General features: G+C 34.4%; 1 protein-coding gene, 1 long non-coding RNA gene and 2 pseudogenes across 2 annotated transcripts; 2 read left to right on the top strand and 2 right to left on the bottom strand.

Annotated features, from left to right (window-relative positions):
- Positions 1-15,415: 15,415 nt before the first annotated feature.
- LOC140675785 (uncharacterized) lies at positions 15,416-16,500 on the bottom strand (annotated as a pseudogene).
- Positions 16,501-27,299: 10,799 nt separating this feature from the next.
- On the top strand, positions 27,300-28,862 carry LOC140675784 (uncharacterized). The gene is made up of 5 exons (XM_072910391.1): positions 27,300-27,306; positions 27,455-27,579; positions 27,687-27,863; positions 28,345-28,555; positions 28,690-28,862. Exons 1-5 carry the CDS (start codon positions 27,300-27,302, stop codon positions 28,860-28,862), a joined length of 693 nt encoding a protein of 230 aa, XP_072766492.1.
- A 7,277-nt stretch (positions 28,863-36,139) lies between these two features.
- On the top strand, positions 36,140-38,105 carry LOC140675783 (uncharacterized; annotated as a pseudogene).
- Positions 38,106-53,911: 15,806 nt separating this feature from the next.
- Positions 53,912-59,605, bottom strand: LOC140675728 (uncharacterized). The gene is made up of 3 exons (XR_012048442.1): positions 56,425-59,605; positions 55,761-56,228; positions 53,912-54,448 (listed from the first exon to the last, which is right to left on the bottom strand). It is a non-coding gene; the product is annotated as an uncharacterized lncRNA (long non-coding RNA).
- Between the last annotated feature and the right edge of the window lie 12,484 nt (positions 59,606-72,089).

Genomic DNA, 72,089 nt, shown 5'->3' with positions numbered 1-72,089 from the left:
ACGTAGCGGTGCAGACAATTGCACGCTCGTTACTACCCCTACCCAGCCGATATTGTGCTAAGATTCTGCACATACGGTACTCCTACCCTAAGACCAAGCTTATACATTCTCTTGACAGCATCGTGCTAATATTCTGCACATGCCACCTCCCTACCTCAAAACCAATGGTCGAATCCAGCGAACACGCGAAACTAATTTGATCTTTTTGTAGATGCCAAAAATAAGAAGAGGCGGACACAATTCCACGCGCGACATTTATATTACGAATTCAAATACGCCCCTGTCAGTGAAGCGGATAGTGAATTCCTCGGGACGGATCGCCTATATTTTGACTTAGAATACGAGGCATACTTTAACCCGACGCTACGAGCGAAGCAGGTCAAACCTCTGAGGACGGACATCCGCATAAAGTCTATGGGATATTTCCCGTGACCGCGCAAACTAATACCGTTGGACACGCAGCTACTGTTTCCTCCTCTGTCGCCCGCGAATTACGTACCGGGAGATCCGAGGAAGACCCGCTACCTCCAGATACGCGACGAAATTTTATACCTGAACTACGGGTGTTCCACCCCCGAGCATTAGGCCCCGCGGAACAACCGATAATAATATATTAACATTACGCGGAACGAAATATAATAATATCTTGTAGTAGCGTCACTTAAAATACGAAACTTGGAAAACCCAGAGTTTCCTCGTGCCGACACTTTTTTACGACCGACCCTTTTTTTTGCTTCCTGCGCTTCGCTTGGGCCAGCTCGCCTTCGGCTAAACTCTTCCGAAATAGTATTTTCGCTCCGCGCTGCCGAGGTCGGTTTACGACCGACCTTTTTTTTATTATTTCCTGTTTCGCGTTGACCACTCTCTCTATTGTCGAGATTTTCCCGAAAATAATACTTGCTTCCAAATTAATACTCGTTTCAAATAATGTATAACGCGCGTTTTAATTTATTCATTAAATTGTAAACAATCAATATCTAAACTGAATAAATACAAGAAACCTATCTTTCATTATTTAATTATTTGTACTCCTTCCTTGTTCCGACCGCAACTAACAACAACGCTTTATACGGACGATAACAATAATAATATTTAACCATAACTTATTGACAGCACACCTACATGTGTTACGGACGACTGCGTCCCGCACAAGAGGGCCACCCCTCCCCTCCCGCCGTCAAAACGCGTCACCGATTAGAAAACGTCCGTTGCACCTACATCTCGGGATTCGCTCACAAATTAGAACTTACCCCGTATTGCGCATCTTGCCTTGTAAATTCCGACAATATCGATAGAGACTCTTACGCGTTCTTCAACGTACATCTCGCAATCGACAACACGCGCTATTCCGGCGTGTATTGCACGGCCTGCCTCCGTAATCTAGCAGAGTTTTTCCCGTTCGACTGCGACCGGTGCGTTAACGCTTACGCCGACTTTCTCAGAGGTTTAAGAAATAGAAACATCTCTTACTATTCGTTAGCGGATCCTATTAAAGTCTTCGTTAGCGGAACCATTCCCGAGGGGTTCATATCGCGCGACTTCCCTTAGTCGGTAATCGCCATTTCCTTTTTTTTGTTTGTTTGACACTGCCGCATCATCATATACACGGTAACACCACCACCATATCCCTATTACATCGCCTTTGGTAAGGGAAAACATACATCGTCTGGATAGGCCTAGTCGCGGAGAATCCCCAGAAGCTTAGCTTCTGAAATACGCGACCGGTCAGGCGAAAGGTTCGAGCACTCTTAGGAGCCGCGACCCCGCTTGACGTAACATACGAAATAATGCACCGGAGCAAACACAGAAATCATACTGGCTAGTCTACCGCGCTCAATGCACTGAGGCGTTTGGCATGCATAGGTGCAAGCACAGCAGCGGACGGCCTAGCATACAAGCAATCATACAGAAAAACTTACGTCGTGTGACTCCAGCTTTAATGACCATTTTATTCATTTAGGTATTTCAGATCAACGTTCACTTTGGTTCACATTTGATAATTTCGCTTTACACATTCATCGAATCGCGATGTTTTACATAGACCATTTAAATCTTAGATTTGTCATTAACAATATAGATACGACATCTAAATACGGATTATATCGCGTATAATAACTATACAACGTCACTCACGACCTACACGGTTTACAACTCGCGTGTACATTGGTTCGTGTGTGTTTTATACGTGTTTTTAGTTATAATGATTCGGTTTATTCGCTTTTCGACTATTAGTAATTTTCGCGTTGTCGTTACCGTGATTCGAGCATTCGCGTTTTCCGTGATGGTACGAGGCTTCTCGATATTTGCTCGACAATAGCTTCTGCTCGAGTCAGCCATACGAAATACTCCTCGATCGTGAACTATCTCCTTTTATACCGTTTAGCCTTAGTTTATTCCCACCGCAGTGTCACTAACCAATCAGCGCTGATCCCTCGCACTATCCAATCAACGCACTCGCTTCGAGGAAGCCGCTCCGGACCAATTACAGCGCTCGGTTCGAGAGCGGCACTCACTCTCTAAGGTCCGCGCTTTGGAGTTGGGCTGATTTCTCTTAATTTTTTACTTTTTTATTCTAACTTAAACATTATTACATATATGATAAATCTTAAGCTATTTACAATACGTTCCAATATTTTATTTGTAATTATGTATTGTTCTAATTATTTACATTAATTAAACAAACTACTATTTATGTATTCTGTTTTGTAAAATAAAACTTTTTTGTTATGTAATCTTGAATATTTTATTATTGTTATTTTTCTTTTAAACTGAGAAATGTATTTCAATGGTTTCTATTAGTCCGAAATATTTCCATATCATAGATATCTGTATCATGTTTTACTTTTGTAACTCTTTTTATCATTGAAATACGTTTTTCATATTATATTTTGAAGTATAAGATATAATAACTTTGACCAATATTCATTTATCAATTAATTTGATTATTTTGATCAAACTAAAAACTTAATGATTGTTCAACTTAAATTTTGTTTATTAAAAATCATTTGTTATTTATTCCTTTCTGTAAATTAACCATCTTTTATTTCTTTTTATTAATTTCATAAGTGTGAATTTTAATATTGGTCAAGTTTAATCTTTTATCCTATTATTATATTCGTTGCTTTATTTTGTTTGTAGATCAATTGAGTTTACTGTGTTTAGAATGTTTTTCAAACCTTAATTTAATATTGATTAAACTGAGTTTATATTATAATTTTATCTTTCTTATATTCTTTTAATTGTAACTCAATTGATCCTATTTTATTTTTGCAACTTTTGTCTTAACGAATTACTATAAATAATGTGAAATAATTTAAAATCATTTATGTTTTTTATTTTACTAAATTAGTCTTTATTATACATTATGTTGTTTGCGTATTAAACTAAAATTTTCCGCTTTTACGCCTACGCTGATAAAATAACCTTTTTTATTTTTAACCGAATAAAACTTAATTCGCCGTTCTTTTCTTTGCACATTAAACTTAAAACTATTCCCAAGCTTTGTTTGCGCTTAAATTCTAACGCATTGATTGTTTCGCATAAAAATAATGTTCTCATATTTCTCTTTATTGATTTTCGCTTATAATTAAGTTTTATTTGTGTTTTTATTTTTTTAACTCGCTTGCTCGCTATTTATTTATTTATTTAATTATTTTTTTTCTTTTTACACTATTTACATTCTTCTTTGGTTTTCCAGTCTTCTTATTTCTGGCTCCTCTCCGGTGTTGATTGTTCTGGCAATTTCCGTGAATCCGGGCTGCTACGACCTGTCGGTTGCAAGGATAGGTAAGAGAGAGAAGGATAGTGAATATATCTTTCTCTCTCGCAGAATTTTGCCCAGATTGCCTTATGGCGAGACTTTTATTAGAGGGTCTCCAGTTCAAACGAATGGCGTCATGTCCGGTCGGAAGACAACCCTGCCGATGCGGTTTCAAGAGATCAACTTCCTCATGCATTCTTGCGTAATCAAACGTGGCGCACAGGACCTTATGGTTAAGTAAAAACGAAACCGATTGCCCCAATGAAAATATACGAACAATCGAAATTCCTGAGCTGAAAAAGAATACGTGCCTAACGACAACGGTTCATAGCTTCGAAATCTTTAAAAGGTATTCGTCGTATTCGAAATTATGTAGAATCATCGCTTATTGTCTCTGGTTTCGACCGCTCAATGAATATCGTGGACTGTTATGTACAAAAGAGATAAACGAAGCCGAAATACGTATAATAAAAATTCTTCAAACCTCGCAATTTTCCAACGAAATCAAAACACTTGAAAATAAGCAATCGATGTCCAAAGTCAAATTCGTCAATTTAAATCCTTTCATAGACAAAGACGGTATAATTCGAGTCGGAGGGCGTCTTCAATTATCGAAATTAACATTTTCGCAAAAACATCCAATGCTACTTCCAAATCGGAATCATCTCACAGATAAGATTATACGCGAAATTCACGAAAATCATCACCATTCGGGAATTAAAACGACCCTATGTATACTCAGACAAAGGTTCTGGATCCTCAATCAGAAATCAAGTACGGAAAATAATACGCACATGTACGCGCTGTTTACGATTCAATTCTCGTGAAATCGAATATAAAATGGGTAATCTCCCGCCCGTTCGCATTTGTGAATCGACGCCTTTCGCCAACACTGGCATCGATTTTTGCGGTCCATTTTTTATTAAAGAGAAAAAATATAGAAATTGAACGAGGATTAAAGTTTACGTATGCATCTTTCTCTGTATGTCAATAAAGGCAGTACATGTCGAGATTGTGAGCGATCTCTCGTCCGAGGCATTTTCTCGCGGCATTAAGACGTTTCACCGCGAGACGCGGGTTACCAGAACATATATTATCGGACAACGGGACTAATTTCATAGGTGCCAATAACCAATTAAAGGAACTATATGCTTTATTTAATTCTGACCATAAAAGTCTCATAAACAGATATACAAACGAAAATCGCATTTCTTGGCATTTTATACCGCCAGCTGCTCCCCGCTTCAGTAGATTGTGGGAATCCACAGTCAAACTTTTTAAGCATCATTATAAACGCGTAATTGGTGACTCTCTCTTCATGTTCGAGGAATTAAATACGTTTACAATCGAAATAGAAGGTATCCTCAATTCCCGACCTATAACCTCACTGTCATCCGATCCGAACGACATACTAGTACTAACACCCGCTCATTATTTAATTAGCAAACCACTAACGGCTCTTCCGGAGGGCAATATGCAATCTGTTCTAGCCAATCGGTTGTCAACGTGACAACATATAACAAAGGTATGATAAGATTTTTGGTCACGCTGGCACCTGGAATATTTGAACGAGCTTCAGAACCGGGTTAAATGGATCAAAAACGGACCCAAGCTCGACGTCGGAGCAATTGTCTTCATAAAGGATAAAAATCTACCCTGTACACAATGGGCACTTGGAAAAATTACGAAGCTATATCCAGGTGACGACGGAATCGCACGAGCAGCCGATATTAAAACCATCAAAAGCGAAACAAAAAGGACCACGAAATGTTTATGTCCTCTACCAGTTGACGAATGACTCGATCAATCAAATCATGCTAACACATATGCGAAAATGTAAAAATGCGACGTCTAACAATATAATTATCAGAATTGTCATGCGAGAAATTATACGAAATAACTTATAATTTATATCAATATGCGAGCGTGCGCGCAAATACAATAATACAACAATACAAGCGACATACGACTAATTGATCAGTATCCTCTCAACGAGGGGAGTATGTTGTGTACAAATGAGCGCTCATACACGAAATCGTTAAAATTATAAAACATGCGGCACACATACATACACGCGCACACATAGCGATATACCGAAGCCGAGCTACAACGGAAATATTGCGGACAGATTAAAGACGCGGCGACGCGCAAGTGCATAGCCTGCTACGCTAAGCGACATCCATTATATTTATGCGATAAATTTAAGCAATTACCGGTATCTAAGCGCATCGAAACGGTCAGAAACGCAAAAATCTGTTACAACTGTCTGAGATCTCATCGCAAGCGTCCGTGCAAATTCTTAAGCTGTACGATCTGCCAAAAATGTCACAATACTCTTCTGCGGTCCGTTCTACGTTAAGGAAAAGAAATTTCGAAATCGAAGGCGAGTAAAGTCGTACTTGTGTGTATTTATATGTATGACAATAAAGACGGTCCACTTCGAAGTGATTAGCGATCTGACATCTGACGGCTTTCTCGCGGAATGACGGCGATTCATCGCGAGACGAGGAATGCCGGAACGCGTATATTCCGATAACGGGACCAATTTTGTCGGCGCAAGCAACCAATTAAAAGAACTGTACGCATGCTTCAATTCAGAGAAACATAAAGATATTATACATAAAGCGACTGAACACCGCATTGCGTGGCACTTCATACTCCAGCAGCATCGCATTTCGGAGGGCTGTGGGAGTCCACGGTTAAATTATTTAAACACCATTTCAAACGAGTCGTAAAAGACTCACTATTTACGTTCGAAGAGCTGAACACTTTCGCTATTGAGGTTGAAGCCATCCTAAACTCTCGGCCTATTACTGCAATATCCTCAGATCCGAACGACCTATTAGTACTGACACAGGCTCACTACCTAATCGGCAGACCACTAACAGCTCTCCCAGAGGGCAATCTTTTCTCTGTTCCAGTTAATCGTTTGTCTGCTTGGCATCATATTGTGCGGCAAGATTTCTGGACTAAATGGAGTCTTGAATATCTGAACGAGCTCCAGATACGCAGCAAATGGGTGAAAGACGGACCAAGACTCGACAAGAAAGCAGTCGTACTCGTGAAAGACAAAAATCTACCATGCACTCAATATGGATGCTCGGCAGAATCATCGAAACGCATTCGGGTGAAGGCGGTATGGTACGAACTGTCACCATCAAGACTGCGAACGGAGACATAAAAAGAGCAGTCAAGTCTCTGTGTCCATTGCCGATCAAACGATAACAATGCGAAACGTTATATGTACTAAACTCATGAAGATAAGATCAATGCGCGATTCTTACTCATACGAACATTATTTAAAAAATAGCGAAACGTAACAATGATAACACAATAAATAACAAATTATTTTATCAAGGAGCGCACGAACCCGGTCGTGGCTCGAAACCAAGGTTTCTAGGCGTTGTTAGGTATCGACTCAAGGGGTCACTCTCCAGGCGTTGTCGAATAATTGGGAAGACAACAGTTCCGCAGAAATAACAATCGATCTTTCATGCGTAGTCGGTCCACTAAAGGCGATTGATCGAGTTCTTTCTCAACAGGGGGAGGATAGACCGACAGAAAGATCAAGTCGTGCACGACATGCGAACATACATACATACATACGCGCGCACGTACACATACGTGCGAACGGACAATGCGAGTCCAAATCCAGCGGTATATACAAAGGGCCACATGCAATACCGATGCGTAAACAACGGCCCCGAAACCGCGTTATCAACTGGTGACGCTTAAGATCTGAGTCGAGCCAATACGCTATCTTCCGCGAGCGACGGAATGGGGATAGCGGCCCAAACCGATCGACCAAAGAAGTTGTTGTTAGTCAGTCTTAGTACGAACGGCATAACTATAAGAATTAAAAGTTATAAACTACAGAATCCATTTTCTTGTATACAATTCGTAAAATATAACAGAGTTTACCACAAGTGTACACGGTGTTCTTTAATCACATCATACGAAGACGCGGTGTGTCGAACCCACAAGCCGGCACATCAGATACAATAAACAATTATATAGAAGTTATTTATTATAAATACAAAATTTTCTTTACTTTAATCACAAACACAAAGAATTAAATACAATTATTTTCATAACACACACACACACACATACGGGGTGGGGGTGCAAGGGGGGCCCTCCCCCTCCCGCACCCACCCCGTCCACCTCGCTTCGCGTAGAAAGTTGCAAACCCAAGTGAATTTTGCTTTGTCTTGCAACGTACATTGCACGTACGCCAAAAACGTCATAATACTCTTCTGCATCTTGACGGAGACGCGTCGGCAGACCAAACCAACATAAAAAACGCGGAAGGCGGTCAGTCCGCCTGACAATCCGAGACAACCGACGGCCGAATAAATTTTATTACAATGTTACGTAATGCGGCGCCACAATTGTTGACAAGCGCGATAGTTCACATACGCGATCACAAGAACAACGTGATACAATGCCGGGCTTTACTCGACACGTGCGCGACCGCCAATTTTATATCCGATCGGATCGCGAGACGTTTACACCAGCCTATACTAACACATTCTACGTCGATCGGTACCAGTAGCTAAGACCACCGTCTCAAACGGCATGCTGCGGATAACAATACAATCGATATATGATGATTTCAGCAAATCGTTAACTTGCTTAACAATACCCACCATCACAGAGTCGATTCCGTCGGAGGCTTTCCCGCGAGACTCGATTAACATACCGGCGAATATTAGATTAGCGGATCCTAAATTTCATTTGCCGCGACCTATTGATTTACTAATCGGATCTGGAGCGACATTATCCATGTTTTCGATAGGACAAATTAATTTATCGCGCCAAAGATACGACTTATATCTGCAAAAAACACGATTAGGTTGGGTAGTCGCCGGAAGGACGATATCGCAAATATCGTCGAACATCAATACGTGCGGTCTTATAAGATTAGAAACGCAATTGGAAAGATTCTGGGCAATCGTGGAAATCGCGACGGATAGTGCGACAGTCGAAGATGCATGCGAGACGCATTTTCAAAAAACCATCTCCCACGACGAACACGGACGATATATTGTTCTATTACTGCTATTCAATAAAAACAATGAACGTTTAGGCGAATTGCGAACGACGGCGCTCAAGCGCTTACTCTCATTAAAGCGAAGATTTCAAACAAATTCAGAAAATTTTCTTTACTTTAATCACGAACAAAAAGAATTAAATACAATTATTTTTATAACACACACACACAAGGTGGGGTGCAAGAAGGGGCCTCCGGCCTTCCCGCTCACGCATCCATCCCGTCCACGTCGCTTCGCGTAGAAAGTTGCAAACCCAAGTGAACTTTGCTTTGTCTTGCAACGTACATTACACGGCTAAAACCTTCTGAAGGTCAGTCAGAAGGGTGACCTTGACAACATATGTCAAGGTCATCGAGGCTGCCTCCCCTAAACGTAAGTGTTACTAAAATGTGTAATAAATGAAACTTTTTTTGTTAATAACTTTTTAATAAAAACGAGCGACGGCTAAAACCTTCTGAAGGTCACTCAGGAAGGTAACCTAGAGAACATATGTCAAGGTCAAGGTGATCGGGGCTGGATCTGCTAATGTCAATATTTACCGAAAAAATTAATCAAGAAGAAATTGAAAATAATAATGAAAGTAATAAAAACAAAATTGAGAAGGAAATTAAAAATATCGATAACTCAAAAATTTCCGGAAAGAGAAGTTATCAAATCTCTCCTAAAACTCTCGAAGATCCAACCATCCTCAGAAGGGGAAGTTACCAAACCTCTCCTGAAAAATTTAACTCCAAAATCTTCAGAGGTTACCAAGCCTTCCAACAGGGAGATAATTCTAGGATTTCGGAGGAAATTTTCCAAACCTCGACAGAAAATCCTAGCTCCGTCGATTACGAGGAGGGAAGTTACCAAACCTCACTACGTGATTCGACATAACCTATGAGGTAAGAAGTCGTTTATACTTCCCAGATCTTTAATTTACGCAGGTTGGATTATCTACAAAGTCGAATAAAATTAAATCAAAAACCTCTTACATTACAAAAGAAGAGCATCCTAAAAGAGCTCAAGAAAATAATTCAAATATAAAAAAATTTTCGAGTATTAGATACCAAAATAAACCGTCTTCAGAAGTTTCTTCTCTTTTATTATCTCAATCTCAAGAAATTATAGAAAAATCAAAAGCCATGCGCAAATCAAAACATAAAGAAAACCAACAAATCGAGGTTGAAAAATGTTTAATAATCACTGAGGAAGAAAAGAAAGATCGACTCACTGAAATTATACAATCATTAAAATTGGAACATTTAAACGGACTCGAGAGAGACAGCATAATAAAATTAATAACGGACAGTCAAGATAGATTCCATATTCTGGGAGAAAAATTAACTGCAACTCATGTGTTACAGCATAAAATACCAACCATAGACAATCAACCTATAAATACTCGACAATACCGCTTTCCTCAGACGCATAAGGAAAAAAATAAATAAACAGGTAGAAGACCTCGTTGAAGGAGGAATCATAAAACACTCACAGTCCCCATACAATACTCCCATATGGCCCATATATGGCCATCTTATTTTCCCGGGATGTTTAAAAAGTTTTAAAATGCGTTGACGTAACAAAGCCGTAAGAGATAACGTTACATTCGACGACACAAGACAGAAAAATGTCTGCAGAACAGAGACCTAATTTGTGTATTAGATTCTCAAATGTCACTTGGAGATATTGAAAAGATATACATATATTATATTTTGGATTATTTTTTTCTCGCTAAACATGTTTAAAAAGTCTTAACCTTTTACATATCGCTCAGACACTTGAAGCAAATTCAATTTCAATTTTTCAGATATCCATTAAACATTCTAAGCTAATATATATGGAGATTCTTTAAAATATCCTTTAAATACTCTTTCTTAGAATATTAAAATTATATAGAATTTGTCACTTTAAAGTATCTGTTACTTATCAGTATAGTAGATAAAGCTCCACCGTTTCAGTTTTCAATAATTTGTGATCCATTTTTTCTTGGATAATTAATCGATTCTTATTTACTACTAATTTATTTCTCGTTTTAGAAGAGCGCGTGAACGTGCACATCGATAGTAAATGTAAGACAAATTCCGAATGTATCCAGAATGCATTTTGCTTTTTTCAAAGAGTGTGTGTGTGCAATCCGTATTACTCGCTGAGTCCCGATAAATCGAGGTGCATCGCCAGTGAGTATTTGTGCTAGAAAATCTTTGTCGCACGAGGGACAAAACGGTGGTTACGCGAAAAGCACGTTATGTATATTGTTCGTCAAGAAGTAGTTTCTACGAGTAAATTAACTTCAAGACGCTGATGGCATGATAATTCGTGCTTTTCAAATTCTCCACATGTTTGCATAAAATCAGGGACAGAATTAGACACACAAGCTCTGTATCTACTAAATATGCTTGCACTTTTTCCATATTTGTTTTTACGTTTTGCCAATGCTTATTTCACGTTTTCCTGAATAACAAGAGTGCTTTTTTTCTTCTTTTTCTTCTTTTTATTTTTTCTTTCTTCTTTTCTTTTTTTTCTTGCTATCGGACTGAGCTGCGAGGATCATATAACGTGTCAAACTATACCGAATAGCGAATGCAGGCAAGGTAAATGTGCCTGCAAGAACGGTTTCTACTTAGACAATAGTAATTCGTCAAACTGCATTCCCAGTGAGTAATCGCATGATTTTGATCGTTATTTGCGAAGAACGAAGAGATGTCGAAAGTTACATCTTGTAACTTTGAGTTCCGCAAGCGGTTAAAAAAAAGCAAAAAAAATATACATATATTAAAGAAATATATATTAATAGTGTATATTGTTTTAGACTTTCTCCCCGAATGTTATCATGACAACGAGTGTTATATGGACGAGAAGATCTTGGAGTGTAAGAATGGTCAATGCGTGTGCAAGGAAGGAGAGCCGCGATGTGCCAAAGGTTAATTGCGCTGAATTATATCGTTATAAGCTAATTCGGCCAAGTCCGAGACTCTATTTCGAAACTATTTGTTTTTACCTCCTTTTCTTCTTCTCGCAGGCTCGCTTTTCACAACTGCCGGAACGATCGTAACAATCTTGTTGTTGCTCGAACGAATCGCTCAATAACGACTAACAATAATGAATATAATATATATTGATAGATATTGCATTCGTTTAATTTTACATTGATAATGATGAAAATACTACACAGGAACCTATTTCTTTAGATGAATTGAATGAAAAATCGGACAAAGACATTGAAAAGAATACTGAAAACTTTAAACTCCAATAGAACATGTAAAATCACACAAAAAACGAAAGCTCTCAAGATCGGATATTAATAATCAAATGGATGAAGTCTTAAAAATTTTAAAAACAGTGGCTGAGAAACCAGTAAAAAGCGATCCTCCCGAAAAAGATCAATGCATTCTATACACAGAATTACTTTGTACAAAATTAAGAAGTTAGATGAGAATCTCCGAGAAATTGCTATGTTAGAAATTGACAATTTATTATTTTCTTTAAAAAAAAATTCATTGTTACAACATAGCGGATGTTACTGTGATAATATTCTAAAATATAACTTTTCACAATCTTTTTACCCTAACAATGATCCATGGTCTTCAACGCAGATTAATTACCAGCAATTTAATGCAAGAAATTTTTCAAATTATTATTCGCAATGGTCTTCAGAAAATAATAATATTACTCGAAAAGAACATTCATCTGTTTCATTGTCTCATTCACCTTCAAATCTTATAATCCACCTCCATCACCATCTGTTGAGTCTCAGGATTCTGATATTTATTATCATAATCTTTAGAATTTATTTCTCTATTGCTTTTGTTACTTTAATAAATATATTAAACAATTTTAAAAAATATAATTACTCAAACAAAAAAATTATATAATTTGTTGCTGTAACGATGTTTGCATTCATTTCCTTTTTTTAGTTTATTATATCTATTATTTATTATTTTCTTTTAGTTTATACTTTTTGTTTTTTCGATAAATATTCGAACAGATAATATGCGCACAAGTACATTTCTCAACAAATAATATATATATATATTGTTACGTCAAACGGGATCGCGGCTCCTAAGAGTGGTCGGACCTTTCGCCTGACCGGTCGCGTATTTCAGAAGCTAAGCTTCTGGGGATTCCTCGCGACTAGGCTTATCCGGACGATGGATGTTTTTCCTTACCAACGGCGAAGTAATAGGGATATGGCGATTACTGACTAAGGGAAGTCGCGTGATGTGAACTCCTCGGGGATGGTTCCGCTAACGAAGACTTTAATAGGGTCCGCTAACGAGTAGTAATAGATGTTTCTATTTCTCAAATCTCTGAGGAAGTCGGCGTAGGTGTTAACGCACCGGTCGCAGTCGAACGGGAAAAACTCTGCTAGATTACGAGAGCAGACCGTGCAATACACGCCGGAATAGCGCGTGCTGTCGAGCGCGAGGTGTACGTTGAAGTACGCGCAAGAATCTCTATCAATGTCGTCGGAATTTACAAAGCAAGATGCGCAATACGGGGTAAGTTCTAATTTATGAGCGAATCCCGAGATGTAGGTGCAACGGACGTTTCCTAATCGGTGACGCGCTTCGACGGCGGGAGGGGAGGAGTGGCCCTCCCGTATGGACGCAGTTGTCCGTAACACATGTAGGTGTGTTGTCAATAGGTCATGGTTAAATACTATTATTGTTATTGCTTGCATAAAGCGTTGTTATTAGTCGTGGTCAGAATAAGGAAGGAGTAAAAAATAATTGAATAACGAAAAATAGGTTTCCTATATTTATTCGGTTTAAATATTAATTGTTTACAAATTAATGATTGAAATAACACGCGCGTTATACAATATTTGAAACGAGTATTAACTTGGAAACAAGTATTGTCTTCGAGAAAATCTCGACAAGAGAGAGAATGGTCAACGCGAAATGCAGGAAATAAAAAAAAGGGTCGGTCGTAAACCGGTCTCTGCAGCGCGGAGCGAAAATACTATTTTTGGAAGGGTTTAGCGGAGGGCGAGCTGGCCCAAGCGAAACGCAGGAAGCAAAAAAAAAAGGGGTCGGTCATAAAAGTGTAGGCACGAGAAAACTCTAGGTTTTCCAAGCTTCGTATTTTGAGTGACGCTGCTACGAGATATCGTTATATTTCGTTCCGTGTAATATTAATCTATTACTATTGGTTGTTCCGCGGAACCCCAGTGCTCGGGGGTGGAAAACCCGTAATTTAGGTATAATATTTCGTCGCGTATCTGGAGGTAGCGGGTCTTCCTCGGGTCTCCCGGTACGTAATTCGCGGGCGGCAGAGGGGGGAACAGTAGCTGTGTGTCTAACTGTATCAGTTTGCGCGGCCACGGAAAATATCCCATAGACTTCATGCGGATATCCGTCCTCAGAGGTTTGACCTGCTTTGTTCGTAACGTCGGGTTAAAGTACGCCTCGTACTCTAAGTCAAAATATAGACGATCCGTCCCGAGGAATTCACTATCCGCTTCACTGACGGGGGCGTATTTGTATTCGTAATATAAACGTCGCGCGTGGAATTTGTGTCCGCCTCTTCTTATTTTTGGCATCTACAAAAGATCAAATTAATTTCGCGTGTTCACTGGGTTCGACCATTGGTTCTGAGGTAGGGAGGTGGCATGTGCAGAATATTAGCACGATGCTTCCAGGAGAAGGTATAAGTTTGGTTTTAGAGTAGGAGTACCGTATGTGCAGAGTATTAGCACGATATCGGCTGGGAAGGGGTAGTAACGAGCGTGCAATTGTTTGCACCGCTACGTCGCTGGTTTGGTTAATGGTCGAAACCAGGTCTGTTGAGAGTCGGATTGAAATTTAATATGACGCCGAACGTAGAAAATGCGGATTGGGTTCAGGTACGTTTTGGTATTAATGCACAATGAGGTTTTGTAAATACGTGTATTTTTGGCTAACCTTACATTGGGTGGCTACAGTGGTGACGCGTGACTATGAATCGGAGAGCTATCGGCGTGGAGAACTGACGCAGGGTGTACAGACGTAGTATAATAAAGTAACGATATAACAGGCGCTCGCATGAAGTAGAATGACGTTGCAGAGGAACTGTATGGACTAGGATCGCGTACCGAAATGGAAACGAATGTGGATATGGAAAGCGTGCTGATTTGGAACAGTGTTTGGAAATGGAATCGCGTATAGAAATAGAATCGCAAGGATGAGGAGCACTTCTAGAGAGAGAAGTGCATCGCTCAGAGTCTCGAATTGATGTGTCGATTTTTAGGACTGTTTCGAGGTCCCTCGGTTTGTGCAGGTCGGGGTTGGAAAGTGGGGGTAGGAAGGGTTATCTGAGGGTTCGGAGTAGCGGGAGAGTCTTATGGTGGTGGGAGAGCAGCTATTTTATGATTAACGTTTCGTACTGTCAGCTAGAGTCGGTAACGGTTATAATGGGTAACTTGTCTTAGTGAATAACTTATCGGCTAAAATGTAGTCGGTAACTTGTCGTTTGGCTTTATATTATAAGTTTAGTATTTCTTAGAAGTAAATGAGAAAAATTTTGGTGCCGGAACGTAACACCTCCCCCCTTAAAGAGAAATGTTGAACCTTGTTCCAGCATTTTCCTGAGTTCTTATTATAAGCTATCTCTACGCTATTACTTATCTAGACGTCCTCTTCTAATAGTTTTCTGAGTCCTTTATAAGTTTTTGCTCTCTCGCTTGCGTAGCTAAGGGGTACTTTTCCACTGTGGGGAGGGGCTGTTGGGGTATTTCTTCTGTCGTTGGAGGGGGAGCTATGGGCTGGGGGTTCCCTTGGTCGTATCCATTCTGCTGTCGCTTTGCTGTGGCTTTATAAAGTAGGAGATTCGTGATTGAAGTCCAGACTGCTCCTAGTAGGTGCAAGCTCCAACCGTAGATGGAGTGGAGAGCGTATCCATGTATGATCGTGTCTACTATTAGCTTTATGAATCTTATGGTCATGAAGATGGCTAGAACTCCTGCGCTGGCGGAGCCGAATGTTACAAACGCCTTCCAAAGCCGCGCTCCTGCGCTTTCCGCTATTTGGTTCATGGTTTCTTCGTCGAGCAAGGTTAGTAGTGAGAGACTCCCTGCAGGTATTTCTTGTCCCATCGCTCCTCTTGCTATCGTGTTCAGCATTGAAGGTTTTTCCATCGGGAACATGATGTGGTCTCTCAACCGGTCCAGATCCTCGTCAGAGTAAATGCCGCTCGTCGCGAGGGACGTAGGGCTTATGTATTTTTGTTGGCGTAGTGAGTGGTTGAATGGTTGGTGGTGCTATTGACTCTGAGGATTTTGGCGACAGCTTGTACCAGGTGTTCAGGATTTTATACATGATTGGCAGTAATTCGTTACAGTCTCTTGGAGTTCCTGTTTTGGTGAGTATCTTAGATCTTGGTTGTAGGAACAGAGAATGATTCTGGTAGGTTACAGGGAGTTTGCTGTAACAGGTTTCGGTTTGCCTAATTCGGCATTCCACTGGGACGCATTTAATCAAGTGTATGACTTCTCCCGAGGTGATGGCGGTGTATCCTGGTGATTTCATGATCCTATGTGCCATTTCGTCAGGGGCTATGCTCGCAAGTGAGAGTGCATTCTGTAGCACTTGTCTCTCTAGAGCGCACTTTTGTTCCATAATGTCGCGATATAGTTGGGTTAATTGCGTCTTTAGGTGTTTCTCTACGTAGATGAACTTTGAGTTTACGTAGGAGAATATATCCAGGTTGTCTATCGGTGTTTTAGCACGGGTCCGGAATGTTTGTCCGGGCCGGGTATCGTGAATAAAAAGCTTTGGATGTTCTGTTTGTATGATTTTGTAACCGCATATATTCTGTTCCCGTGTAGTACGTGCCAGGGCGAATGTCGTGTCCCGCGTGGTCACTGTGTAGACTATGGGCGAGTCGCTCCCTACTTTTTTAGGCGTTAGTCGGTGAGCAGGGCCTTGGTAGAGAATGTCGTACCGATTGAACTGGCAGCTGTCTGAGGGCATCACATTCCAGTATGTGGTAGTCCCGTCTGCATCGTTACATTCGCCGGTTGTCGCGCGGCATTGCGCTCCTAGCGGTAGGATGATCTCGTTATTGGCGTATCTAATAGGAAGTGTTAATTCCCGAGTGGTAATTTTACCGACGCCTGTACTATTACGTCGTTCCATGTGCCATAGGGATCGCTGAATTGGGTCCCTGTACATCGACCATCCGTTGTGATTGTTCCAGCAAAAGTTAGACTGTGAAACGATGTGGAGTTTATCTTGATTCCCGTGATAAGGGCATTGCCTCCTAAAAATATGGTCCCGGTGTTGTGTAGGTTTTTGCAATTTGCAGCTGATATTTCTCTTATGTACTCCCGTTTGCCGTTGTGTACTACGGATACGTGGGAGTGCATTCCACAATAATAGATGGTCCTATCTATCTCGATCTTGCACTGGATACCTTGGGTGTGGTCAAACTCGCTTAGTTGTAGGAGCTGTACGTATACTTCTTCCTTTTGTGGTTCGATGTTGTCGACCCGGCATTCTCCGATATCTAGGAGCGATAAAGAGGTTATGTTTAGGCCACGCCCTCCGCAGTCGTATCCTATTATCCCCCAGATGGGTGGAGTGAAGAGCAGGAGGATGGCGCTGATCGCGGTGGTCTTCGTCATGTCAAAGTTGAGGCGGAACTGGCCGGTCCTCCGTCCGGGCGGTTGTTATATTCGTTGCTGCCCTCGTCCAAGGAGTGGGAAGTGGTGGGGGCGCGGTGGGGAGAATGCTTTAACCTATCTTCGTGAACTACCTTATTTTTACGCGAACTAATAGCTAACTTAACGTTATGGTTCCTTAGTACCTTTATAATTTTATATGGGCCTTCGTATTGGTTACCTAATTTTCCTTTTACGGGTTGTTTTAGCAGGTATACGTCGTCGCCTACCGTAAATTCTCGTGTTTTAAGTTTCCGATCGTAGTAGGTTTTGGATCTGATCTTCGCAGCGATCAAATGTTCCCGTGCGTTTTGTTGCGCATCTCTTAATCGGTTAAAGAGGGATGTTAGGTACTCCGCGTAGCTCTCATTTCGCTCGTTTATAGTGTCGGGTTCGCTTGACGGTACTCTAGCGATTTTTCCGAAAACTAATTCGAAAGGGGTATATTGAGTCCCTTCGTGGACGCTGGTGTTGTACGAAAAAGAAGCTAGTTTTAAGTGTTTGTCCCATTCATTATTTCTGTCGACATATTGTTTTAGGTATTCCCATAGTACTTGGTGTGAGCGCTCGACAGACCCGTTCGCTTGAGGCCTGTACGCCGTGGTTTTGTAGTGTCGGATTTTGAATTTGCGGGCGACACTCCGCATGAGACTGTTTAGGAAGTGAGTTCCTTGGTCTGTGAGGATGGCTTTAGGTGCACCGAACACGCATACCAGCTCTTCGGTAAAAGCGTGTGCTACTTGTATAGCGCCGGCGCTTTGAAGTGGGACCGCCAATGAATATTTTGTCAATAAATCTTGTATCGTTAGGATATATCGGTTATCTGATTTTGTATAGGGCAAGGGGCCCATGATATCCATGGATACTTTGTCGAAGGCGGAGTCGGGGGTATCGGTCAGCACCATTGGTTGTCTGGTTTTCACGCGTACCAATTTCTTTAATTGGCAGGGGCGACAATTCTGAATGAAATTCTGGACGTCTGTTTTCATTCTTGTCCAATGGTATCGTTTCTTTAAACGGTTATAGGTTTTGGTGACGCCCTTATGTCCACCTATCGCAGAACAGTGAGTTTCCGAGATTAATCGTGATCTTTCGTTTTGGGGAGGAATAATTATCTGGTTAGTACATGTAAAGACCCGTACCTGGGTGTCACCTAATATTCGCGAGATAAGGAGATATAAGGTTTCCCAAGAGACGTTATCACATGCGCCTTTGGTTATGGAGATAGTTTGCAGTCCAAGTTCGGTAACGACGTCTAAAAGGGATCGGAAGGCTTCCTTGATAATTTCTTTTTCAATTACTGCCGATACACGCTCCTTTGCCACTAGGGTTATGATCCGGCGGTTCCCGTCACGATGGACTCGTGCTCTCCCAAGGGGAATATCCTTGGTCATTGGTAGCAGTCCCGCCTCGGCAAGCGCTGTGGCTCCCGGGTCGATAGGTATACCCGTTTGGGTGATGAAAGTGACGAGGTTATCTCGTCGGGTTAGAAAGTTGTCGGGAATGGATATAATTTTGAAGCCATTTGGGTTCCTCGCCTCGAAGGGCGCGTTGGGATTGTCCCCTATCTCTTCGTCGCTGTCCGAATCTGTGCTATCTTCGGTATCTGTCTGTTCGCTTTCGTCGTCCTTGCTCCCCGCATAACTATCAGAATCGATTTGCGCTGTCTCCTCGCTCAATGGGAGGATTTGGGTCTCGCTAATTCCTGCACCTGTTGTCTCCGGGGTGATTTCCACGGGGTTCCTCGAGAGGGCGTCTGCATTGACGTTCATTTTACCGGCCTTGTAGATTACTTCGTATTCGTATTCAGCTAATTTTAGACGCCAGCGTAGTAGTCTGGATGTAGGGTCCTTGACGGAATTCAGCCATACGAGTGGCTTATGGTCGGTGACGAGTTGGAACTTACTACCGTACAGGTAGGGGCGAAAGTGGTTTACGCAGTAGACTATTGCTAGGAGTTCCTTTTCTATGGTGGAATAATTCTTCTCGGCGTCGTTCAACAAGCGAGACGTATAGGCTATAGGGACGTCTTTTCCTATTGGTCCCTGGCTCAAGATACCGCCCACCGCGTAGCCCGAGGCGTCGGTAGTTAGTATCAATGGTTTAGTGAAGTCGGGGTATTGAAAAACAGGTTCAGTGCAGAGCGCGTTACGCAGTTGGGTGAATGCCTGTTCTTGCTCCTCCTTCCAATTAAATTTTTCATCCTTCTTAAGCAGATCGGTGAGGGGCCGTGCTACCTTGGAGAAATTCGGGATGAACCTCCGGTAGTATCCCGCGAGTCCTAGGAACTGTTTAATATTTTTCGCGTCGTGCGGGCGGGGGAATTCTTTCACGGCTTGTATCTTTGAGGGATCTGGTTTTACGCCTTCCCTGCTGATAATGTGTCCCAGGTATCCGACCTCCTTTCTCAGGAATTCACATTTGTCTGGTTGCAGTTTGAGGTTAGCTGCACGCAATTTCTTCGCTAATTTGTTGAACTTGATTTCGTGTTCGCGCAACGAGCTTGCGTAGAGAACGATGTCGTCCAAGTAGACGAAGAGTTCGGTTCCTTGTAGTCCAGATAGTACCTGGTCCATGAGGCGTTGAAACGTAGCGGGGGCGTTCTTTAATCCGAAGGGCATTCGGGTAAATTCGTAGTGACCGTGGGGTGTAGAGAATGCAGTCTTCTGCGCGTGTGATTGGTCCATAGGTATTTGGTGGAACCCGGAGGCAAGGTCGAACACGCTGAAGTATTTAGCGCTCCCTAACTGGTCCAATATTTCAGTAATGTTAGGCAGCGGGTAGGCGTCTCCGATGGTTTTTTCGTTTAGTGCGCGGTAGTCGATGACCATTCGCCATCGCTTGTTGCCCTTGGAGTCCGCCTTCTTGGGCACTATCCACAGAGAAGAGTTATATGGTGATTCTGATGGGCGTACCACATCATTCTCTAGTAGCTCCTTGATCTGTTTATCTATTTCCTCCTTATGGATAGGTGGGAATCGGTATTGTTTGGTATGAATTGGTTGGTCGTCCATTGTGACAATTCGGTGGGAGACAACGGGGGTGTGCCCCAGCTTGTCTCCTGGTAAGCGAAATAGGTCGCTGTGGTCGTTTATCAGGGAGACCACGCTTTCTGCTTCTTCTTGATTCAGGTGTCCTAATCGGAGTAGATCTTTGATGCTGTCGACCCTGTTCCTGTCTCCTTCGCTTTCTTGTTCATCGGCATCAATCGCCGTTATGGCCATGATTTCGGAAGGGCCTTGTTCTTGATTTCTTAAATTATCTCCCGATGTTTGCTCGATTTCTTGTAATTCTATCGTTGGCACTATCAATTCGCGCTCTTCGCCGTTGGTGTTTACTGCTTGCAGGTACGCTCTCCCGTCACGATTGCTTACTACTGCGTCTCCCAAGTATATTCCCTCGCAGGCTTCCAGTCGAGGGATATATCCGGTGTGTATGTCCCTGTTTTTTACCTTGACGTAGAACGTTGTGCGGGAACGAGCGGGTATGATTACGGTATCGCGTTGCGCGAAAGGGACCCGTATTCCCTGCCAAGAGACGGATTTGTCTTGGAAATCGATCTTGGAGGCATCTCGGAGGAACTCAGATCCTAGTATTCCCTCTTGTAGAATGGGAAAGTCGTCGGGCACTACATGTAGTTCCACTGGGTAGCTCATATAGAAGATTCTTACTGATCCAAGGGTCTTGATTTTTCCTTCGGTTATGCCGCTAAGGTACAATTCGTCGTCGTACACAGTTACTTCGGAGCGGATGTTTCGGCGTCTTATTAGATTCGGGGCTGCGCCCGTGTCTACCATGAAGCTGGTCTCTCGGGTCAGTTCGTCGGCAAAGAGGGTAACCGTAGGTGCGTGCGAGTGTTTCTGTGGATTTAGGGTTGCGATTCTGTATTCTCGGGGAGAGTGACCTCGATAGAATTTACGGGTCTGGTTGGGCGAGGTGGCGTCGTCGGGGCCCCTTGGTGGCGCTCGCCCATCTGGTTTTCGGGGCCCATCGCGTTTCCCGCCTGGGAAGTCTTTAAGGCGTTATATTCCCTCTTCCTACATTCGTTGATATCGTGTCCCACGTTTTTGCAGTAGCGACATATCTTTGGTTCCGGCCCTCCTCGTGACGTTGCGGGAGGTGAATGCTTGTCGAACGACCCAGGGCGTTCCTCGCGGTTGTACGCGGAGGTGGGTCGTGAGCGATCGGCTCGCCATGGTAGTTGGTCTCGCGCTCGATTGTCGTCCAAATACCGCGTGCGTGGAGGAGGGGTGTACGCGTTCGGTCGAGTAGGGTTCTGCGTGATGGGGTACATGTCGGGTCCTCGGGGTGGCCTGTCGGCCCTTGTTTCGGACCGATCTCCGCCTCCATAACGAGACCTGTCTAGTTCTTGTCTCCGGGCGATGGCTTTGGCCCTTGCGAATGCCTCGGCGGGAGTTGTGTGTAGGTTATTACCCATCTGGAGTCGATATTCCAGGGGTAGTCCGTCACAGAATGATCTTGCCGTTAGTCCATCGACTTCTATTATTGTTTTTTCTGTCAAGTACCCGGTTTCGCGGCGTTCTGCGTCCAATATGGCGGTGCGTAAGTCTTTAACGCGAGTGATGTAGTCCAAGATGTGTTCTCTTGGTTTCAAGTAGATGATGCTGAGTTCGCCCCGGTATTGATCGATTGTCTTGGGGGAACCGAAAGCGACGTTTAGGAGGTCGATGAGTTGTGTAACGCTTTCGCAAGGTTCGTCCTCTACGGCGGAGTAAGTCCGCCCGCGTAGTTTGTTTATTAGTAATTTGGTTAGATTGCGTTCTGAGGAGGGGGGCACTATCTCGCGAGCGCGTCTACATGCGCGCACGAATTGGCTCAGGGAGATATTATACCCGTCGAAATTGGGCACGGATTCGGTGGCCTCACGGAAGGTCACCTTGGGAATAGTATCGGGGGTCTCGCTGCTCGGAGGTAACTAGAGGAGGCGCCCCTGCTGGCACGCCGTGCGGTACAATTAATCCGGTTTATTTCGTCCCGCAGATGCTCTATTTCTCCCACGATACCAGAGCTGAGGAACTGCACGTCGCTATTGTGCTCCATCCTGCGTTTTTGGTCCTCCAGCTCCTTTTCGGTGAGCAGGTAGAATTCGTCGAAAGTTCGCACATTCTCTTGATGCTTTTGTCGGGCTTCTTCTAATTCCTTGGCTTGGCGCGCCAATGATTCTTCTTTTAGTTTTAGTCTAACTTGTATCGCTTCCAGTTCCTGACTACTCAGAATGGTGTCATTCCCACTCGATGCACCACCTTCCGGAGTTGTTGAAGCCTTCTTGGAGCGGGTTTCCATCGTGCCGGATTTTCTCGTATCCCACCGCTGTCACCAATTTTGTTACGTCAAACGGGGTCGCAGCTCCTAAGAGTGATCGGACCTTTCGCCTGACCGGTCGCGTATTTCAGAAGCTAAGCTTCTGGGGATTCCTCGCGACTAGGCTTATCCGGACGATGGATGTTTTTCCTTACCAACGGCGAAGTAATAAGGATATGGCGATTACTGACTAAGGGAAGTCGCGTGATGTGAACTCCTCGGGGATGGTTCCGCTAACGAAGACTTTAATAGGGTCCGCTAACGAGTAGTAATAGATGTTTCTTTTTCTCAAATCTCTGAGGAAGTCGGCGTAGGTGTTAACGCACCGGTCGCAGTCGAACGGGAAAAACTCTGCTAGATTACGAGAGCAGACCGTGCAATACACGCCCGAATAGCGCGTGCTGTCGAGCGCGAGGTGTACGTTGAAGTACGCGCAAGATTCTCTATCAATGTCGTCGGAATTTACAAAGCAAGATGCGCAATACGGGGTAAGTTCTAATTTATGAGCGAATCCCGAGATGTAGGTGCAACGGACGTTTCCTAATCGGTGACGCGCTTCGACGGCGGGAGGGGAGGGGTGGCCCTCCCGTATGGGGCGCAGTTGTCCGTAACACATGTAGGTGTGTTGTCAATAGGTCATGGTTAAATACTATTATTGTTATTGCTTGCATAAAGCGTTGTTATTAGTCGTGGTCAGAATAAGGAAGGAGTAAAAAATAATTGAATAACGAAAAATAGGTTTCCTATATTTATTCGGTTTAAATATTAATTGTTTACAAATTAATGAATGAAATAACACACGCGTTATACAATATTTGAAACGAGTATTAACTTGGAAACAAGTATTGTCTTCGAGAAAATCTCGACAAGAGAGAGAATGGTCAAACGCGAAATGCAGGAAATAAAAAAAAAGGGTCGGTCGTAAACCGGTCTCTGCAGCGCGGAGCGAAAATACTATTTTTGGAAGGGTTTAGCGGAGGGCGAGCTGGCCCAAGCGAAACGCAGGAAGCAAAAAAAAAAGGGGTCGGTCATAAAAGTGTAGGCACGAGAAAACTCTAGGTTTTCCAAGCTTCGTATTTTGAGTGACGCTGCTACGAGATATCGTTATATTTCGTTCCGTGTAATATTAATCTATTACTATTGGTTGTTCCGCGGAACCCCAGTGCTCGGGGGTGGAACACCCGTAATTTAGGTATAATATTTCGTCGCGTATCTGGAGGTAGCGGGTCTTCCTCGGGTCTCCCGGTACGTAATTCGCGGGCGGCAGAGGGGGGAACAGTAGCTGTGTGTCTAACTGTATCAGTTTGCGCGGCCACGGAAAATATCCCATAGACTTCATGCGGATATCCGTCCTCAGAGGTTTGACCTGCTTTGTTCGTAACGTCGGGTTAAAGTACGCCTCGTACTCTAAGTCAAAATATAGACGATCCGTCCCGAGGAATTCACTATCCGCTTCACTGACGGGGGCGTATTTGTATTCGTAATATAAACGTCGCGCGTGGAATTTGTGTCCGCCTCTTCTTATTTTTGGCATCTACAAAAGATCAAATTAATTTCGCGTGTTCACTGGGTTCGACCATTGGTTCTGAGGTAGGGAGGTGGCATGTGCAGAATATTAGCACGATGCTTCCAGGAGAAGGTATAAGTTTGGTTTTAGAGTAGGAGTACCGTATGTGCAGAGTATTAGCACGATATCGGCTGGGAAGGGGTAGTAACGAGCGTGCAATTGTTTGCACCGCTACGTCGCTGGTTTGGTTAATGGTCGAAACCAGGTCTGTTGAGAGTTGGATTGAAATTTAATATGACGCCGAACGTAGAAAATGCGGATTGGGTTCAGGTACGTTTTGGTATTAATGCACAATGAGGTTTTGTAAATACGTGTATTTTTGGCTAACCTTACATTGGGTGGCTACAGTGGTGACGCGTGACTATGAATCGGAGAGCTATCGGCGTGGAGAACTGACGCAGGGTGTACAGACGTAGTATAATAAAGTAACGATATAACAGGCGCTCGCATGAAGTAGAATGACGTTGCAGAGGAACTGTATGGACTAGGATCGCGTACCGAAATGGAAACGAATGTGGATATGGAAAGCGTGCTGATTTGGAACAGTGTTTGGAAATGGAATCGCGTATAGAAATAGAATCGCAAGGATGAGGAGCACTTCTAGAGAGAGAAGTGCATCGCTCAGAGTCTCGAATTGATGTGTCGATTTTTAGGACTGTTTCGAGGTCCCTCGGTTTGTGCAGGTCGGGGTTGGAAAGTGGGGGTAGGAAGGGTTATCTGAGGGTTCGGAGTAGCGAGAGAGTCTTATGGTGGTGGGAGAGCAGCTATTTTATGATTAACGTTTCGTACTGTCAGCTAGAGTCGGTAACGGTTATAATGGGTAACTTGTCTTAGTGAATAACTTATCGGCTAAAATGTAGTCGGTAACTTGTCGTTTGGCTTTATATTATAAGTTTAGTATTTCTTAGAAGTAAATGAGAAAAATTTTGGTGCCGGAACGTAACAATATATATATATATATATATATATATATATATCTAATTACCTTTATTTCGTCTTTTAATTCGTTTATCAAAGCTTTGCAAGTTTCTTGGACACATCTTGAAACACTTTGTTTTGATACTTTAAATAAATAAGACAGACTTTTAAAATTATCTCCTGTAGCTAAAAATCTTAAAGTAATAGCTAATTTTTCTGTAACTGTAATGCATTTACGCATATTTGTATCTTTTTTTGCAATAACAGAACCAATTCTGTTCAGAAGCTGTTCAAAGTCCATTCTACAGAAATTTTTAATATCCAGCAGGTTCTCTTTTTAAATCCTCAAGCATGTTTATTGCATTATATCTATAAAATATAATTAATATTAAAAATGTTGATTTTATTACTAATAAAATACTAACAGAACATTTCGGGTGTATGTATAATATATATTAGAAAATATAAGTGTATATATAATGTGTGTGTGTGTGTGTGTGTGTGTGTGTCAATGTGTAATATAATTACACACATTTTTTTATAATTACACGTATTTTTTCATAATTTTTTGTTACCTGTCGATTTTTGAAAAGAGGCGTTATCCACCATCGCCTTTTGCGTTTTTTAAATGTTTTTAACATTTCTTTACTTAAAATAATATACATCGCTGCACAGACCATAATCTTTTCTCGTTTGCTATCCATTTTGGACTACACATCACGAATGCGAGCCACAAACTGGACGAGCTAACGCGTCGTGGAACCTATGCGACTCGTCATTGTTCGTTGCTTGCTATTTGGAGACGAACTTATTGACAAGCCTAAGCAAGCTTAAGCAAGCCACGAATCACGCGCCGTGGGACCTCGCCTTAAGTATTTCGCGTTCGCGACGCCCGATGGGCAATATGAATACACGCGATTACCGTTCGGATACTCCGAATCACCGGCGGAGTTCCAAAAAAGATTGGTAGCAATTCTTTAACCATTAATTAAAGAGGATAAAGTCATAGTGTATATAGATATAATGATAGCAACAAAAACAGTCGAAGAGAATTTAACGGTGATAGAACAAGTTTTAATCATTTTGAAAAAATACGGGTTTAAACTAAATATTAATAAAAGCCAATTTCTTAAAAAGAAAATCGAATATCTCAGTTACATTGTATCCGCAGACGGAATTACAATCAGCCGATGGCACACAGAAGCCGTGCAAAATTTTCCGCAACCGGTAAATGTACACGAGTTGCAAAGGTTTCTCGGGCTTACGAGTTATTTCCGGAAATTCATAAGAAACTACGCGTTAATTGCGAAACCGTTGTATAATCTGACCCGTAAGTCAATCACATTCGATTTTAACAAAGAATGCATAACGGCATATGAAAACTTAATAGAAATGTTGATGGAATATCCAGTGTTAAGATTATATAATCCGACGGCAGAGACGGAGCTCCACACAGACGCCAGCTCACAGGGGCTAGCAGCGATCCTGTTGCAAAAACAGGACAAAGAAATGTGGGCTCCGATAGCCTACTTTAGTCAGCTAACAAACAACGCCGAAAAAAATTATCACTCATTCGAGTTAGAAATGTTAGCGATTGTGCGTGCGGTTGAGAGATTTTATATCTACTTGTACGGTATCGATTTCTAGATAATTACTGATTGTAACGCTCTTGCTCATGCGATGAATAAAGCGAACATAAACCCGCGGATCGCGCGGTGGACCTTACTTTTGCAAAATTACTGTTTTAAAGTTACACATCGTGGGCACAAAATGTCGCATGTAGATGCATTAAGTCGGTATAGTGCGGTGGTAAATGAAATGCCACTTGAGCGCGATATATATATATATATATATATATATATATATATATATATATATATAATGTATAATAGCATGCAGTGATTAAAAACGCCATGTTCATACTTAACCTTTCGTTAGGCGCAATATCTAATAGATACTAATAGATATTATTTTAAGCCATATTACTACACACTGTAATTTTTTTATCTATTGTAATATTTACGAATTTATATTCTTTACTGTTTCTGATATATTTTAATGCCTGGTATATTAACCAAATGTTAAGATAAAGTTGTTTTAAGAATCAAAGAAAAAAAGGAAAAATGTTGCGCCTAACGCAAAGTTAATCGAGTATGGATCTATGTCGCGGAAAATTATATCGATTTGCAATATTCAGTGTGTATAATTTGTAGCTCAAGAAATAGAAATCGATCAATTTAAAGATTTAACAGAGGAAGATCTAAAAGTGTTAATACCCCAAATAGGGCCTCGTCGAAAATTCCAAAAGAACTTAAAAAGCTACTTAGATGGAGATAAGGTATTTATTGTAGATAAAATATAAATATTACAATTTTTTGTACTTTATTATTCTGTTAGCTGTTCTCTTCAGAATTGTAACTTATATATTCCTGATAAATATTTCAGATTATACAACAATGTATAAAAAATGTAGATACTTCAAACATATCAGTAAAAAAGCGTAGAATAGATGTACAAGAACAGCATTCCAATGAAGATAATAAAATAAATAAATATAGTAATATTGAAAATGGTGCAGGAAACATTTCTCCAAGCATTTCTTTACCGTCTACATCTACAAGTGTAGAAGATGATGATAAGAATAAAGAACATTATTTTTTAGTTTTAATTAATTGTATAATAATTTTAGTATTTGAATTAATTTGAATTAATTATAATAAATAGTCTTTTTGAATTTATATATATAAAAATTTACACAAATTTAATAAATATAATAAATAATAAAATATAATAAAATTAATGTTATTTATACATATTTGTTTAATAATTTAAAAAATTTTTAAAGCTTTTATTTTTATATTAGAGTTATTTTTTCAATGATTAACAAAGTTGATTCTCACAGTATTAATCTATTGCTACTATATTCTTTTTCTAGACATATTCTTGAGATGAAAATAACACATCTGCAGCAAAAATAAATGCAGCTTCTGATAATACTGATATTACTCATAATAAATATGTAAGTTATTTGTTTTTCATAATATTATGCAATATAAATATGATTACATAATATTAGACATATTTATTCTGTTTATTATCGCAGGATCTGGAATCTATATTAAAAAAATCCGAAGAAGGTCAATTGCTGCTAAGTATATACAAAAATGAAAAGAAATTAAATAATGATCTTAGAAATAAATTAGCAAAAATAATAGTCAGCAATGAGTTATCGCCTAATGTAACAAATACCATAACAAGCGAAAGGGCATTCTTTCTAAGTGATAATGTAAAAAAGTTATTTCCTACTGAAGATAAGATATGTTTATATTTCTTTATTTTTCTAATCAAAATCTTATCAAATAATATCTGCAAGTTGTTATCTTGTTTTTACAAAAATCGTTTATCTTAAGATTGATTTAAATTACATCATTTAATTATTTTATGTTATAGAGTGTTTGGTATATTAAGACTAAGAAAGACGAAGCTCAAGGTAGAGGAAAAATTTTAACAAAATATTACTGTACACGTCAAAAACTAACTAAAGCTGGTTTATTAAAGGAAAAATCTAATACAGACTTTGCTCGTGTTGAGATTGATAGTAAGTTATACGATAGTAAGTGAACGATATGTTATTTCACATTATTACGTTTAATTTTAAATTTTTCATGACACCCTGATCCTGAATATGTTTTTATTGTGTATCACAAAAAAATTGTGCAATATTTTATTTTTATAGTAAAAAAAGTGCTATACCTCTTTTTTGAGTCATAAGTATTTTAGTTAATTCAGTAATATTTCAGTTTATAAGTATTTCAGTTATAATTTAGTTATAATATTTTTATAATTTCAGAAAAATATAAACAGTATTATATAAAAAACATATTTATACTAAATATATAATGGAAATGCTAAAAAAATTTTGTTTTATAAAATTATATATTAAATATAATTTTTTAACGTTTCCATTTTTACTTCATATATGCATTTTATACAATATTTAAGATGAATGTATAATGTTACGTATAATATTGAGCTTACTTGTGTATTAAAAAAAGTATATACTTATAAGAAATTATATAAAAAATATACTTATAAGAAATTATATATTTAAAGTATATTTCTTTAAAAAAATAAACAATATTTTCAAACATATATATATATATATATATATATATATATATATATACTTTTATTTATTTTAATAGATGCTATTCTGAATATGCATTAACAAGATTTATCGGTAAATATGTTATTGCATATGTTTCTTAACATATTAAAAAACATGCACAACAACAATTATCAAACTGACAACTGTTGTTAACTACGTATACTATGAGGGCCGCTATTCTACATGAGTGCCGATAGTTGACAGTTCAGTAAGTATCGTTACGAATGTTTTTTGATACGTCAAAAAATATGTACAACGACACGTACCGAACCGATAACTATCGGTAATCATGTATAGAATAGCAGCTCCTAATAGCATCCCATATTTCCACAACCTTTCTCAATCATAGCAAAATCTGTTTGATATCTATTGCTAATTAGTGTAGCTATCTCTAACATACTTTTTAGCAGAACATATTTTAGATGTAGTGTTACATGTAGCTAAACATCGTGTATCAGATAGCTAAATTCTTTTAACTAAATTAAATCAGTATTGCAGCTAAAATGATAGCAGTCCATATTTTACACCTGACTCTTAGTTACTACACGCAGTTTTTAGCTACGGCAGCTACTTTTTTTTCCGTGCTTAGATCGATATTCGGTCTCTAACCGGAGTTACACAGAAGTACAATTTAACATATGATAAATCGCATTGTATTGGCTGCGTTTAGTATACTTTTCGCTTAAATATAGACAAGATTAGAAGCATATGCTAATCACAGATTCACAATTTTTATAGTACTTACAAAACACAGCTCTTTTCACTGAATGCAACTATAGTGTACTAATTCATTGTGCTAATTTGCTTTTTTTATGTGACAGTTAAATAACTGTCTTTTTTATCTGTTTTATATAGGAAACTTCCCAATCAAAGAATTTGTAAGTTGCTTTATATGGAATATATATGTTACAAGTGATCTCTATGTGTGAAATCTTTACTCGAAAAGTCTCTATGTGAATACTGAACTATTGTTTAACAGTTTGATAAATCCACTTTATATTTAACATTTATATATTTTATATTTATTATATATTTAAAATTTATATATTTAACATTTATACATTTATATATTTACATACATTTTGTTATAAACAAAATTTTTTTAAATAGTATTATTTATTTAATACAGGAAATTTTCCAATCGAAGAGTGTGTATGTGTTTTTTTTCTTTGTATGGAATATATCTGTACGATATTTATCTCAACGAAGAATCTCTACGTTGGAATCTTCTATATAATTTGGTAAGTCTAATTTATATATTTACCATTTTTTATATTTCATATTCAAATATTATATACATATTTTATGTTCAAATTTTAAATAATGTAAAAGGTAATAAATAGTATGTTAAACTTAAAATCTCTGCAAAATAAAAAAAATTTATTCCTATAATCACTAAAATATTTATTTTTTATATGTATTGTCGTAACCCGACACACTTACCTGAAAAGAGAAAAAGTAAATATATAAAATAAAGAAATAAAAAACTAAAATTAAGCAAGCAAAGTAAATAATAAAAAACATTAAAAAGAATTAAATAAAAAAATTAAATAAGAATTAAATAGAAAGATTAAGAAAGAAAAATAAGACGTGACCAAAAAGAAAGCAAGTCACGGTCAAGCTGAGTAAGCATTACGACACCCAAGCACGGAGCACGTCGTGACCCGGAAAACTTCATCCTTCCGCCCCCAAAATTAAAGCGATATATAAACCGATCGCGAGAACCATCGCGGTCGCTCGTAATAAGTAATCTACCGACACGGTTCGTCATCACGACGACCGAATACGCGAATCATCAGTAGTGTAAGATAAGTGTAATAGTATGATTGAAATATATTCTTTTACTAAAAGTACGGAGTGCATTCATTTGCTGCCTGAGTTCCAACTCTTTGGGTGAATATCCCAGAGGACCCTATCCTCACGGCACGGGCACAACAGTATTTTTTAATATGAGGAAGTCTAACATAGTTTATTATCTTTGACATTATTATGTTCCAAATTTAAACAAAAAAATGAAACACTGAAAAACATATACTAATTACTGGAATAATATACTTTTAATTTATTCAAGAATATGCTTAAAGATATACCGTTTTATGAACTTTGCAAGAAAGCAAAAAGACGTAGATTAAATGCTGAAGATGTAGAAGAATTCAGTTCAATCAGTTCTTCAGTTTATTTCGACCAATCGCAGCAATCATATTCTTCTGCCAGAAGAAATAATTCCAAAATACCAGATTTTCTTTATCTTTAGAAAGAATCAGAACTTTCTCATCACTCTGAAATTTCTTGTCATTCTGAACTTTCTCATCACTTTGAACTTTCTCAACATTCTGAACTTTCTCATCATTCTGAAAGTTTTGAGTACTCTGAAAATGAACATTATTTTGATACTTCTGAAAACTATAATGTTGAACATTGTAATAACGATGGAGAACATGATATTCTACATGAAAATGTCGACTCTAATGATCTTTCGTTTCTCCCATATTCACCATCTAATTCAGAATATAGTGAAAATTCAATTTCTGAGAATTCCAAAATATTTAAATTTTTTCGTGAGTGAGCTTTAAAACATAATATAACGCATGAAGCTGTTTTAGATTTACTGAAAGGTTTGAAAGAAAATCATGAATGTTTTGCCAATGAATCAGAAACCAAGTTCCCTATCAATGCATGAACATTATTGAAAACAAAATTAAGTAAAAATGTTGTTCAGCCTGGCTACTATATTCATATTGAATTGCAAAAACAATTATTAAAAATTGCTCCTAAATATTTAGAAACCGTACTTTTAAATAATTAATAAACATTGATGGATTACCTCTATTCAAGAGTTCGTCTGATCAAGTATATCCTATATTATGTACAGTAGTATCTGTTCCAAAATTACGTAACAAAGTATTTCCTATAGGAATATATTATGGTAAAGATAAACCTGCAAATTTAGAAAATTATTTAGAAGATGTTATTATAGAAATTAACAATTTGAAAAATAATGGCCTTTATTTTAAAAATTACACTATGGTTAGATGGTATTTACTTTGTTTGTGATGCTCCAGCAAAAAGTTTCATAATGGGAACAGTATCACATACAGGTTTTTTTTTCTACACTAGATGCACTGTTCGTGATATTACGTCGGATAATCGACGAATTTTCCTTGATTTAGAGAGTCCTGCTCGCATTTGTGAAGATTTTCTACAATGGAAAGATTTGAAATTTCGCCGTAAAAATACTCCTCTTACTAATATTGCGGGTTTAAATTTTGTATATGATTTTGTTCTTGATTATTTGCATTAGAATGTCTTGGTGTTATGCGTTCAATGATATTGAATATGTGGTACCAAGAAGCAATTCCTCATAGACTTTCGGTTGCTCAAATTGAATTGATTTCAAATCTTCTTGTTAAACTTCAAAAGTGTATTCCAGTAGAATTTGCAAGAAAACCTAGAAAGCTGTGCACTGTTTTACGATGGAAAGGAACAAAATTTCGATTATTTCTTTTATATATAGGGCCAATTGTTCTCAAACATGTTTTAAATAAACAGAAATATATTCATTTTTTAGAATTTCATTTTGTAATGAGAATATTATTAAACCTAATTCTTTGTAAAAAGCAAGAACTTCGCCAATTTGCCAAAAGTCTTTTGAAACATTTTGTTCAGTTGACTGCAATATTGTACAATCAAAATTTTATTACTCACAATTTTCATAACAATATTCATATAGCTGATGATGCAGATTACTTTATTGATAAGTTAGATTTTTCTTTGCATACGGTTTCTGCATTTCCTTTTGAAAATTACATGCAGAATATTAAGAGAAAAGTTAGAGGACGTAGTAAACCGCTTGAACAAATTGGTCGCCGAATTGAAGAAATAATGTCATTTGAATCTAATTATTCGTCAAATCAAAATAATGAAAATTTCCAAAATTTTGTTATCCTCATAATACCGGTCCCGTATTATTAGAGTGTACGCGTCAGTACCATTGTGTTGCTCTTGCAAAATTTAAAATAACTCAAAGTCCGAATAACTGTTGTGGTACTGCTAATGAAAATATTATTCAAATTAAAAACATTGATATTTCTAGACTTTTACAGATTCCAATTGTAATTGGTAGAGAATTGATTAATAAATGTAATTTTTATAATACACCTTAATAAATGTAATTTTTATAATATATCATTTTTATAATATTCCGAGAGTTCCTGCGTAGGAGTATTTAAAATAAATAAAGTGTCTAATCTTAAAAAATGGCCATTATCAGAAATTACTACAAAATATGTACAAATACCATACAAAAACGGCTATGTTGTATCATCAATTTTACACTGTGATACTTGGTAAGTAATATACATCTTCAGATATTTTATTTTTTATTCATTTTATGTTTCTCTACTTTTACATTCTACTGTTTCACTATTCTTACTTTTCATATCTGGTATTTTGTTATATGTATATGATGAGAAATATTTGATTGTGAGATAAAAGTGATACTTAATCAAAGTAATATACTTAATAAATTATCAATGGAAATAAAGTCCGGGCACATAAAAAACTTAAGCAGTAAGATTTAAGACATAAGGAAAGCAATCAATCATAACTGAGAATATAATTTAAGCAGCTATTTTGAAATAACTTAAGTAGCATTGAAAATTCCGTATAGATGAAATTCTTTTAATTTCTACTGCTTAAGCTTTTCTATGTGCGAAAAAATGACCATCAAATCAACTATCATTAAACAAAAATTCTAATTAATGTTGAATTGGTGTAAATTATAAATTATGATTGAATATTAGATGTCAAAATTTGATAGGTCATTTTTTACTGAACCGGTTATAATAATTCTTCTAGTTTTTTTCATTATATAATATAGTATTACAAAATACTATTCAAGAAACTATATAATCAATAAGCTCTTATATAAAATATTAAATAATATTAAATTATATAAAATATTATATACAATATATTCATTAAAATATAGTAATAAGGCGTAAAAAAGGAGCCGGATATAACAGTGTAAATTGTAATTAAATAACTAAATAGATAGTTTATTGTTTAGTCAGAAAATCATACATAACTTAAATTTAAAGTAATACATAAAGGTTGTAAGGAAACAAATAAAAATAAAAATAAGAATAAATAAAACGGTAATATTAATTAAGGTAACGGAAATAGTCTACAATAATGCGAATGTTTCGGCTTGATTCAAATCCTCTTCAGCGCAGGGAGAGGGCGGGATGAAGAATTAAATATAATAAATTACAACAAATTCAGCCGCATAATATGCAAAGGTGTAAAAATAAATAATTTCCTTACGATCTTTATGTATTACTTTAAGTTTAAGTTATGTATGATTTTCTGACTAAACAATAAACTATCTATTTAGTTATTTAATTACAATTTACACTGTTATAACCGGCTCTTTTTTACGTCTTATTACTATATTTTAATTTATTTAATTATGGATCCTTTTTATTAATTATTTTAATATATTCATCTTTCTTGTTTTTCCAGTTTACTATGAACAACGAAATTAATGTGAATGAAACAAATCGGAAAAAGAACGAAAAGATGATATTATTGATAAAACATCAATATCTGTTACAAAAGCAAAAATTATCGATAATGATATGACAGAATGGTCTATTGTTTATTTTGAAACTGACGTAGAAGAAGATGTTGAAGGTTTCAACAATCTTATTCCTTCTTCATGGATTACAAACAGTGGTACATTAAGTTGGTATTCAATGAATGAACACCAAGTAACGATACATAAACTAGTTAAACAGTGCACAAAACCTAATTTGGAGTGGAATTGTTTTTCCATCAAGAAGATAGAAGGAAACATTGGTAAGTTTTAGGAGATAATTTCTCGTTTATCCTTTCTTATATTTTACACGTTCTTCCTGTTATGGTATAACTGAAATTCATGACTTTTATAGAAAACTATGATAGAGGGATAAAAATGCTTGTAAAAATTTCAAAAAATCCGAATACCAAATTATATTTGGATATTGAAGAAAAAGGAAAAGGAAAATGATTAAAAAAACCAAATAAACAATTTTATGAGTCAGACAAAGAAAATGTTAAAAAAAGACGACGTCATGTACAGTCAATGTTACCGCCACTATCACCAATTTCAAAAATAACAAATATGAGCAAGTTATCGCAAGCAAATCACTTATTGCCTGACAAAATAAATAGCGCAATGCCATTATACACAGATAAAGTGTTCATTCACGTTTATTGGATAATAGTGAACAAGAGTCACTCTTCTCACATGATGTAAATGAAATACCAAGCAAAAGTTACGTAATATCTAAAAAAGTAAAAGTTTAACAAGAAAATTCTTTTTTAATTGAAACACATCAACCTACATCTAATATTTCAAAAAGAATATGTTTTTGAAAAGTTTCCTCAAACGGATGTAAAATACAATCGAAATTAAACCACAATTGTGCTTACACTTTAGAAGGAGAAGTGACATTGGAATCTCTTACAGATACAATTTGTTATTTTAGTGGTATGTTGCAATTGTTGAAAATATTTATGTATTAATATAAGATTTTTATTAAGGCATATTACATTCGAAAAGAATTATCCTTATCATATATACGTATACATATATATGATAAGGATAATTCTTCTCGAATGTAATGTGCCTTAATAAAAATCTTATATTAATACATAAATATTTACACACACACACACATACACACACATGCGCGTGCGCAGATATAATTGAACTTATAAGTCAATACATTTTATACTAATACTGAAGTGTTAAATTAAAATATTTAATTTATAACAAATTCAATAATATTCTCTTTTTATTTTTAGCTAAAATGTCATAGTGTAAATTTCTTTGGCGTAAGATAAACAAAAACATAGACAGTTTTTTGGAAATACAGATAATAACAAAATCTGAAAATATAAAACTTAAAAATGAAAATCCATCTACGTCACAAGTTTTGAACAAATTTCCATTAAAATATTTGAATAATTTAAAAAAAATTGAACGTAAATTTAAAAAAATGACAGTTTTCATTTGAAAGTGGTAAGATATTTCATTTTTTGTTCAAATACTTCATATTAACTGTAATTTTACATACTTACTTATTTGTAGGTCGATGCTCTGCATTTAGGAATTATGGAAGAATCACTTCAGAAGCAAGTGAATTCCGTACTTCGAATAGTTTTAGATAATAAACTGGCAAGTCATTTTAATTGGAAAGGACAACGAGGAAATAAATTAAAATTATTGAAACGCCGAATATCGAAAATAATGGTCGGTAAGTTTATATTATTTACAATTAAATTTCTTTTAATAAAAATACAATTACGCCTATGTATAAATATAAAAATAACTTAAGTGTATAAATGATATCTTTTGACAATTTGAATTATTCTATTTATTCATAGATTGTAATTTTGTTATATTTCTTTACAGAAGCAATTGCTAAAGAAATTCCGATGATTAATGATACGATATTTGGTAGGAAAGCAGGACCATGGTTAGCTCAAGCCAGCTTTTGTATAAAAAAGTAAGTATACGTTATATGTTAAATAATTAGATATTTTAGTAATTTTGGGTAACCTACGCATACATATACATAAATAAAAATAATTGTAAGAAAATAGATTCTACATGTAGAGATTATAGAGAATTATACATGAATTTATGCACATATATATACACACATATATATATATATATATATATATATATATATATATAATTAGAGGATGTACACTGCCCGTCATTAACCCCTTGACTGGCACGAATATGAGCACCAATTGTGCCAAAAATAGCAAGACATAAATAATGTTCAATTCTGAAAGTTTTTCTTCATCTTCTGTATTGGTTAATAACATGTTTTCATGATTTTAGAGTGCGTCATGGGGAGGCTACAGTGATAAAATTTTAACTTCAATTTTTTTTAGTTTTCGAATTAAAAAAAAATGTTAACGATTAAAAAAATATGATTTACTTCCTTTTTTATGACTAATAATTTAGCTATAAAAAATTGATAATTAAAAATTTAATCTATTTATTAAACTTTTTTACATGTCAAAAACGTTAAAAAAGTCAAAATTAATTAATAATTATTTTTACAGTCTCCCGGTATCATATTTCTTCTAATTTTGATCCTAAATATGTATTCAGCAATCCGAAATAATCCTTAATAGTTTGATAGAAATTTAATAATTTATAGTTTTTTTAAATTTTGGCTGCCATTTTGTATTAGCCATTTTGAATTTTCATATCAAAATTGTATTCAGCGACCCAAAAAACCCTTAAGAATCAAGCGTCATTCAAATCCAATTAATAGGAACAAAATAAAATAATGTGCGCGTCATATGGCGTCAATGCCATCCTGCGCACATTATTTTTTCGCGCCATATGGCGTTAATGCCAGTCAAGGGGTTAATTCATTCCATTCGTTGTTAGGGGAATGGAACGAATTAATGACGGGCAGTGTATTACATATACATTTTTCATATATTGCCCCGATATGCATTTCAATTCATGTGACAAGATATCTGTCCCTACATGAATAAAATTTATTATATCTGTTAACGTTGTTTATTAACATTGATGTATTTTTAATAACAGGCATCAAGACATTAACAATGATGAACTTTCAAACGATGTTAGCTCTACAAATGGAGATGAGACGGAGTGATGATACGGAGGTAACGCGGAGATAACGGAGATAAAGTATTTTCGAAGTAATAAGAAAAATGTATAATGAAGACAAAAAATAACGATGAATTACGATTATTCCATCAGGTGATGTTGTATGTGATCAAAGATAAGTGCCACTTTTGGTAGAGTATTTCTTTTACTTTTTTTTTTGTCTCTTTGTTCAGCTTTATTCTCTGACGGGTATTGTTATATTAAAAAAAAAGAATGATTTCCTATGAAACACGTCGTCAAATTTATAATTTAAATAATACTCGTTAAATGATGTTTATTAGTTTGTTTCTCGCGCTAAGATATATATTTATTATTGTTAACATTTCATAATTTTATATCCGTTTATATCTTACTCCATTTTATTTTTAATTTTCTTTCTTTTTTATTCTTTTCGTTTAAAAACTGCGTTAACTTAAAATTTAAAACACATATATTGCGTATTTGATAGGATTAGTCTATATTTTGTATTGTCAATGCAATTGTATAATGCATCATTTTATTGGTACTATGCTTATAACTACTACCAAAGCTCAGCTGTATTAGCGTTGAACAATAAAAATTTAAGTTATTATGTATATCAGTGGTAAATTTTATTTATATTATAGAATAAACCTATAAAAGAATATTTTTTCAACGTAAAATATATATTTTTTAATTATTGAAAAAACGTTTTAAATAAAATTTTTTAATAATAAATAAACGTTTTTTAAACATTAAAATATATATTCAAATGTTTTAAAATAAATATTTATCAAACATTTTTTCAAATTGTTCGCAAGAGCGCGAGGTATTGCGGATTGCTGTAAGATCCATAGTGAGCGACAGCGGTCTAGGATCGAGAGACGAGGAGTGGACTGCGAACGAGAATAAGACAGTAAAACCGACGACACTGTAGAAAAGAATGTAGTAAAAGTCTAAAGCCATTTAATTCAAATAAACACTATTTACAAAGTTTTCAAAATTCAGCGAGATATCGACCGGCGTAGTCGGCTTAGGGCTGTCGAAGCACCCGATCGCGAGTCTAGTTTCGCCGAGAGCGATCTGCGAGAGAATCGAACGCGGATACCCGAGAGCTCACCTGTCTCACCACGCGAGTAACGTGGTGGTATCACCGAAAAGCTATTCCAAAAGATTTTTGAGCTAGCGAAGTGATTACCAACTATTTCTCTGTGCGAGACCGAGACTTAGCGAGAAATGAGCGGTGCTCTTCTCGCGTCGATCTTTTATTGGATTGTGCCCTTCCAGAAGATTTTCGACCTTTCTCGATTGTAACGATACATCCGCCGACAGTTTTTGCTTGTTTTGTTTATCATTGAGTTGTTGTCAGAATCTTCTGGAAAGGCACAATCAGCTGTTGAGCTTGTTTGTTATTGAACAAGGCTCTGAGTCCGTTAAAACGCGTCTCGAACAATAGCGAATAAGTGCCCTGCGATTGGGCGCTCGTGGCGTACGCGCTGAGTCAGAGCTTTGTGCGTGCGCTCTCGGCTCCTGAAGCGCAGTTAATTACCCACTGAAATGCTTGTTGATTAATTATGCGGATTAATTATGGGGATTCTGAACACAAATGTTAAAATAAATATTTTTATAATGAATAAAAGGGGACTTAGCCCATTATTTTAACGTTTTTAAAAATGGTTTTAAAAACATTTTTCAAAAATTTTTAAAAACATTTTTAAAAAACATCTGCTAATTGGGGCGTAGAAAATAATTTATTTTAACTCAAAGAATTCGAATTTTTACATTAAAATGTCTTTAAATATTTTTAAATAAAAAATAATTTACTGTTTTATATAAAAATTAATAAATATAAATAGATATATAAATATAAATAGATAGATACATAAGCAAAAGTATCATGTGTATATCAGTAACAAAAGATTAATAGAATAATTAATTTATAATAATAATTAATTATAATAAAAATTTATAAATGCTTTACTATAAAAATTTACATTTAAAAATTCTTGTTTTTACATTAAAATTTCAATATACCGTTTCAATTAAGTTTAACTTTGTATTATATAACATGAATTTTTAAATATGTGACACAAAATTAACAAATTAAACTCTGTAATTATCTATTATAAGTACAGTCATTAAAATAATTTAAAACAAGTAATCTATTATCTACAATGTATAACATTGGTAGAGAAAGCATTAATAGTAAAATTAAAAAAGAATTAGTAGTAAAAAAGTTAAATATATTGAATTTAATGATATTATGACAGAAAAACAATCGGACATTAAATAATAGAATTCGTGAAAAACCGATTCAAACCGTTATTGACGAATGGAAATTAATATTAAAGGAAAAATGGTGAGAGTAATTTTTATGGATCTTAAACAAGCATTTGAAACAATTGATAGATAAAGATTAATAGAGAAATTATATCAATATGAATTAGAGGAATGTTTTTAGAACAGTTAAACATCGGACATTAAATAATAGAACACAGCAGGATTCAACAATAAATGATGTAAATTAATTTCCATTGAATATGAAGTGCCATAGAAATCTGTATTAGCAGTTTTATTATTATTTACTATATACATATGTAAATGATATAATTAAAGTTCAGAAGAATGTTGTATAAAAATGTTAACAGAAGATACATTAATATATAACTAAAAAATGTAGTGCGGAGTTGAAGAATAAAATAAATAGAGCATTTATTAACAAAAATGAATGAATATATCTTGTAAAGTTAAAAATAAATGCAGGAAAAACGGAGGATGAAGAAGATGGCGGGTAGAGAATGTTGGGAATTGAAAGAGCGAAAAGTCTCGAGATTTTTGAGAGGAAAGGAGAGGTTATGAATAAAAAGTGAGGGTGGAGGAGAAAGTGGAGGGCCAGTGGAAGGCGGGAAAATGGAGTGAAGAAGGAGAGTAAGCGAAGAAGAGGAATATAAGGAACTGAAACTTGGAGGGAGAAGACAGAAGAAGATAACGTGATAGAATCGGTGGTATGAAGAAGGACGAGGAAGTGAGGGGAGCAAAGAGAAAAGAGATGAGAGAACAGAAAGCAGAGAGACAAAAGTGAAAGAGAAAATTGTGAGAAAGAGGAGACGGCGAAGAAATGAAGAGAAATTAAAAGTGGAAAGAGATGTTGTGAGATATAAGGCGGGGAGAAGAGGGAAATGGAGAAGACGGCGGAATGTGGTCGATACATCGATATCGGCGAGCTGAGCGGTGCGATAGAGAAGGAGGAGTACAGGGAGTCATCGGCAGATGACGGTAAGAGTGTGATAGAGGGTATATCGTCGAGAAAAGCAGACCGATAGATCGATGTCGATAAAGGAGGTCGCCGAGATATCGAATCGATAGGGGCTGACAGGCGTAATCAGGAGACGCATGTGGTGAAAGGTTAGGAGTGGTTGATTAAGAGGAAAGGCAATAAGATAAAGTGAAGGAAGGATATAATTGGAAGAATCAGGATAAAGGAGAGAAGGAAGAAAGCAAGAAAGAAGAGGAAGAGAACAGGGATAGGTGGAAGAATTGAGGCAGCTGAAGAGTGAGATGAAGGGGATGAGAGAGTGCATGGAGGAGATTTTGGAAGTGACAAAGAGGATATGTAGAGAGCTAGAGACATTGAGGGAGAGTAAGGAGAAGAAGGCAGAGTACAGAAGGAGAGAAGGGGCGATAGAAGAGGAAGAAGAAGGGAAAAGAGGCAAGGGGAAAAGAGAAAAGGATGGAACAGGGAAAAGAGAGGTGTAGAAGGGAGTGTGAAAGCAGGAGAGAGAGAAGTAGGGAAAGAAGAAAGAAGAAAGGATGGGGTACAGGAAGAGAAGAGAAGAGGAATGAGCAAGGAAGAGAGAAGGGAAGTAAGAGAGGATAAAGCAAAGGTAATGAAGAAAGAAAAGGAAGAGGTAAAGGAGAAAAAGCGGGTAGGTGTGGAGGAAGAAAGGAAGGAGGAAAGAAGAGAGAAGAGGAAAGGAGGGAAGAAGAAGGAAGAGGGGGAGAAGCTGGAGGGCAGAAAGGTGAGAGTAAGCGGTTTGAAAGAGAGGCTAGAATTGGCAAGAAGAGGGATAAAGGAAAAGGGAAAAGGAGAGGGAGGGGGGAACAAAGTGGAGGGAAAGAATGGCGAAGGAGAAGAGGACGGAGGACTAGAAAAGAAAGGGAAGGAGAGCTATGAGGAAAGAAGAGAAAGAGAAGAGGAGGGGAGGAGTAACGACTGGTGAAAGGTGATAGAAGAGAAAGAAGAGAATAAGTGGGGGGAGGAGAGAAAGAAGGGAGAGATAGAAAAAAGAGAGAAGGAAGAGAGAACCTGGAGAAGGATGGAGGAGAGCGCGGAGAGAATAAGGAAAGAAAGAGAGAAAGGAGCTGGAGAGAAGGGAAAAAGAAAGAAGGGCAGAAGAGGAGAGGAGGAAAAGAAGGGAGAAGAACGTGATCTGGAGAGGAATAGAAGAAGAGGAAGAATATGGTGGAGGGCATTGTGAGGAGAGTGATAGGCAGGGTGGCTAGGATGAGGAGAGTGGAAGAAAGAAAAAGGGAAGATAGAACGTGAATTTTATTAGTAGAGATGGAAGAGAAGGAAGATAAAGAGGAGATATTAGAGTGTGAGGGGGCGATAAGGAGGAAATAAGGAGTTGGAGTGGATGAAGATCTGACGCTAGAAGAAAGAAGAATGAGATAGAGAATCGGGGAAGCGGCAAGGAGAGAGAGGGCAAGAGGAAGAAGCGTGATAGCAACAAATAGAGAACTGAGGGTAGAGGGGAGGTTGTGGAGATGGTTGGAAGAGGGAAAGAAATGGGAGATAAAAGAGGAAGGGTAGTGGGAAAGGGGAAGAAAAGGGAGTTAAGAAAAAGGAAGAGAAAGCAAGAGGGCGAATAGAACGGACGCAAGGGAGGAGGAGAGAAGAAGGGACAGGTAGAGAGCAAGGGGGAGGAAAGGAGAGATGAAAGGGAAAGGGCGGGTCGTGAGGGCGGAAGAGGGGAACAAGTTGTAAGATCGCACAAAGGCCAGGTTCGGAGAACAAAAGGAGAGAGTAATAGTGTAGAGGATGAAGGAAGGAGCTGACAGAGACGTAGAAATAAGTTTTGGGGTATAATTATGTAAATTGTATATATGTAGGATATGTGTATGTTTGAGTAAGAGAGTGGAGGAGACTGTAAGGGGTTTGGTGCACCCTTGAAAACCCCGGTAATTTTTGTGGGGAATCCGGAATAAACTTATCTATATCTAAATAAATGCAGGAAAAACGAAATATATGATAGTTAGGAATATAAGGAGAGAAATAATAGAAAATAGTGCGTTGAAATGTTTGTATGGAACTAAGAAGGAAAGATGTGTCCCCCTCCGCTTTGAATATATTGTAGTTTAAGTCAAAATAGGGGACATGTATTTTTTTATACGTGCCCATACGGCCGTTAAGGGGGTGAAAGACCCTCTTGAGAAATATCAATTTTTATATTTCTAAGCAAATACCGTCGAAACGGTAAGAGATATAAAAAAAATGTTTCCAATAATAACTTTATGGTTTTCAATGTATTTTAAAACTGCATAATCAGGTTTTTCAAAAAGTAAAGGCAGGAGGGGGGGGGTTTCGAAGAATATGACACTTTCGAAAAATTTGATTATGCAGTTTTGAAGTACATTAAAAACCATAAAACTTTTATTAAAAACATTTTTTTATATCTCTTACCGTTTCAACGGTATTTGCTCAAAAATATAAAAATCGATTTTTCTCAAGATGGTACTTCACCTTCTTAACGGCCATAATGGCACGTATAAAAAAATATGTGTTTCTTATTTTGATCTAGGCTACAGCATATTCAAAGCGCATTAAAATCGGAAAGGAACATTTCCATACCTTTCCTTCTAAGATGGAACAAATAAAAATAATGAAATACTTAACTTATAATAAAATAGTTATACTAATTGTAAGTATAATTATTAGTGATAGACTTCGATTTAAAGACCACTGTGATTATATGATAAAAAAAAGAATAGGAAAAAGAAACAAGTTCTCTACATCTCTAGATAACTTTATATTGATGTATACCAGGTATAGTGTATAAATCAATTATAGAACTACACTTTAATTAATGTCCAACATTGTTAATAGATATGGGAAAATACAACAAAATAAAATGCAAATAGCAAAATCGTAAAATCAAATACATATATGCAATAGTTATTGGTAAATTGGTTTAATCTGAACTTCCCTCAGGGTTTGCCGTGTATATCAACCTTTTTACAACTCTCTATACCTTCTATACCCTTTTCCTCAACTGCCATCTCCTGAAGGAGGATCCCTCTAACTTCAACCGCAGAGTGCGTCTTATCTGCAGTCAAAGGGCCCTATCTTTTTACTGCCGGTCTACCTTTTTCCGAACGGCCTAGATAGAAAGAATTTTTGTGGCAAGATACTCTTCGGTGGGTTGCAATTATTAAAACACATATTTATGTTAAAGTAAAAATGTGTAACTGCTAGTTGCAAATTCAGATTTATTCTTAAAGATAACTATGTGTTTTCTTTACACCAATTGATTTGTCTCATTATTCTGTGCATAAAAATATTAGGGTAAGATAATCGAGAAATGAATATTTTACGAGATATCTTGTATTTTATGTCAAAATATTACAACTTTGAAGCCTTATAACTCGAAAAGTGTTTAATAAAAAAACATTTTATCATAGTGTTTTGGAAAGCTCTCGAAGTCAGCTACAAGAATATGTAACAAAAAATAGGGGGCGCCATTTAAAAAAATTCAGGTGACCTTCACGTGACCTTCAAATGACTCTTCAAGGTCAGACCAATGGTACCATCTTATGGCCCCCTCGAAACCATACAACTTTTGCCTGAAACATTTTTCTCTCCCAGACTGGGTTTTCAAGATATTCAACTGGAGGGATTAAAATGGGACACTTTATATATAAATCTGTAGAGACTTAAAAATAAAGTGTACGTTTAAAATTTAACCTATGTGTACTAACGTATGTATTACCAAAATAAATAAGGTCGCAGTACTAAGACACGTCGACGGAAAAAACGAATCGAGGAGTCGACAGTCGAAGCTCGAGCCGACAGTACTTTGTATGTACGCGGTGAATTTACTTTAAATAAATTTCTTTCTCGAACTTACACGCGATTATTCTATCTAAATCTCTTATAAATATATTTCCACATTATCGGTATTACTACAAATCTAAAATAATATGAAATTAAAGTCTACAGTTTATATCAAATATACTTACAATAATACAAATGGCACATACAATATACACCAATAGTAAGACCCGCGATCGTTGATATTATTATCAAATGCGTAGCAAATATTTCTGTTAAATCAATGACATCGCTTGAATTATTCCAGTCTCTAAAGCCGTAAACGTTTTCAACCCGTACATTAAATTGATATTTCTGATTCATCTCTTTTGTAGTTACCAGTAATTTTTTGTTCCGTTATAATATAAATTCCAATCTTTTTACTTTCAATCAAATTCATTCAAACTAATTCAAACAAATTATCAATCTGATTACTCATTTTAAAATTATTTTTGACGATTAAACGTTGCAATCTATACACGTCAATTGTAAATCTGCTCGCAAAAGTTCCCAATTTAACTGATACAGGTGCTAGGAGCAAAACTTGTATATATGTATTGTATTTTTATTTGATAAATGAGATGTTCCAAGTGCTCCGGGAATGCTTACTTAATGAGACTACAATGTTTCATGTACTTATTAAATCAGGAACATGTGCCAACTCAGGATTGATCCTGAGGGATAATTTTGCATCAATTGGGAAGCTTTAATTGTTAAAGATAACTACAAATTTAGTAATATCAATTTAACTTGCAAAAATGAGCAGGCTCAAAATGCTTTTGGCATTGGAGAAAATTAACCAAAGTAATTAAAAGATTTTACATTACATAGATATTTTTACTTAAAAGTTTTTACTTAAATTTTTAATTTAAAAAATTTATGAAAACATTTCTAGAAAATAAATACATGATAATATAAATAAATTATTAATTTTACCATGTGTTTTAAAAGTAATTCTCCATCAGGCGGCCATATAAATTCTTCCTCGTAATTGCAATATCTCAGGATCAAACGGAATTTATATAAAGTTCCTGGCAGTATATTTTCTATATAGTATTCTATTGTATAATTATACGTCTCAGCATTGTTAGCAATTTGTCATATTTGCGAATAAACTTGTTTGTACTTCAATGTGTAATGGGTTATCGCTGAGATTCCATGAAATATTTATACTATTTGTACCGGATCCGCTTAGAACTAAATTATTTGGTTCTGGATACGCGGAGACATTTTTTATTTAAGTGTCATTGGAGAAATTACTAAAATTAAGTGGATATACTCGTACAAATGCCAAGCATTCCTGTCCTGACACCAGATGATGGCTTGACTTGAAAAACTTGCCATCTGCCGTACGTTCAAAGAGTAACCCCAAAAACACACGTTTTTTGCCCATTTTGTGGCCCTCGAATTTCAAATCAAACTATATGCCAAACAGTTCTATATGATAGGACATTAATCTTAGAAAAAATTTAAGTTGAGCATAGAGGTAGTTTTGGAGATACGGGGGGTCAAAGTGACCAAATTCTCAATATTTCCAATATTGTACAAGGACTGTAGACACAAAAAGAAAGTCAATACTTCTTTGATAACCCTTTAGAAATCGCGAAAATTATATCTAAAGATATAAAAATATAAAAGATTAAAATAAAGGGTTGCTAGTTGTTATATTGAAAAACTTACATGAGAAAATGAAAAAAAAACAATGAATTTTTCTTTCAAAAACTTTATTGTTTTTTTTGTTTTTTAGGAATAGTAATTGATACATTGCATATATCGGGATTTGGCAATTTTCGACTAAAAAGTTAGTCCTATCCAAAAAGTGAAACAGACCTTTTTTATGCAGAATTTTAAGACAAACATCTTTTATTTAAAATATTTTTTCATATCTGCATTCGTTTTCGAGAAATTCAGTAAAAACTGTTTTGAGAGTAGTTTTAAATATTAAGCAACCCTTAAAATATTAAGCAACAGGGATGGAGGAGATAGAAAACTATTTTGACTAATTCTAGTCAGACCCCCACTGTTATCAAAGAAGTATTGACTTTCGTTTTGTGTCTACAGTGCTTGGACAATATTGGGAATATTGAGAATTTGGTCATTTTGACCCACTGTATCTCCAAAACTATCTCTATGCTCAACTTAAATTTTTTCTGAGATTAATGTTCTATCATATAGAACTGTTTGGCATATAGTTCGATTTGAAATTCGAGGGCCAAAAAATGGGCGAAATTTGGGGTTATTCTTTATTGATAATGTCGTATTCATCTAGAGTAATTCTTTTTCGTCTATCATTTGGAAAAAAGGTTGACATCCAATGAATCTCGTAAGTTACTGCCACGCAGTTTATGTTCTTGGGTGGTATCCAATAGACTACCGCCAAAGTAGGCGTTACAACTGGAACCGTCACATTTTCCGGCGCGTTGAGCTTGTCAGTAGTTTCTAGTATTATATCTTTCCCGAATTGCAAGTTCATCGGAAACTTGTCGACATAGAAATTGCTTAATGCAAATTTCAATGTGTATGTTGTAAATGAAGTTAAATTTTGTATTTCGTAATGCCGTTCGTACGTTTTCACGTAAAATTCGTTGAATTCGTCAAGAATATTGTTCAAACATGTTTGATATCTCACGGAGATGATATACATAGTGGTGGCTAAGTTGTATTTCCTACATCCGTCAATGGGAACCGACTCCGGAAAGTTAGGACGATGCTATTTGTGGTTACCGTCACTTCTTTAAAAAAATTTATAACTTTAGATTGAAATTTTTTTACGTCAAGTACTAAACTACTAACACTTTCTTGGAGGATATGGTTGTAAAGAATTACTAAACGCTATATAATTCGATTCACACGAGAATACAAAATACCTACTTTTTCATCATATTTAAATGCCTTTTCTTTTGTTTCGAAAAGTGCGTACTTTTTTTCTAAAGTATAGATTACTTGGTTGTAGTTAAAGCCAATGTAAAGGTTTGTCTTATCAAATGTTAAATATAAGGAAATTTTGTATTGTTCGTAAAAATAAGATTGCATCTATAACCATAAATGTCTGTTACGATTAAATTAGTTTTTAAGTTATCGTACAGTATCCAGTATATTAATGGCTTGCCAATATTTGTGTAATCAATTTGTATGTCGACTCCATTTTCTGGGTCTTTGTTTAAACTACATAAATTGTTTTCCTTGTTTAGAATAGGTTTTATATTTTTTCTATTAAAATCCGATTGCATTGCTTCCTCATTAAATGACGAATTAATTTCTACCCAATAAAGATATCTGAAAAAGAGGCGTATTATTCTCTAATTATAAAACATCATTTTAACCGTATATCGCACATGCATGCACAGAATCTATGTGATTATTCAAAATTTAAGTAATTCTACGTCAACTTATGATTCCATTATTTATGATCTTCAATAAAAATCATACTACATTAATGAAAAATTATGAAACAAATTTGTAACATGTTTACGACGTTACTGTGCGATACTGGTGAGACACGCTTGTTATCTGTTATAACCTTCTTTAGCCACCAGAAAATAAACGTTAATGTTAGTAAATATAATGTTTTATAAAATGGATAGCTGTGCGTGTAAAACCATTTATTTTTAGTCATATATCGCAAACTTATTAAAAAAAACGAAGTTATTTTCTCTAGATGGATAAAATTACATTTAATGTACCCTGAAGAAGGCAGCACATTTAAAGATTTAATTATTTTATTTCTTTGCAGAATAGTATTATTATCTTTGACTATTCCAGTTTGCCACAATGATAAGTCTAGCTTCATAATTTTCATTTTTCCGTATTTATATAGTTATTCTATTGTTCCGTCCAATAAAGATTTCTTGCCACCCAATCGATGCGGAGATTATACGAAGAAAAGTCGAGATAAGTTATTTTTATACAATTATTAAATTTGATTGAAAAATCGCATGTTATTAGCTCTTAACACTGATCCAATAAATCTTACGTTCCAGTTCTAAGTAAGCGACGTCTCTAACTATGCATTTTTTAAGCGGAAAGCTGATCCGCAAATTTACATCCAATATTTTCAGCACATCATTCATTGAGACGAGAAAAAATAGTGGTACCGGATTCTCATGTGTCGTGGACACATTGATGATATTTGTGTAAAGACCGGCACCAACTTCATTATGCGCTTGTATTTTAAAGTAGTACATCGTATCAGGCGTTATATTGTACGTTTTGTATTGCAATATGTGCTGTGTAGCTAAAATATTAGCGACATGTATAATTTTCGTTTGGTTCTTGATAAACCAATACTCGACCATGTATTTTTATATCACTCCATTTGTAAATTCAGGTTTGTTTCATCTATAAAGAAAGCTATTTTAATTTATTCTTTATATTTTTAGTGAATTTCTGACAGAATTAGAGACAAACAAAATTGTTTTTCTATACATATATACGAGTACAAGTAACAAGTTAAAAATGTTTTATCTGAATGTCACAGAAATGTTTTTCTCGTTTAATTTATTGCCAAAATCTACGAATGCCCTGGGAAATGTTGGCTCGCTTGGAAATATGTCTTCAAATTTTTGAATTTTATATAATTATATAAAAGAATTGAGAGCAAACATATAATTAAATCTTTATAAAGGTTTCAAAATTGCATTTAGTGTATTATAATTGCGTATAAGAATTCTAATTTCAATAACTAAAAAAAATGTAGTGGAAAAATTTCTTGAAATATAACTAAAAAATAGTATATTATACAATAAGTAAGTTCTAATGACAAGCATTTCTTTAAATAAAGAAAGAAATGAAAACATAAACCACAAAATATGATAAAAATTAATCAATAGCTACAGTAATGATTTTCAAAATAATTGAATAATATAAAAATAATGTTTTTGTATATTTTAAGACTTAGACACACAATTAATTAAGTAAAAAGAAGAAATCTTATTCTAAAATAAAACTTTTTCAGTGAAAACAAATTATGTTATAATGAATAGAAATTTTTTAATGGTTATAGTGCTTTCATCAATTCTTATGATTTTACTGCTTATTGTATTTTACTGATTGATAAAAAATTTAAAAATGTAAAATTTGTGACTGCTTATAAACGACGTAACTAGCAAAATAATGATATTAACTTTTTCTTTCTCTCGAATAAATTTTGTTGAATTTTTTTATTTATAACCTTTTTGCTGACAAGAAATACTTTTTTATTTAATTTTTATTTCTTGAATAAGAAGTATAAATTATTTTTATACCTTTTATGTAATTCAATTTTATTTTGATAACATTTTATATATAGAGTTTGTTTTATTATAATTTATCAGTAGATTTTAGAAATGTAGACATGCCTGCAATAAACTTTTACCGCCTTCATTTAATATAGTCATGCTGTCAGAAGAGACGTTTGATAATATGTAGTGATCATTAATCTCGAAGGCTGAGACATCCTGTTGAAAAATATACATTGTATAGTTTGTAAGTGTTCGTCGAATTACTTGATAAAACAGACGTAAGCGATTAGATCAAAATTTATTTCGTAGATGAATATAAATTGATGAAGTAATGAAAGCAAAATCCTAAATATGAAAGTTAATAAATACGCGACAGATAACTCTTTTTAACATTTTAAAATAACTATTAGCTTTGTTAGTAAGGCGTTAGAAATTGAGTTAAATAATTAATTTAAAAATTAAAGTAAATAATTTATATTTAAAACCGCGAACTGTTTTAGTTCATTTCGATCTGTCCATTATTTGCATTCGCATTATTAGGTATTCAACAAATTTAGTATTTAACAGATTATGTATTGCAAAATGTGTTTTAAATTAAATATTGTATATAATGTTTTACATTATCTTTAGAGAAATATAAAAAATTATTAAATTAAAATTCTTTGGAATATAAAAAATTATGATAAATAAAAAATAGCATATAAATGCACATGGCGAGTGACAACTGTTGTGCATATTGATTTGTCTATTGGTCCTAATTGAAGGCCAATTTAAAATTTCATTGCGTCAATCTTTTACTTTGAATTTAGTAGCTGTTTCGTGATGTAATTTATTTTAACTCAAAAATTTTGAATTTTTACATTAAAATCTCGCTGAAGGAAAAATAATGTACTGTAAGTTTTATATGAAAATTAATAAATATAAATAAATATTTCTAAAAATAAAAACATTATGTCTAACAAAAGTATCACATATGTGTTTATCAGCAGTGTAGCAGAGAATCAATTGAATAATTAAATTATATTAAAAATTTTTAAATTCTTATTTTTACATTTAAATTTTAATATACCGTTTTCATAAAGTTAAATTTTGTAGTATATTATATGACATTGATTTTTAAATGTGTGACGCAAAATTAACAAATTTTATATATGTTTTCTTATATCATTAAACTCTTTAATTATGTACTTTGGATACAATCATTAAAACAAGTAATCTGTTATCTGCAATGTATGACATTTAGTTTTATTTGTGTAAAAATTTATTATTGGCCTAAAGTTAGATCGGAGAAAATGTATAAAAATACTTTCCCGAAAGCTTTCCGGAATTACACCATCCTCCAGATTTCCCAAGATCGCGATTGTCACTCTCATTAGTATTAACACTTTTAATAAAACACATAATGTTTTTAACGTTTTTAACATAATAATATTTTTTTCTTGTAGATGTTTGTACTCGATGGCCTTTGACGTGATTCTTGACTAAAGCAACCAGTAACACTCAATGTTTTATAATTTTATACGATCTCCTCAATGATTCAGATATATTAATTAACTCAATGTTTCTTCACGCTTCTTGACAGATACTTTGTAACACGTAAAGTTTATGCTTGTATGTATAAATTTAGTGTTTATTTTTTAATGTGTTATTTTTTAAGACTCTTTCTTATAATTAATTATAATGATTTTTGTGATCAAATTATTTAACTGCTAATAAATCGATAATTAGTGTATTTTATATAATTTAATTCAACTTAATACAAAATAATGCGTATAATATATTCTATAGTATATTATAACATATCGTATAATATATTATATGAAGGACAGTTAATAGTTTGTCAAAATATTTAAATAAGAACATGATTGAATAATAAGAAACGGATAATATATTATTTATTATAACTATAAATTACAGTTATTGAATTTTTAAAGTAAACTTTATTTATTCTTTGTTGCGTAAAGAAATTGCTAGATTTATCCTCAATAATAGACATATTTAATACAGAGAATTTTATATTTTTAAAGTAGTAAACTTATTTATCTAATGATATCTTTATTATTAGAAGAAATTCGATTTTCCAGAGCTAACTTTATTCCGGTCTCGTATAATAACTTCCAATATATAAAAATGATCGATGTGATTGTTCTTTAATTATTTTTTGCCCCCGGAGGTTCACTTAATATTCACACAAATTGATTCATTGCTGGTCATTTTTAATAATACTTTGTCGTGCATGTGCATATAAATCCATAAAGGTCATTATTTCTCGTTTACAATTTATGATGTAAAACGGATTTAAATTAGACGAGATGACTTTATCATCAACACGGACGAGGATACTGTCATATTATCAACCTTTTTGACACATTGGGTATAATTACACATGGAGTATTTAAATTATATAAATATATTTTAACTCATGTTGCTATTGTTTTATTATCGGGAATGTAGAGAAATAAAATAAACGTTTTATTATTCTCCAAATTTGGCCTTTTTTTTTACAACAATATATAAAACTATTGGTACATTCGGATTTGTATATAAATGTATTATAATTTTTATTACTTATACATTCCTGGTTAATTAAAAATATAACAAAATAGTAAAGTTTTATTTTTACAAAAGTCTGATGTGTGACATATAATTTAATATTTAATGTAAAATTGTTAATTATACTTTACTATATCTCGTGATAATAGATTGTGCAATTTGTTAGAAATTAATATTATAATTATTATTACAATTAGTGTAAGATTTCTTTAATATGTATTTTAATTAAGTAAATATAATTTATTAATTTATTATACTTTTTTAACAGTTATAATATTTTATTAATAATATAACTAAACATATAAAATATAAATGTTATTTTTATATAACGTTTCTTATATTATTATGACGTTTTTCTTATAACTTATAATTTTCTTATATAAACTTATGGTAAAATTGTAATACGTTTCTCTTAAAACAAACTTATTATTTTTTTATATAAATTTGTGATCATACCTCTCTCTTGTAACACCACCCCTTTCAGATGTTTATCTAGCTCTCCCACTTCACAAAGCTTCTCTCTCACTCTAATGAAAAAAGTGGATTAGAACCATTCTTTCTAACCTACTAAACAAGCAATTCGTATTCATTTAACTATATATAATCTTATTATAAAGAGTGAATCATGAAAACCTGATGGTTTTTAAATTAAAATAATTAAATAAAATATAACTTAAAAATGTATTTCTTGTTATATAAAAATAAGATATAGAATACTATTTAAATATATTTAAATAATACTTTATCTTCCGTTTTTCAAATTAAAATAAAAATTTTAGGTAAGACTTTAATATACTATCCTTTAATTTTGATGCAATTCTAAAAGTATGTCGTATTAATTGAATGTAATCGAGTCCACAAGTTGCAAAAATCCTTTGTTTCTGAAAATTGATTAAAATGATTTAAAATTGAATTTAAAAATAATTTAAAATTAGAATTAAAATAAAGAAAATGCGGAAACACAATCGGAAACTGCATACACATATATGACACATATACATACATGTTATATTTATATTATGGAAGATGAACAAAAGTAAAAACACTATTTTCTATATTTTACAATATTTTTAATCCACATTATATCAATTTGCAAACATTTATTACACTATGCATTGATAGGTACATAAAAGAATTACGATTTAATTCATCTCTGCACATTTGATAATATCTACTGAGCTAATCTACTGTCGCATCTTCTGTGCTGTTTCTCAGAGATACAATATTGTTGAGACAAAACACGAAGTTTGGTCTATTGTTTGCCACATTCCAGCAATGCTGCAGTAACTCGTACAATGTCGGTGGACAGTTGAGAGGTTTCGGCAACTTGCCCCCTGATCGCACATACTCTAATACTTGGTCATTATTTTTGGCAGAATAAGGCTGCTCACCCAATAACATAATTTCCCACAATAGCACTCCAAATACCCAAACATCGCTTTGTGAAGTAAATATTCCGTCAATCAAAGATTCTGGTGCCATCCAGCAAACAGGAAGCAAGCCTCCTTTCTAAAACACAAATTTAGCGCAGTAAATTTTTTTGCAAAAATTATCTACATATTTTTAAATAAGAATTATTTACAGTTAAAATTAATTCATCTTTCTTCTTCTATACATATGCAAATAAAAATAGCTTATCTTTTTTTACATTCAGTAAATATCCTGTTTAGGGGAGGATGCTCCGATGTCCTTGATCTTGACATATGTTGTCAAGGTCATCACCCTGAGTAACGCTTAAAAGGTATTAGCCATCGCTCATTGTTTACTAAAAAGTTACAAATTTTTTTTTAAATTGACGTTTTTTGCAATTATTTTATCAAATACTGAAAATTAAAGAAAATGTTTCAAATAAAAGTTGTAGGTCTCTCCAAAATACATATTTTATATCCTATTCATTTTTATTGTACAAGTGATAGTTTTCGAGAAAAACAACGATAAAGACTATAAACCTTATATAATATTAATTATAACATAATATATAATATAGTCCCACTGCATCCGCGCATACACTTTCTACACATATACTTTCCTACCCACACAACAAATGGGTTGGGTTAGGTTATTTTTTTTGGAAGTGGAGCCCCCCGCAGGGGGGCGGAATCCATTGTATCCGCGCATACACTTTCTACACACATCTTTCTCACACAATAAATGAGTTGGGTTAAGTTATTTTTTTTGGAAGTGGAGCCCGCAGGGGGGCGGAACCCACTATGGGCTATAGACTTTCTATGCGTGAAAAGTATATGCGTGGATACAGTGGGTTCCGCCCCCCTGCGGGGGGCTCTACTTCCAAAAAAATAACTTAACCCAACCCATTTGTTGTGTGGATAGGAAAGTGTATGCGCAGATACAGAAGGACTATATTATATATAATATTATAATTAATATTGTATGAGGTTTTTATAGTTTTTATCGTTGTTTTTCTCGAAAACTATCACTCGTATAATAAAAATGGATAGGATATAAAATGTGTATTTTGAAGAGACTTACAACTTTTATTTGAAATATTTTTTTAAATTTCCAGTATTTGATAAAATAATTGCAAAAAACGTCAATTTTTAACAATTTTTGTATGTAACTTTTTAGTAAACAACGAGCGACGGTTAAAACCTTTTAAGCGTTACTGATAACCTTGACAACATATGTCAAGGTCAAGGACATCGGAGCATTCTCCCCTAAACAGGATATTTATCTTACATTCTAATTAGCTTACAAATATTTAATATTATTGCAATATAAAAAAAAACAAAGTTTGATTATTTTTACACACAAATAATTGTATTATTAATTTTTATTTATTATAATACATAAATATATTTACCGCGCGGTAATATTGATTCTTGTAAATATCTCTGGCTAGTTCAAAATTACCGATTTTCATAATACGATTTTTGCGGTCTCTCGAGGATATTAAGCAATTTCAACAGGCAAGATCTCTATGCACAAAGTACAATTTTTCTAAGTAGAAACAATCTCGCAAAACATCTTCACACATGCCGAGTAAATCTTGCAGACGTAAAGCGTGCGAATCTAACTGATTTAATGTCCGACTCTCCTTCAAATATTTCAGTAAGTCAGTTTCCATTAATTCTAATACAAGCTATGGTGAATCCGCGTCCATACAGATGCTCAACAATCTTAAAACATTTATATGGCGAAAGTAGCTCATAAGTTTTGCTTCTCGCAAGAAATCCGTTATCTGTTGCGAAGAAACATTTTTTCTTAACATTTTTATGGCGGCAGGCATTGTATCTGATCCTTCCAAATCCTTGACAGTTCCTTGAAATACCTACAGAATATTTCACAATTAATACAAATTGATAAAATACACGTTAAAAATAAGTTTAAATTATTTAACTAATTGTGAACAATTCTGATTTGTGAATTATTTTTATTAAAAAATACCTTTAACTTAAAATTTTCCGATTAATAAATTAACAAAAGTCCTCAAATATATATTTAAGCAATAACAAATTAATCTTTACCTTCTCAAATTCACCGCTGCCTAAAAATTTTGTTAGAAAATTTGCTCTTTTTTGACTATGGTGAGTGTAAATTCGTTTCGATTAAATTGCAATTTAGTGTGCAACGCATTGGATTGGACGTTCCCGGTTTGAAGTATTTCATATAGAGTTGCTAATTTGATGTTGATTATTGTTGAAAACAAAATATGTTCTTTGTCATTTTCTTTCCATTGTTGATATGCTGTTAAATAACATGTTGAGGTGGTTATATTCCAAAAAGGTTACGCACTGTATAAAAATGTATTTATTATAAAACTGTATCGAGAGCGTAACAAAAAGAATACATCATTATTATAATGTTAATAAGCAAGAAGACGACCTACTAACTAGTAGTACAGGCAACCTTAACAAAAAAAAAAAAGAACTACGATTACCAACCAGCTAGAGTTACCAATATAACTAATCCATATGGTTTGATTGTTCCTAACACCCCTCCACAATTGAAGCATAGACATTAATATTAGTTTTTGTTTTTTCTTAATCCTAAATTATATCTAAACTTATCAAACTGTTCGCCAATTAAATTTTTTGTTAGTACATCCGCAGTTTGTTCTTTCGTAGGAATATATTCAACTGAAATCAACTTATCATTCACTAAATTTTTAATAAAGTTATATTTAACATCTATATGCTTTAGTCGTTTATGTTCCCATCTTTTAGTTAGTTTAATACATGACTGATTATCTTCATAAATAACAAAAGTTGTTTTTACAAAGCCAAAGTCATTAAGCAGATTTATTAGCTAAATCCCTTCACGAGCTGCTTCTGCGAGGGCAACGTATTCGGCTTCTGTTGAGGATACAGCCACTGTACTTTGTTTCTTCGTATTCCAGCATACAGTGCTTCCAAAGATCTTGAACAAGAAACCAGTGGTTGATTTCCTATCTATTTCATCACTGGCCCAATCAGAGTCTGCGTATCCAATTAATTTAGTTTTATCATTTTTGCAATAAAATAGTTCATAGTCCAGAGTTCCCTTTATGTATCTGAGAATTCTTTTAAGTGTTTTCCAAAGTTGATTGTTTGGTTTGTTTTGCAATCGACTACATAGATTTACAGATATGCTGAGATCAGGACGTGTACCAAGCATTACATACATCAGGCAACCAATTAATTCACGTATAGGTTTAGCTTCTATTTCCGTTGAATCTTCATTATTGCAGCTTTCATTTAGTTTTGTTATTGTCTCTGCTGGAGTTTTGCATTTTTTGCAATCATTCATTCCAAAGCGTTGTAACAAACTTGATAAATAGCTTCTCTGACTTAGATATATTCCGTCTTCTGATCTTCTAATATTTATTCCAAGAAATTGTGTTAAATCACCCATATCTGTCATTTCAAATGTCTTTGATTAATTTATCTTTTAATTTTTTAATTTCTTGTAAGTCATTACTAGCTATAATTATGTCTACATATATTAACAAATATAAGACTTTTTCTTCATGTTGTTTTACATACAGACAGGGATCGTTTTCTGATCTTCTTAGTTGTTGACTTTCAGCAAACTCGTTGAATTTATTATTCCAGTTAAATGGTGCTTGTTTCAGACTATATAATGCCTTATTTAATTTGCATACAAGATTGTTATTAGCTTCAATTCCTTCAGGTTTTCTCATAGATATCTTCTTTTATAGTTTCATGCAGAAACGCTGATTTTACATTCATTTGCTGAGCTTTAAGATTTTTGTGATTTATTAGCTAACAAAGCTCTTATAGTAGTCAATTTGGCAATTGGAGAGTAAGTTTCCTCGTAGTCAAAACCTTTTCTTTGCATAAAGCCTTTTGCAACAAGGCGAGCTTTATATTTCTTTATCAGGATATCTTTTTAATCGGAATACCCATTTATTACTATCTATAATTTTTGCATTTTTTGGTTTATTTACTAAAGTCCAGGTATTGTTTTTCTTCAATGCTTTTATTTTTTCATCTACAGCTGATTTCCAGTGTTTGTAATCTGATCTTGTTTTTGCTATTTCTAAGCTTTCAGGTACTTCATTTACAAATGATTTAGCGCTTAGTGCTAAATGTGTCATATCATAGTCTTTATATCGTTCTGGTGCTTTTCTTATTCTAGTACTTTTTTTACATCATTCTTTAACTTGTTATTTTTATCTGAGTTTTCCTCATCCTCATTTTCTTCTGTTTCTTCTTCAGTTTCATTTTGACTTTCATTTAAAATTTCAGTAGATTCTTCATCAACTATTTCCTCAGTATCATTAATTCGTTCATCTGTGCTTTCTAGCCATGTTATTTTTATGTTTGTTGTTTTTCCTTTGATATCTTCTATGTTTTTCTTTTCATCAAATATTACATTTCTTGCTGTAATTAATTTTCTTTGTACTGGGTTCCACAATCTGTAACCGTTGTGTGTATAGCCAATCATTATGCATGCTTTACTTTTTGAATTAAATTTACCTTCTGACTTCTGTTTTGGAATGTGGTAGTATGCAAGACATCCAAAGATTCTTAGGTTCTGTAGGTTTTAGGTTTCTTTCCATAAAACATTTCTGCTGGTGTAACGTTTTCTTTTAGTGACGGAGTTGGACTTCTGTTAATTACATATGCAGCACAAAGTATTGCTTCTGCCCACATATTCTTGGACAACTTTCCCAGATAGCCAAGCGTGATTGATCATTAAAAACAAACTAATGCAATGCATGAGTTGTTATATGTTTGTTGTACGTTTGCTGACATCGAATTAAAACGCGCTACTGAATTCAGCCACATGAGAGCATATTACAAACAATTAATTTACGAAATTTTTAAAGCAAACGATCTGAGATACTGAAACGTTATATTGTCAGCAATATGGTAACATCTGATGATTTGCCATTTCGTCTACAGCTGACTACAGCATTATGATAGCGACAATACATGTATAATATTCCCAGACAACATGCATGTCTTAAAGACGTATTAAAGACATTTTTCTTATGACGCCTTTAAGACTTGACCAAAAGACGTCTTTCTGACATCTTAAAGACATTGTAATTTAAGACGTCATTTTTAAGATGTCTTAAAGACGTCTAAAAAAACATTTAATTTGAGACGCCATCTGAAAGATGTCTATAATGCATCTGAAAGATGTCTATAATGCATCTGAAAGATGTCTATAATACATTTTTTTGCTTTATCGAAAAGACATCTTAAAAAAGATATCTTTTCATCATCTTTTTATAGTTGTTTTCTCGACAAAGCAAAAAAATGACTAAAAGATGTCTTTTTGGACAAAAAAAAGTTCATTTTCTTACCGCTATGCAGCGCTGCATGAGGTATCTATCTCTTATTTAAAATTGAGTTACCAAAAATATATAAAAACGCGACTAATAAGATTATTGTAACAACCATTTCGATCAATTTCATTTCGGATAGTTTCTATCCAAATAAATAAAATTGTAACATTTCGGGTAGATTGTCCGAATAAGTAAAGATTATTTGTCTTAAAGACGTCATAAATACGTCTTTCTGATAATCTTTTAAGATGTCTTAGCAATTTTAGGATGTCTTTTAGACGTCTTTAAGACGACATAATGTTGTCTGGGTAGAAACAAAAAGTTAAAATTTCTTATCCTTGAATGCTTAATTAATAAGAATTTTTAACTTTTTTGTTTTTGTCTTACTAAAACAAAAATTACATGATTGATCCCCTGAAAAATTATCGCCACATTATCAACGGTTGATCACGGATGACAAATTGAAGAATATAGATTGTCATCAAGTTGCTGTCAAGTCTATTGTTTGCTGACAGCAATCGATGTTACTATATTGCTATCAGTTTGCTGTTCGGAGAATTAGAAATCACGTGAACTCAACCTGACAAGCATAATACTGTCGCACCTTGTCCCTAGTTTTTCAAAATTAGTTGCTGCAACGGTTATCGGCAACATGATTGCAAAATCGGAACATTTGGCTATCTGGATTGATTCCAATAATATAACTCGAGCCTTTTCAACCAGGGTCCTGTTCATCCTTTCCGCTACTCCATTTAATTCAAGTGTATAAGGAATGGTATTTTTAATCTGAATACCTTTGACTCTGCAAAAATCTTTAAAGGCATTTGAGAGATACTCCCTACCATTATTACAACACAATGACGATATTTTGATTTCAAATTTCGCAGTTACAGTAGCTTCAAAGTTTTTAAAACACTCAAACGTTTTGCTTTTATTTTTCATCAGATAAACAATAGTGAAGTGTGTGTCTTCATTCATCTATAAAGGTTAAAAAATATTTTTTTTATCATATGACGTTGGACTAATAGAACCACATACATCACTGTGAATTAACTCTAGTGTTCGTTTTGTATTTCGTTCAGATTTCTTTTGAAAAGGTAACTTTGTTATTTTGCTTTCAGCACAGATTCCACACACTTCAGTACTGTCTATTTTTCCAAGATATTTGATACCGTCAGCTATATTATAGCTTGATAATTTCAATAAATTTTTATTTCTTAAATGGCCTAACCGTTTATGCCAGACTTGCATATTTCCTATGTTTTTGCACAAATTTACTTTTAATGTTTGCATGATTTCAAATTCAATCTGGTATAAATTGTTTTCTCTTTTTCCACAAGCAAGCAAATTTGAGTTTTTCATAATCAGTACACTATCGTTTTTAAAAATGACTTTTAAATCTACTTTTCCTAGTCTATAAACTGACAATAGATTAGGCCTTAAATTTTTGACGTACAGAACATTTGTAATTTCCGCAGTTGTATAGTCATTATTTTTATCTTTTAACAAAATATTTATATTACCTATTTTAGTCGCATACAACGATTCATTTGACTTTGCAACAGATATTTCAATAGGGTTTTCCAACTCACGCATGTTTGAGAAATACTTCTCACTATTCACCATGTGGTCTGTAGTTTCAGAGTCAACATACATTGTAGCGATAATACAAAAAAGGTGATGTGCTGTTTCTTCTCAGATTTATCCAAATTTGTTTGATTTGCCTGTTTTCGCCATTTGCATTCACTCCTCTTGTGTCCTGGTTTTCCGCAATTATGACATTTAAATAATGCCACTCCTCTTGAGTTTGTCGTTGAATTATTGTTGCTACGAGTGTTTCTTTCATTTGATTGCTGTTTACTGTAATTGTCACGTGCTGTATTTTTAGGATTGCTTAAAAAAGCTGCTGATACATCTTCAGGGTCAGTTTCCTGTTGACTCTGTTTTTTTTATTTCTTGATCCAGTAACTTGCCTTTTACAAATTCTAGGGTTAGCTTTCCAGCTTCCAGTGTTTCCAGTGCTATCTCTATTGCATCATAGTCCTTTGGAAGTGTTAATAACAAATGACAGACAATATCCATCTCCTCTAGTTTAGCTCCAACAGATTTTAGTTCACGCACTGTTTCTTCAAATTTCAGGAAGTGTTTCTCAAGTGACTTGCCTTCAGTTAATTTCATTAAAAGTAATTTCTTTCGTAGATACAACTGACTTGCAATTCCTTTTCGTTGAAATACTGCTTCCAGTGCACGCCACATTTGATAAGCATTTGATTTGTCTTTCACATATTGAAGATGAGAATTTGCAATGCATTGTATAATTAAGAATTTACATTTTCTGTCCTTTTTTGTAAATGCATCATCAGGATCTTCATGCTCTCTTTCGATGCATTCTTTTACTTCATGCCGATCGAGTATAACCTCCATCTGGAATTTCCAATGATCATAGTCTTTTCCATCGAATTGTACAATTCCGTATTTTTCGATTGTATTGTTTGTCGCCATTTTTACACGTGCTCGGTATCTATTTTCTTCTTTTTGATTTATAAATAATATTCACCTTTAGTGTATAACTAACGTAGCGAGACGTTCTGAGCCCATAACCTGTTGAGGTCGTGGTTATATTCCAAAAAGGTTACGCACTAATATAAATATAGTATAAATATAGTATAAAAATGTGTTTATGATAAAATAACATTATAACATTCTTATTATTAATATTATGCATTGAAAGATTTAAATCATTTTCAACAAATAAACTAATATTACAGAACTCTATATAGACTTTATGTAAAAAATCTAATATACCAAATCTAAAATAATTTGCAATTAAAGTCCGAAATTTATATCAGATGTACTTACAATAATACAAGCAGCAAGTGCAGATTACAGCAATGACAAGACCAACGACTGCTAATTTAATTATTAGATCATATAGCGTAGCAGATATTTCAATAAATTCTGTTAAATCAATAACTTCGCTTGATTTACTCCAGTCTCCAAAGCCATAAGCGTTTTGAGCCCGCACGCGAAATTGATATTTCTGATTCATGTCCTTTGTAATTACCCAGTAATTTTTTGTTCTGTTATAATATAAATTCTAATTTTCGTTTTTTTCAGTCTGACTGTTTTCCTTGTAATTATATTTGTCAATTAAACCTTCCAATTAATACAAAATCATTTCTGAATCTTGAGTTTGCACAGGTTCCCAATATAATTGGTACGTAAAATTTTGAAATTTCTTTAAAGTAGGCATTTCAGGAGCGCTTGGAACATCACCTTTATTACACACAAAAATACAATTTAAAATTCTTTGTTTTATATGTATACTTTTACTTAGAACTTTAATATTTAATTTAATATTTAAAAAATTTATTAAAATATTTCTAGAAAGTAAATACATTATATCATAATAAATTCATTTACTTTACCACGCGTTTTAAAACTAAATTCTCCATCAAGCGGCCATTTAATTTCTTCCTCAAAATTGCAATATCTCAGGATCAAATAAAATTTGTATACAGTTTTCGGCAGCAAATTTTCTATACAGAATTTTATTGTATAATTATACCTTTCAGTATTATTTGCAACTTGCCATATTTGCGTTCCAACTTGTTTGTACTTCAGTGTGTAATGGGTTATATTATCGCTACGATTCCACAAAATATTTATACTATTTGCATTGGACCCGCTGAGAGATAAATTATTCGGTTTCGGATACATATAGACATTTTTTTTTGGACTGTCATTGAATAAATTTTTGAAATTAACTGGATACACTCGCATAAATACCCTGTATTCCTGTCCTGAAGTCCGCTGATGACTTATCATAAAAAATTTGCCATCTAACCATCTGCCGTATGTTCAAATTTATTGATAATGTCGTATTCATCTAGAGTAATTCCTTTTTGTGTGCCATTTGTAAAAGAGATTGATAGCCAATGCACTTCGTAATTCACTGCTACGCAGTTTACGTTCTCGGGTGGCATCCAATAGACTATCGCCAGAGTAGGCGTTAGAACTTGGACCGTTACATTTTCAGATGCGTTGAACTTGATAGGTGCAGTTTTTAATATTATATTCTCTCCGAATTGCAAGTTCATCGATAACTTGTTGAAATAAAAATTATTTAATGCAAATTTCAATGTGTAGTTTGTAAACGGAGTTAAATTTTGTATTTCATAATGCCGTTCGTACATTTCCACGTGAAATTCTTCGAATTTGTCAAGTTTATTATTCAAACATGTCTGATAGCTTACAGAAATGATATATTTAGTTGTGGGTAAGTTATATTTCTTGCATCCGTCAATAGGAACTGATTCCGGAATATTTACGACGATGCTGTTCGGGGTTATCGTTAGTTCTTCTAAAAAATTAATAGCTTTTAGTTGAGATTTTTTTATATCAGGTATCAAATATTTTGTCGGAGGATATGGTTGTAAAGGATTACTAAGAACTTGACTCACAAAAACAAGAGGCTCAAAAATATTTACTTTTCGCATATATTTTAATGCGTTTTCATTGCTTTCGAAAAGTGCATACTTTTTTTCTAAAATATAGATTACTAACTTGTAGTTAGTGTACATGTAAATATTCATTTTGTCAATCAATAATTTTTGGAAATTTATTTCACTCTTTACAACCTTTAAAATCAAGTTGCATTTACAACCATAAATATCTGTTGTAATTATGTTGATAAAAACTTCAGATTTATATATCCAATATATTAACGGCTTATCAATATTCGTGTAATCAACTTGCAAAAAGTTCGTATTTTTTAATTGTTCTTTGTATGAGCAGGAACAGTTTTCCAAAAAAGGTTTCATATTTTCTCCATTGAAATCTGATTGCATTGTCTCATAGTGATCAACTGGCCAAGTAAATTCCTTCCAATAAAAATATCTGGAAAAAGTATATTATTCTTTAATCATGAAATATTATTGTAACCGAATGTCAGACGCACATGCACAAAAACTATAGAATTATTTAAATTTTTTTAAATTTTATGTCAATTAATAATTTCATACTTTGTGACCTTCAATCAAAATCATAAAAGTTATTAAAAAATTAAACGAATTTTTAATATGTTCGCTTATATGATGTTACTGTGTATTATTTGTAAAACACACGCTTCTGTGACCTTTCTTTAGTCACTAGTACACATTAATATTAGTTAAGTTAATTTTTAATAAAATTGATGATTGTGTGTAAAACCATTTAGTAAAATGTTGCGAACTTGTTAATTAGAAGAAACAAAGTTAATAATTCTTTTAGCTAAAAATTTAATGTACCCTGTAGACGGCAGCACATTAAAATGTTCAATTATTTTATTTCTCTGTAAAATATTCATATTTAACTATTGTCATGTTGCCAAAATGCTAAGTCTAGCTTCATAAGCTTGGTAATTCCATTATTATACTCCGTTCAATAAAGATTTCTTGTCACCCAATCAATGTGGAGATTTTGCGCAGAATAGTCGAGATCAGTTATTTTCGCACAATTATTTACTTTGATTGCATTTAGATCAAAGTCGCATGTCATTAGCTTTGACGGGTTATGATTGAGCCAATAGATCTTACGCTCCAATTCTGAATAAGCAACATTCATCATGTTGTGTGTTCTTTAAGTTCAAAGCTGATTTCTAAATCCATATCCAACACTTTCATCATATTTCTCCTGAAGACAGGAGAAATAAGGGAGCTAACCAATAATAGAGGTACCGGATTCTCATGAGTAGTGGACATATTGATAAAATTCGTGTAAGGACCAGCACCAACTTCATTATGTGCTTGTACTTCAAAATAATATATTGTATCAGGTTTTAAATTGTACGCCTTGTATTGCAATATGTTTTGTGTCTGCTGAGATGTCGACGGCACGTATAATCGTCTTTATGTTCTCGATAAACCAATACTGGACCTTGTATTTTTGTATTTCTCCGTTTGTGATTTCAGGTTGCTTCCATTTGTGAAAAAAAGATATTTTAATCTTTTGTTATTATTATCTTATTATTTTATTTCATAATCCATTAATGTAGAAAATATAATTATATCAAGCGTCCGCGGTAGCGGCGCGACGTCAAGTTTAAAAAAAAATTCATAAAATAAAGATACAATTTCATGGACATCGTAGCGCCGCTGCCGTATAGCTTATCCGGAATTTTTATGTAATGTAAGTTTCGATTAAGATTTCTCAGAAACTATAGTCATATTCAGAAATCTAACAGCATTTTTCTTATATAATATCAACTCAAGCTTTCGATTGCGACCAATTTGAAAATGATTGGTGCAGTCAATCTTGAGAACTCGAAATCTCATACCTGAAAAGTACATTTTTATCATAAAGACTTTTAAGATTCAGATCACACGTTCGCACACATTCAGAGCGAGTTTGTCCATAAAGGTGCATTTGTAACAGTTATATATGATCATTCGTTTGATTGATTGTGAGTGTGCAAATATATCTATTTTAAGAGCTAAATTATATATATGATTATTGATAAAAGCATAATAAATATAAATTAACTATAAATAACCAAATAAATAAATAATAAATAATAAATATAATCCCTCTAAAAAACGCATGTCTCGCTGTCTCGTTCCCATGTGGAAATTTGTCCGGGCATCCCTCAATAAATACTGGTCCCATATGGGTTTTACTAAGACATCCAAAATAAGGGCTTGCTAAACTCGAGCCTATTTAGGACCTGATTAGGACTTATTTTTTTTAAATGTTATTTTTATTTGTATATTTGAAGCCTAAGTTCGGATCTAATTATATCATCAATGTTTTTCTCAAATTATTTTAATTTAAACATGTCTATAATTACACTCACATAATCCTATATAGGGTGGAGTTTGGATTTGACTCTTTTCCAAGATAAAATTTAATTTAAGCTTGCCTAACTATATCTCATATAGGACCTACTTTGGATTTTATTCTATTTCCTAAGATAATTTAACTTAGATTTGCCCAACTATATTAGTTCGGGGCTTAGTTTGATCTCGATTTCTTTCCCAAGGTAGTTCAATATAGGATTTCCCAGTTATAGTCTATGCGTAAAATCTTTTTTTTAAATTTATTCTCTTTCTCTTTCTCTCTGAAAATATTAAATAGAATATAACTAATACCTCAAGAAAAAATGGATTTATATTGGTTTTAATTGGATTAGATGTAAATATACAATTATACATAATTAGATAAAAAATATCTGATAACATATAAAAAAATAAGAAAATATTTGATAGCATATGTATATATTTTTATATGACTATATATAATAATAATATATAATAATAATATATAATATTATTATAATATGTAATAATATCCGAAAAATGGCGCAATCTTATAAGATCATCTTAATAAGATCATATTGTGGCATTTTTTTAAATATTTTTATATACTATTATATATAGTCATATAAAATTACATATAATATCAAATATTTTCTTTTCTATTTAATATGTTATCATATATATTTTATCTAATTGTTATGTATATTTACATATAATCCAGTTAAAACTAATATCCATTTTTTTCGGGACAATAATTAAATAAAACATTTTTATTGTAGAAAATTTTTATTATTATCAAATATATATATATTGTTAATTTTAAATATTTTTATATTAGTTTTAAGTAGTTTTTATATATATACATTAATTTTTAAAATATTTATATATATATAAAACATATAATTAAATAACAAAAAATTAAATTGGCAAAAGGCTGTAGAGAGTCTCTCTACAGCTTTTAGCCAATTTAATTCTTTGTTATTTGAATGAGAGCTCTTTTTTATATATATTAAATATATATAAAACTATACATTAATATAATTTTTCAAAAAATTATGTTCTTATAGCATTACATTAAACATGAAGAAGTGACATAACAAAAAACCGACTTGCTCTTCGTGATTCCATTTTAAGTTTCATCATTATTAATTTTCGTTGCACAAAAGTAAGTGGAAAAACTAAATTATCGGAAAATTTTGAACCAATCTTCCATGTTTCAACAAAAGTCGATTTTTCAGGAAAGGAATATACTTTCTTTCTTGACATCCATATTTTTCCACAAATAAAAATTGCCGATGCCATTGCTTCAGAACCATACATTATTTCAATTTCCATTATATGACCATTCTTTAAGAAAACTATGTTATCAGGAGGTTTAGTTGTAATTAGAATCGAAAAATTAATAGTTACTTTAATAATGTGTAATGTACTATTAATAATTTTAAATTTATGAATTTTAAACTCACTTGGCAATGAAACTTGTTTTTTCAATCGTATTTTTTGTTCATGTTCTCTTCGACAAATTTGAGATAATGGTTTAACAGCAGTTTGAAGGGTTCGTTTAATTCTGCCTAAAGTATTTTCAAATGGAAAACAATTAATTCTACTCAAAGAAGAACCCATATTGAACACGTCATCAGTTATATGAATAAGATTGTGTATATTTATAACTAGAGCGTGCGTGCGTGCGTGCGTGCGTGCGTGCGTGCGTGCGTGCGTGCGTGCGTGTGTGTGTGTGAAAGATAGAGAAAGAGAGAGAATGAGTTTAAAAGAGAAAAAAAGAGATTTGTGTGTGTATGTGTGTGTGTGTGAAAGAGAGAGAAAAGAAATCGATTATTAATCAAATATATTTTTTTAGAATGACATTACTGAAGATGCAGTTATAGCAGAAAATAATTTACTCAAAATTGAACTGCAGAAGATGAAGCTCCAATTGGCCGCTGCTTTGGCAAAACAACCACCACTGCAGATTAACAATTCACAATCTGCAGTGGCTGCTGAAAATCAACAGCCTGACGTTCCACAACCTACAAAGAAGGATGAAGATGAAAACAGTAATTTACAACGTTATAATAATAATAATATTTAATAAACAAATAAAAATAAATATTAAATATAAATCTAATATATAAATCTTTGTTACAGTAAAAAATAAAACGCAATGGGCAAGAGGAGGAAGAGGCCGAAAACGTGGATGCGCACCTTGCCGTGGATACGAACGTGGCCGCAGACGTGGCAATAAAACTATAATAAATTACATAACTATGTAAACCCTAAAATAATCTCTTTATTTCAAATAAAAATATATAATAGATTAATATTCGATTTTTTCTCTCTCTTTCACACACACACACACGCACGCACGCACGCACGCACGCACGCATACTAATAAAAAATATATATTTTTAAAATAAATATATTTTATTCTTATATATAAATATAAATATTATCAAAATTTTAATTTTTTTTTATTTTTATCTTCTTCTTCTTTACGCCTTTTAATTTCTTTTCTTTTTTTCTTCTTTTTCTCTTCATTTTTCTTTTTCTCCTCTTGTTTTTCAAATTCTATATAATAATTGAATTTCAAAAAATATAGATAATACTATACATTTATAAAAGAAAAAGTTTAACAATTTATTTGTATTTAAGAAAGTAAGAAAGAGGCAATAGGAGCGAGGAGATGTGAATCAAAATTATAAGTTTTTTATATAGGTGATGTGTCGCAAGTATATTGACATTAAGTACATTAGTAACATTCTATAAAAAGACGGAAATTATAATAAAAATCTGAACGTTTCGATTCATGTTTTGAATCCTCTTCAGCATAATATATAAAATAAATAAGTGAATTATAAATAGATAAAAACGAAATTAATGAGAAAACATCGCATAATAAAGGCGTAAGCAATGTGTGAACTAAAAATCGTGATCGTATTCGCATGATTAAATGGATCAATGCCTTAGAACCGCTGTACATATTTGTCGCATGTTAGTTATATAAATTACATATATATAAAACGATCCAACTTGTTCGGCTCTTTTATTGTACGGCTTGCATAATAATCCCGCGAGGCAATTCTCCGAAGTTTCCAGACCGAGGGAGGTATGCAGTTAGATTGAGAGGTTAAGTCTGTATTAATAAAATGAGTATAATAAATATCTGTTTGTAATAAAGTTATTTACCGCTAGTTTGTGTATAATGGTGGTGACTCAGAAAAAGCTTACAGGATATGCATTCCGTTTGTGTGTTGTTGAATCTATGGTATATATATCGCGCAACTGATGTTTATCGTGTGGTTATGCCGATGGTACAGATGGTAATGAGCTTAAGGGCGAAAAATACATTTAAAATGGAAAGAGTTAGATAGGTGACATTAGATCTTAGGCAGTTTGTTTATTATATCATCGTAAATAACTGGCAAACATTCTATATCTGTTTGTAGATTTATGCTGTTTATACGTTTTTTGATGTATAACATTTCAGATATCAGTCTTTTTGTGTAATAGGGCTCATTGTCTAGTATTTGTGCATTGTCCTAGTCAAAGTCATGATTGTATGTTAGGCGGTGGTCAGTGATCACTGATTTGTTGTTATTGGGCTTCATTATGTTGGTCTTATGTTCTTTTATCCTAGTATTCAGCTTTCTGTCCGTTTGACCAACATAAGAAGCGTCGCAATTTAGACAATTAATTTTGTATACCACTTTTGTTTTCATGGGAATAGGGATAGGATCTTTGTGTGTCTTAATAAATTTGTTGTTTTTGTTTATACTGTAGTAGACTAATTTGATGTCGACATCTTTTAGAGCATTTTTTATTTTATCAGTTACTGTATGCAAATATGGAATTGTGAAGTATGAGTTATTATTGGGTGTTTGTGATTTGGTCATTTTTTTCCACTGTGAACTGTACTCTGTTATGGAAAGAATTAAAAATTGTCAATGTCTGGTCAATAAATTTTGGAGGTACCGATATTAATATGTCGTCTACGTATCTGAAGTAAATGGGAGGGGTAAAATTCAATAACGTCAATGCTTTCTCCTCTATCTCTTGTAGGACTATGTCGGCGATGATCGAAGAGAGTGGGGAGCCCATTGGTGTGCCAAAAGTTTGTTGATAAAATTTGTTATTAAAGACAAAGTATGTAGAGTTTAAGACTAGGTTTATTGCTATTAAAAATTCTGGTTCCGGGATGTTGCAATTATTTGTGATATATTGCCATCTCTTTGATATGCTTTCTACTGCTAAATTGATCGGGATGTTAGTAAACAGTAAACAGTTCACTGTTCACTAACATCCTGATCAATTTAGCAGTAGAAAGCATATCAAAGAGATGGCAATATATCACAAATAATTGCAACATCCCGGAACAGTTCACTGTTCACTAACATCCCGATCAATTTAGCAGTACACACAAACGTTGGTACAGACATGATGAGATCTCTTTTCGTCAGTTAAGAAGAATGACAACCATCTCGTAACACTCGGATTTATATCCAGCTTCCCCTCTCTCTAAATTATTGTCGCAAATACTTAATAATTTTGCGCACAACGTTGATCAACGGGTTGTACTGGATCACGCGATCGTGTATAATGAGACAGTACGCAGTCGTATTATTAGACACATTCTCCTTACACTCAAATTCCAATCGCACATCCACGGTTACACTCTTGACCGATTCATTTTGTCGAGAACAATCGATGATCACAAACGGATGGTACTGTAGAAACAGTGAGACTCGGTTCGAGGTACTCATATCCGTAATAGTTTTTGCAGAAACGCGCGTACGTGTCGTACAGAGTCGACCATCTGTTTTTATCAAAATCCAGATTCATGTCGTCGTAGGGATAACATTCCGAGTTCAGATAGAATTTCACGTTTGTTAATTTACAGTCGTCGAATTTACTTGCATCCTCGGACATAACATTCTTCCGGCCTGTCTGCAGAGCAAAGATAACGTATCGTGGTTTCTCCAGCTGAGTCGCGGTCTTAATGGATGCTTGGTTGTACGCTGCAACAGCGGAAACTCGTACAGATCCCACGAGCAAAACCCATGCTGAGGTAGCGTCCGCTTTCCAGAGCGCGCAGCATAGACAGCTTTTTAATTTCACTCAACAACACATGTGGCATTCGCCATTGTATCTTGAATATGTTGATCACAGGCTCCAGCGTCGAAGCTCCAAGCAGACAATTGTTGTCATTGCGTGATCGTATTAAGATCAACTCGTGACGAGCGTTAATTACTATGCGTCTGTAATCCTCGCAAAATCCCAATAATATGTAGAGCGGTACGCAAAAATTAAAGTGTCCATCCACAATAGTTGGCTCACTCCAGCCAGCATTTCTCATAATCACGCTTCTATCGAATGATATTGTTACATAGTTTTTGAGCATACTTGTTATTCCCACGTTTCTATTCCGATCAATCTCCACACTATCGAGTTCATATCGAATCTCGTCAAACATGAATGCAACGCAATTATTTTGCAGTACCACATTGGATCCGCCAGCTGGCTTCTTTATCTTTAATTCTCCCTCGATGTATAAGAAACTCTCGTACGGCAACGTATACAGATCCTGTTGTTGTATGGGTATTCT

Source organism: Anoplolepis gracilipes, unplaced genomic scaffold (genome assembly GCF_047496725.1).
Source record: "Anoplolepis gracilipes unplaced genomic scaffold, ASM4749672v1 Contig18, whole genome shotgun sequence".
In the NCBI taxonomy this organism is placed as follows: Eukaryota; Metazoa; Arthropoda; class Insecta; order Hymenoptera; family Formicidae; genus Anoplolepis; species Anoplolepis gracilipes.
The sequence above is the reverse complement of the archived record's forward strand: the minus strand, read 5'-3'. Positions and strand labels throughout refer to the sequence as shown.

Bases quoted from the DNA above. Each gene is read 5' to 3' on its own strand.
- LOC140675784 (XM_072910391.1), top strand. The intron at 27,580-27,686 runs GTATTTATTGTA...TAAATATTTCAG, and splicing joins GCTACTTAGATGGAGATAAG to ATTATACAACAATGTATAAA. The intron at 27,864-28,344 runs GTAGAAGATGAT...TTATTATCGCAG, and splicing joins TACCGTCTACATCTACAAGT to GATCTGGAATCTATATTAAA.